At 40.8% G+C, this 72,089-nt stretch overlaps 1 protein-coding gene and 1 pseudogene across 1 annotated transcript; one reads left to right on the top strand and one right to left on the bottom strand.

Annotated features, from left to right (window-relative positions):
• Window positions 1-14,196: 14,196 nt before the first annotated feature.
• On the bottom strand, window positions 14,197-33,532 carry LOC135543979 (electron transfer flavoprotein subunit alpha, mitochondrial-like; annotated as a pseudogene).
• Window positions 33,533-33,552: 20 nt separating this feature from the next.
• On the top strand, window positions 33,553-38,290 carry LOC135504353 (insulin gene enhancer protein ISL-3). The gene is made up of 6 exons (XM_064922909.1): window positions 33,553-33,618; window positions 34,052-34,241; window positions 34,650-34,912; window positions 36,093-36,388; window positions 37,040-37,207; window positions 37,526-38,290. The coding sequence occupies exons 1-6, from the start codon at window positions 33,561-33,563 to the stop codon at window positions 37,640-37,642; spliced, it is 1,092 nt and encodes a 363-aa protein (XP_064778981.1). The 5' UTR covers window positions 33,553-33,560; the 3' UTR covers window positions 37,643-38,290.
• Window positions 38,291-72,089: the final 33,799 nt, after the last annotated feature.

Below are 72,089 nucleotides of genomic sequence, written 5' to 3' on the forward strand. Positions count from 1 at the left end.
GATATATAACACTATTATCCACCGTGATATATAACACTATTATCCACCGTGATATAACACTATTATCCACCGTGATATATAACACTATTATCCACCGTGATATATAACACTATTATCCACCGTGATATATAACACTATTATCCACCGTGATATATAACACTATTATCCTGAAACTGTAGTTTTCCATTATCCACCGTGATATATAACACTATTATCCTGATACTGTAGCTTTCCATTATCCACCATGATATATAACACTATTATCCACTGTGATATATAACACTATTATCCACCGTGATATAACACTATTATCCACCGTGATATATAACACCATTATCCACCGTGCTATATAACACCATTATCCTGATACTGTGGCTTTCCATTATCCACCATAATATATAACACTATTATCCACCGTGATATATAACACTATTATCCACCGTGATATATAACACTATTATCCACCGTGATATAACACTATTATCCACCGTGATATATAACACTATTATCCACCGTGATATATAACACTATTATCCACCGTGATATATAACACTATCATCCTGATACTGTAGTTTTCCATTATCCACCGTGATATATAACACTATTATCCTGATACTGTAGCTTTCCATTATCCACCATGATATATAACACTATTATCCACTGTGATATATAACACTATTATCCACCGTGATATAACACTATTATCCACCGTGATATATAACACCATTATCCACCGTGATATATAACACCATTATCCTGATACTGTGGCTTTCCATTATCCACCATGATATATAACACTATTATCCACCTTGATATATAACACTATTATCCACCGTGATATATAACACCATTATCCACCGTGATATATAACACCATTATCCTGATACTGTGGCTTTCCATTATCCACCATGATATATAACACTATTATCCACCGTGATATATAACACTATTATCCACCGTGATATATAACACCATTATCCACCGTGATATATAACACTATTATCCTGATACTGTAGTTTTCCATTATCCACCATGATATATAACACTATTATCCACCGTGATATATAACACTATTATCCACCGTGATATATAACACCATTACCGTGATATATAACACCATTATCCTGATACTGTGGCTTTCCATTATCCACCATGATATCTAACACCATTATCCACCGTGATATATAACACTATTATCCACCATGATATATAACACTATTATCCTGATACTGTAGTTTTCCATTATCCACCGTGATATATAACACTATTATCCTGATACTGTAGCTTTCCATTATCCACCATGATATATAACACTATTATCCACTGTGATATATAACACTATTATCCACCGTGATATAACACTATTATCCACCGTGATATATAACACCATTATCCACCGTGATATATAACACCATTATCCTGATACTGTGGCTTTCCATTATCCACCATGATATATAACACTATTATCCACCTTGATATATAACACTATTATCCACCGTGATATATAACACCATTATCCACCGTGATATATAACACCATTATCCTGATACTGTGGCTTTCCATTATTCACCATGATATCTAAAACCATTATCCACCGTGATATATAACACTATTATCCTGATACTGTAGCTTTCCATTATCCACCATGATATATAACACTATTATCCACCAAGATATATAACACTATTATCCACCGTGATATATAACACCATTATCCACCGTGATATATAACACCATTATCCTGATACTGTGGCTTTCCATTATCCACCATGATATCTAACACCATTATCCACCGTGATATATAACACTATTATCCTGATACTGTAGCTTTCCATTATCCAACATGATATATAACACTATTATCCACCGTGATATATAACACTATTATCCACCAAGATATATAACACTATTATCCACCGTGATATATAACACTATTATCCACCGTGATATAACACTATTATCCACCGTGATATATAACACTATTATCCACCGTGATATATAACACTATTATCCACCGTGATATATAACACTATTATCCACCGTGATATATAACACTATTATCCTGAAACTGTAGTTTTCCATTATCCACCGTGATATATAACACTATTATCCTGATACTGTAGCTTTCCATTATCCACCATGATATATAACACTATTTTCCACTGTGATATATAACACTATTATCCACCGTGATATAACACTATTATCCACCGTGATATATAACACCATTATCCACCGTGCTATATAACACCATTATCCTGATACTGTGGCTTTCCATTATCCACCATAATATATAACACTATTATCCACCGTGATATATAACACTATTATCCACCGTGATATATAACACTATTATCCACCGTGATATAACACTATTATCCACCGTGATATATAACACTATTATCCACCGTGATATATAACACTATTATCCACCGTGATATATAACACTATCATCCTGATACTGTAGTTTTCCATTATCCACCGTGATATATAACACTATTATCCTGATACTGTAGCTTTCCATTATCCACCATGATATATAACACTATTATCCACTGTGATATATAACACTATTATCCACCGTGATATAACACTATTATCCACCGTGATATATAACACCATTATCCACCGTGATATATAACACCATTATCCTGATACTGTGGCTTTCCATTATCCACCATGATATATAACACTATTATCCACCTTGATATATAACACTATTATCCACCGTGATATATAACACCATTATCCACCGTGATATATAACACCATTATCCTGATACTGTGGCTTTCCATTATCCACCATGATATATAACACTATTATCCACCGTGATATATAACACTATTATCCACCGTGATATATAACACCATTATCCACCGTGATATATAACACTATTATCCTGATACTGTAGTTTTCCATTATCCACCATGATATATAACACTATTATCCACCGTGATATATAACACTATTATCCACCGTGATATATAACACCATTATCCACCGTGATATATAACACCATTATCCTGATACTGTGGCTTTCCATTATCCACCATGATATCTAACACCATTATCCACCGTGATATATAACACTATTATCCACCGTGATATATAACACCATTATCCATCGTGATATATAACACCATTATCCTGATACTGTGGCTTTCCATTATCCACCATGATATCTAACACCATTATCCACCGTGATATATAACACTATTATCCACCATGATATATAACACTATTATCCTGATACTGTAGTTTTCCATTATCCACCGTGATATATAACACTATTATCCTGATACTGTAGCTTTCCATTATCCACCATGATATATAACACTATTATCCACTGTGATATATAACACTATTATCCACCGTGATATAACACTATTATCCACCGTGATATATAACACCATTATCCACCGTGATATATAACACCATTATCCTGATACTGTGGCTTTCCATTATCCACCATGATATATAACACTATTATCCACCTTGATATATAACACTATTATCCACCGTGATATATAACACCATTATCCACCGTGATATATAACACCATTATCCTGATACTGTGGCTTTCCATTATCCACCATGATATATAACACTATTATCCACCGTGATATATAACACTATTATCCACCGTGATATATAACACCATTATCCACCGTGATATATAACACCATTATCCTGATACTGTGGCTTTCCATTATTCACCATGATATCTAACACCATTATCCACCGTGATATATAACACTATTATCATGATACTGTAGCTTTCCATTATCCACCATGATATATAACACTATTATCCACCAAGATATATAACACTATTATCCACCGTGATATATAACACTATTATCCTGATACTGTAGCTTTCCATTATCCACCGTGATATATAACACTATTATCCTGATACTGTAGCTTTCCATTATCCACCGTGATATATAACACAATTATCCTGATACTGTAGCTTTCCATTATCCACCGTGATATATACCACTATTATCCACCAAGATATATAACACCATTATCCACCGTGATATATAACACTATTATCCTGATACTGTAGCTTTCCATTATCCAACCGTGATATATAACACTATTATCCACCGTGATATATAACACCATTATCCACCGTGATATATAACACTATTATCCTGATACTGTAGCTTTCCATTATCCACCATGATATATAACACTATAATAATCCACCAAGATATATAACACCATTATCCACCGTGATATATAACACTATTATCCTGATACTGTAGCTTTCCATTATCCACCGTGATATATAACACTATTATCCACCGTGATATATAACACCATCATCCACTGTGATATATAACACTATTATCCTGATACTGTAGCTTTCCATTATCCACCGTGATATATAACACTATTATCCTGATACTGTGGCTTTCCATTATCCACCGTGATATATAACACTATTATCCTGATACTGTAGCTTTCCATTATCCACCGAGATATATAACACTATTATCCCCCTAGATATATAACACCATTATCCACCGTGATATATAACACTATTATCCTCATACTGTAGCTTTCCATTATCCACCGTGATATATAACACAATTATCCACCAAGATATATAACACCATTATCCACCGTGATATATAACACTATTATCCACCAAGATATATAACACTATTATCCACCAAGATATATAACACTATTATCCACCAAGATATATAACACTATTATCCACCAAGATATATAACACTATTATCCACCGTGATATATAACACTATTATCCACCAAGATATATAACACCATTATCCACCGTGATATATAACACTATTATCCACCAAGATATATAACACTATTATCCACCAAGATATATAACACTATTATCCACCAAGATATATAACACTATTATCCACCGTGATATATAACACTATTATCCACCGTGATATAACACTATTATCCACCGTGATATATAACACTATTATCCACCGTGATATATAACACTATTATCCACCGTGATATATAACACTATTATCCACCGTGATATATAACACTATTATCCACCGTGATATATAACACTATTATCCTGAAACTGTAGTTTTCCATTATCCACCGTGATATATAACACTATTATCCTGATACTGTAGCTTTCCATTATCCACCATGATATATAACACTATTATCCACTGTGATATATAACACTATTATCCACCGTGATATAACACTATTATCCACCGTGATATATAACACCATTATCCTGATACTGTGGCTTTCCATTATCCACCATGATATATAACACTATTATCCACCGTGATATATAACACTATTATCCACCGTGATATATAACACTATTATCCACCGTGATATATAACACTATTATCCTGAAACTGTAGTTTTCCATTATCCACCGTGATATATAACACTATTATCCTGATACTGTAGCTTTCCATTATCCACCATGATATATAACACTATTATCCACTGTGATATATAACACTATTATCCACCGTGATATAACACTATTATCCACCGTGATATATAACACTATTATCCTGATACTGTAGCTTTCCATTATCCACCGTGATATATAACACTATTATCCTGATACTGTAGCTTTCCATTATCCACCGTGATATATAACACAATTATCCTGATACTGTAGCTTTCCATTATCCACCGTGATATATACCACTATTATCCACCAAGATATATAACACCATTATCCACCGTGATATATAACACTATTATCCTGATACTGTAGCTTTCCATTATCCAACCGTGATATATAACACTATTATCCACCGTGATATATAACACCATTATCCACTGTGATATATAACACTATTATCCTAATACTGTAGCTTTCCATTATCCACCATGATATATAACACTATAATAATCCACCAAGATATATAACACCATTATCCACCGTGATATATAACACTATTATCCTGATACTGTAGCTTTCCATTATCCACCGTGATATATAACACTATTATCCACCGTGATATATAACACCATCATCCACCGTGATATATAACACTATTATCCTGATACTGTAGCTTTCCATTATCCACCGTGATATATAACACTATTATCCTGATACTGTGGCTTTCCATTATCCACCGTGATATATAACACTATTATCCTGATACTGTAGCTTTCCATTATCCACCGAGATATATAACACTATTATCCCCCTAGATATATAACACCATTATCCACCGTGATATATAACACTATTATCCTCATACTGTAGCTTTCCATTATCCACCGTGATATATAACACAATTATCCACCAAGATATATAACACCATTATCCACCGTGATATATAACACTATTATCCACCAAGATATATAACACTATTATCCACCAAGATATATAACACTATTATCCACCAAGATATATAACACTATTATCCACCAAGATATATAACACTATTATCCACCGTGATATATAACACTATTATCCACCAAGATATATAACACCATTATCCACCGTGATATATAACACTATTATCCACCAAGATATATAACACTATTATCCACCAAGATATATAACACTATTATCCACCAAGATATATAACACTATTATCCACCGTGATATATAACACTATTATCCACCGTGATATAACACTATTATCCACCGTGATATATAACACTATTATCCACCGTGATATATAACACTATTATCCACCGTGATATATAACACTATTATCCACCGTGATATATAACACTATTATCCACCGTGATATATAACACTATTATCCTGAAACTGTAGTTTTCCATTATCCACCGTGATATATAACACTATTATCCTGATACTGTAGCTTTCCATTATCCACCATGATATATAACACTATTATCCACTGTGATATATAACACTATTATCCACCGTGATATAACACTATTATCCACCGTGATATATAACACCATTATCCTGATACTGTGGCTTTCCATTATCCACCATGATATATAACACTATTATCCACCGTGATATATAACACTATTATCCACCGTGATATATAACACCATTATCCACCGTGATATATAACACCATTATCCTGATACTGTTGCTTTCCATTATCCACCATGATATATAACACTATTATCCACCGTGATATATAACACTATTATCCACCGTGATATATAACACCATTATCCACCGTGATATATAACACCATTATCCTGATACTGTGGCTTTCCATTATCCACCATGATATCTAACACCATTATCCACCGTGATATATAACACTATTATCCTGATACTGTAGCTTTCCATTATCCACCATGATATATAACACTATTATCCACCGTGATATATAACACTATTATCCACCGTGATATATAACACTTTTATCCACCGTGATATATAACACTATTATCCTGATACTGTAGTTTTCCATTATCCACCGTGATATATAACACTATTATCCTGATACTGTAGCTTTCCATTATCCACCGTGATATATAACACCATTATCCACCGTGATATATAACACCATTATCCTGATACTGTGGCTTTCCATTATCCACCATGATATATAACACTATTATCCACCGTGATATATAACACTATTATCCACCGTGATATATAACACCATTATCCACCGTGATATATAACACCATTATCCTGATACTGTGGCTTTCCATTATCCACCATGATATATAACACTATTATCCACCGTGATATATAACACTATTATCCACCGTGATATATAACACCATTATCCACCGTGATATATAACACCATTATCCTGATACTGTGGCTTTCCATTATTCACCATGATATCTAACACCATTATCCACCGTGATATATAACACTATTATCCTGATACTGTAGCTTTCCATTATCCACCATGATATATAACACTATTATCCACCAAGATATATAACAACATTATCCACCGTGATATATAACACTATTATCCACCGTGATATATAACACTATTATCCACCGTGATATATAACACCATTATCCACCGAGATATATAACACTATTATCCACTGTGATATATAACACTATTATCCACCGTGATATATAACACTATTATCCACCGTGATATATAACACTATTATCCACCGTGATATATAACACCATTATCCACCGAGATATATAACACTATTATCCACTGTGATATATAACACTATTATCCACCGTGATATATAACACCATTATCCCCCGAGATATATAACACTATTATCCACTGTGATATATAACACTATTATCCACCGTGATATATAACACTATTATCCTGATACTGTGGCTTTCCATTATCCACCGTGATATATAACACCATTATCCACCGAGATATATAACACTATTATCAACTGTGATATATAACACTATTATCCACCGTGATATATAACACTATTATCCTGATACTGTAGCTTTCCATTATCCACCGTGATATATAACACTATTATCCTGATACTGTAGCTTTCCATTATCCACCGTGATATATAACACTATTATCCTGATACTGTAGCTTTACACTATCCACCGTGATATATAACACTATTATCCACCAAGATATATAACACTATTATCCACCGTGATATATAACACTATTATCCTGATACTGTAGCTTTCCATTATCCACCGTGATATATAACACAATTATCCACCAAGATATATAACACCATTATCCACCGTGATATATAACACTATTATCCACCAAGATATATAACACTATTATCCACCAAGATATATAACACTATTATCCACCAAGATATATAACACTATTATCCACCAAGATATATAACACTATTATCCACCGTGATATATAACACTATTATCCACCAAGATATATAACACCATTATCCACCGTGATATATAACACTATTATCCACCAAGATATATAACACTATTATCCACCAAGATATATAACACTATTATCCACCAAGATATATAACACTATTATCCACCGTGATATATAACACTATTATCCACCGTGATATAACACTATTATCCACCGTGATATATAACACTATTATCCACCGTGATATATAACACTATTATCCACCGTGATATATAACACTATTATCCACCGTGATATATAACACTATTATCCACCGTGATATATAACACTATTATCCTGAAACTGTAGTTTTCCATTATCCACCATGATATATAACACTATAATAATCCACCAAGATATATAACACCATTATCCACCGTGATATATAACACTATTATCCTGATACTGTAGCTTTCCATTATCCACCGTGATATATAACACTATTATCCAACGTGATATATAACACCATTATCCACCGTGATATATAACACTATTATCCTGATACTGTAGCTTTCCATTATCCACCGAGATATATAACAGTATTATCCCCCTAGATATATAACACCATTATCCACCGTGATATATAACACTATTATCCTCATACTGTAGCTTTCCATTATCCACCGTGATATATAACACAATTATCCACCAAGATATATAACACCATTATCCACCGTGATATATAACACTATTATCCACCAAGATATATAACACTATTATCCACCAAGATATATAACACTATTATCCACCAAGATATATAACACTATTATCCACCAAGATATATAACACTATTATCCACCGTGATATATAACACTATTATCCACCAAGATATATAACACCATTATCCACCGTGATATATAACACTATTATCCACCAAGATATATAACACTATTATCCACCAAGATATATAACACTATTATCCACCAAGATATATAACACTATTATCCACCAAGATATATAACACTATTATCCACCGTGATATATAACACTATTATCCACCGTGATATAACACTATTATCCACCGTGATATATAACACTATTATCCACCGTGATATATAACACTATTATCCACCGTGATATATAACACTATTATCCACCGTGATATATAACGCTATTATCCACCGTGATATATAACACTATTATCCTGAAACTGTAGTTTTCCATTATCCACCGTGATATATAACACTATTATCCTGATACTGTAGCTTTCCATTATCCACCATGATATATAACACTATTATCCACTGTGATATATAACACTATTATCCACCCTGATATAACACTATTATCCACCGTGATATATAACACCATTATCCACCGTGATATATAACACCATTATCCTGATACTGTGGCTTTCCATTATCCACCATGATATATAACACTATTATCCACCGTGATATATAACACTATTATCCACCGTGATATATAACACCATTATCCACCGTGATGTATAACACCATTATCCTGATACTGTGGCTTTCCATTATCCACCATGATATATAACACTATTATCCACCGTGATATATAACACTATTATCCACCGTGATATATAACACCATTATCCACCGTGATATATAACACCATTATCCTGATACTGTGGCTTTCCATTATCCACCATGATATCTAACACCATTATCCACCGTGATATATAACACTATTATCCTGATACTGTAGCTTTCCATTATCCACCATGATATATAACACTATTATCCACCGTGATATATAACACTATTATCCACCGTGATATATAACACTATTATCCACCGTGATATATAACACTATTATCCTGATACTGTAGTTTTCCATTATCCACCGTGATATATAACACTATTATCCTGATACTGTAGCTTTCCATTATCCACCATGATATATAACACTATTATCCACTGTGATATATAACACTATTATCCATGATATAACACTATTATCCACCGTGATATATAACACCATTATCCACCGTGATATATAACACCATTATCCTGATACTGTGGCTTTCCATTATCCACCATGATATATAACACTATTATCCACCGTGATATATAACACTATTATCCACCGTGATATATAACACCATTATCCACCGTGATATATAACACCATTATCCTGATACTGTGGCTTTCCATTATCCACCATGATATATAACACTATTATCCACCGTGATATATAACACTATTATCCACCGTGATATATAACACCATTATCCACCGTGATATATAACACCATTATCCTGATACTGTGGCTTTCCATTATTCACCATGATATCTAACACCATTATCCACCGTGATATATAACACTATTATCCTGATACTGTAGCTTTCCATTATCCACCATGATATATAACACTATTATCCACCAAGATATATAACACCATTATCCACCGTGATATATATTATCCACTATTATCCACCGTGATATATAACACTATTATCCACCGTGATATATAACACCATTATCCACGAGATATATAACACTATTATCCACTGTGATATATAACACTATTATCCACCGTGATATATAACACCATTATCCACCGTGATATATAACACTATTATCCACCGTGATATATAACAATATTATCCACCGAGATATATAACACTATTATCCACTGTGATATATAACACTATTATCCACCGTGATATATAACACCATTATCCCCCGAGATATATAACACTATTATCCACTGTGATATATAACACTATTATCCACTGTGATATATAACACTATTATCCTGATACTGTGGCTTTCCATTATCCACCGTGATATATAACACCATTATCCACCGTGATATATAACACCATTATCCTGATACTGTGGCTTTCCATTATTCACCATGATATCTAACACCATTATCCACCGTGATATATAACACTATTATCCTGATACTGTAGCTTTCCATTATCCACCATGATATATAACACTATTATCCACCAAGATATATAACACCATTATCCACCGTGATATATAACACTATTATCCACCGTGATATATAACACTATTATCCACCGTGATATATAACACCATTATCCACCGAGATATATAACACTATTATCCACTGTGATATATAACACTATTATCCACCGTGATATATAACACCATTATCCACCGTGATATATAACACTATTATCCACCGTGATATATAACACTATTATCCACCGTGATATATAACACCATTATCCACCGAGATATATAACACTATTATCCACTGTGATATATAACACTATTATCCACCGTGATATATAACACCATTATCCCCCGAGATATATAACACTATTATCCACTGTGATATATAACACTATTATCCACCGTGATATATAACACTATTATCCTGATACTGTGGCTTTCCATTATCCACCGTGATATATAACACCATTATCCACCGTGATATATAACACCATTATCCACCGAGATATATAACACTATTATCAACTGTGATATATAACACTATTATCCACCGTGATATATAACACTATTATCCTGATACTGTAGCTTTCCATTATCCACCGTGATATATAACACTATTATCCTGATACTGTGGCTTTCCATTATCCACCGCGATATATAACACTATTATCCTGATACTGTGGCTTTCCATTATCCACCGTGATATATAACACCATTATCCACCGTGATATATAACACCATTATCCACCGAGATATATAACACTATTATCAACTGTGATATATAACACTATTATCCACCGTGATATATAACACTATTATCCACCGTGATATATAACACTATTATCCACCGTGATATATAACACTATTATCCTGATACTGTAGCTTTCCATTATCCACCGTGATATATAACACTATTATCCTGATACTGTAGCTTTCCATTATCCACCGTGATATATAACACTATTATCCTGATACTGTAGCTTTCCATTATCCACCATGATATATAACACTATAATAATCCACCAAGATATATAACACCATTATCCACCGTGATATATAACACTATTATCCTGATACTGTAGCTTTCCATTATCCACCGTGATATATAACACTATTATCCACCGTGATATATAACACCATTATCCACCGTGATATATAACACTATTATCCTGATACTGTAGCTTTCCATTATCCACCGTGATATATAACACTATTATCCTGATACTGTGGCTTTCCATTATCCACCGTGATATATAACACTATTATCCTGATACTGTAGCTTTCCATTATCCACCGAGATATATAACACTATTATCCCCCTAGATATATAACACCATTATCCACCGTGATATATAACACTATTATCCTCATACTGTAGCTTTCCATTATCCACCGTGATATATAACACCATTATCCTGATACTGTGGCTTTCCATTATTCACCATGATATCTAACACCATTATCCACCGTGATATATAACACTATTATCCTGATACTGTAGCTTTCCATTATCCACCATGATATATAACACTATTATCCACCAAGATATATAACACCATTATCCACCGTGATATATAACACTATTATCCACCGTGATATATAACACTATTATCCACCGTGATATATAACACCATTATCCACCGAGATATATAACACTATTATCCACTGTGATATATAACACTATTATCCACCGTGATATATAACACCTTTATCCACCGTGATATATAACACTATTATCCACCGTGATATATAACACTATTATCCACCGTGATATATAACACCATTATCCACCGAGATATATAACACTATTATCCACTGTGATATATAACACTATTATCCACCGTGATATATAACACCATTATCCCCCGAGATATATAACACTATTATCCACTGTGATATAAAACACTATTATCCACCGTGATATATAACACTATTATCCTGATACTGTGGCTTTCCATTATCCACCGTGATATATAACACCATTATCCACCGTGATATATAACACCATTATCCACCGAGATATATAACACTATTATCAACTGTGATATATAACACTATTATCCACCGTGATATATAACACTATTATCCTGATACTGTGGCTTTCCATTATCCACCGCGATATATAACACTATTATCCACCGTGTATATAACACCATTATCCACCGAGATATATAACACTATTATCCACTGTGATATATAACACTAGTCCAGTAACCGGTATATAACACTAGTCCAGCAACAAAAACAAATTGAAATTAACAAGTTGTGAGACATTGTAGCATATCTACTAGCTTTATTATTCATGAAAAATATATCACAATAAAATATGTATTAGATCTAGACATTTTAAGCACCTATTTCAAAATGCACAAGAAGCATGAAATGCATTTTTAAGGCAGGATTTTCTTTTGGGTAGTTAAAACTGGCAGCTTATAATTGGTTAATGTTTCATCTTCAGATTTTGGAGTATTATAGGATCTTGGTTGGATCATGACGGTGATCACTTCTTCAATGCTGCAGTCATCTCAGCAACAGCCTACAAGTCCAAACAGTTCTCATACCTCTGACAGTTTCATTGGCAACAACGACAAATGACACATCCATTGTCTTTGACTGCTATCTGAAATCAGAGTGTATGTAAACACAGGTAAGATGAGAACTATTGTCACAGTTCTGGACCTGCCTGTTATTATTATCTCTACTTACCCATCACTTCAGCAGAATATTACTAACTTAAACACCTAGTCACCAACACCGGCCGATCACACGCAACGACACTGGTTAATAAATGATGAGCCAAACAAATGGAAAAAGCCACAAGGCTTTCAATTCTCACAAAGGGTCCCTCTTGAAGAGTGTGGCAAAGCTTGGGCACTGGATCTGGATCTGCCACCTCCGTATTTATACCTAAACTAGAGGGTAGAAGTGCTGCCTGGAACCCTGTGGCGTTGAGCCCTGCCAAAGTTACCTGAGCATGTCAATTAGGAGTGAATAGGTGAAGAGGAACACAGAATCAATATGAAAGCCAACACCAGGCAGTCCCCTTAGTTTAACTATCAGATGGTATTAGTTCCTGTTAAGGTTGAGGAGTGGAAGTTACTCTCTGAGCAGGAGGTCCTCTCATGAACTATCCACTGATACATTCACGAGTTCAATAATTCAGTACATCTGTTTTTTCATTAGGTGGAGTAATATACAGTTCCAAATGGTTCCTATTCTATCAATCACAATAACTGATTTACCAGGTTTGGATTCAGGCACTCAACAGAGAAATGTTTACAGTCGGAGAGAGTAAGAACTCAACTGCATATTCATTTAAACATGATTTCACTCAGTGTTATTTTAGGCTAATCCCAGAAACCTAGTTAACGGATTGTAACTGAACAAGGCACAACTCAGTAAGCCACAAGGTCTCTAGAAGTTTTGCTTTCTGAGATTAAACAACTGAATAACATGCAAATGTATGAGAGGGAAAACCAGACATTAACATTGCCTTTAAAACAGGTCAAATAGATGGCTACACCACCAAGCTAATGAATCCCCATTATTTAAGACTGAACGGCAAATGGAAGGTGTCTTTTAATGATTTATAATGATAAACCTAACTATTCAATTAATTTTATCAATCAAACTCATTTATAGAGCCCCTTGTACCTAAGCAGTTGTCACAAAATGCTTTTACAATGTCATTATCACAGGAATACTTTTAATGAGCAACTAACTGACAGCCTGGGCCTCTGATCAGACAGGAAATGGCTTGCGGGAGGTCTCTAGTGAACCAGGAAGTGTCTCAATGTCACAATCAGAGAAGAAGAAGAGTGAATTAACAGTGACCATTAGACATTTCCCTTAATAATTTAAATGTTTGAATAAAGGCTCAGAGGGAGTCAGTTTTAATGCATTAACATTAGTCGATCAGTCGTTGATGTGTCTTATTACAGCGTCATTAACTGAGGAGGATATCTGAGATATCACCTCTTTCTTGCGTTTTTTCAAATATGTTTTGCTATGGTATACTTAAGCAACAAGCCACGGGGGGTGTGGTATATGGCCAATATACCATGGCTAAGAGATGTTCTTATGCACGACACAATGTGGAGTGCCTGGATACAGCCCTTAGCGGTGGTGTATTGGCCATATACCACAAACCCCTGAGGTGCCTTACTGCTATTATAAAACTGGTTACCAACGTAATTAGAGTACTAAAAATACATGTTTTTTTTCATACCCGTAGTATACTGTCTGATATACCATGGCTGTCAGCTAATCAGCATTCAGGGCTTGAACCACCCAGTTTATAATAATTTATAGCTAATTAAGGACCTAATTCAACCAAAACCAATATTATGTTTGCTTTTATCAGGAAACCACTTTTGGTAGAATAAGGTCCATATTATTAATATAACAAATACACATCATATTAATAAACCTATTTTAAATCCTCCTGAGGGTACTAGAAGAATGACTCTTAAAGGAGAGATGGACAGGGTGTGACAGGCATCTGTAACGATGGCATGAGGGTGTGATGGATATTTCCCTCAAGACTCCTCACCACAATTTACCCATCAGGACTAAGCAGATCTCAAGTACATGAACACTGACTCTTTAAATGCTGTCATGAATTAGAAATACTGGGCACCATACAGGTTAAACCCAGTGTATCAGTGTTGTCTTGGATAACACTCATAGCACTTTACTAAACCTATACAGGGTGTGGTGTACAATACTTCATTTAGCCAATGCTGAAGATCTAGGTCCACCTCCTTAAGATGAACTAAATATCTACCTCCATATAGGGATTCATTTCACACCTTTAATATCACAATATCTAATCGTGTCATCATTGACAGTCTTACCTTGAAGAGATCCTCCGCCAAACCATAGTCAGCTACCTGGAAAATAGGTGCCTCTGGATCTAGAAATGAAACACAAAAACACGTGTCACAGTTCGTCTCAGTACATGTACTAACCTGTCCTCTGAATGAAAATGCAAAGCGGTATGCATACTGTACATGGATTGCCTCAGAATTTTAATGGAGGCTAAACCAAACACTTAAATCATAAAATACAAAGATACATTGCTATGTAAACTGATGATCCACATCCTAAAGCAGTGAGTTAGCATCCGGCATTAGGACAATATCAGTCACTATGATAAGAATCAAAATAAAGTAAAAATACAAAATACAAAAAACTAAATTAAATAAAGTTGTATTCCCATCCCTTACTGCTCTCTCACGTGTTATATACACACACTATGCTTTCATGACATATTGCATAGCTTGTTAAAGCAGCAAACATACAAACCCAAATTAGCTGCACTTAATTGATGTCACTTATGAATGTGTTGTTTTTTTTAAAAGTGATTTTGAAAACAGCTCCGTGACATCAAGTGGCTGGATATACGTAGAAGCAGAGTAAATCTCATACAAAACAAATAGATATGGGACTATGGCTGCATAATAGTATATAATACTGTGGTCTGACACATTCAGAACACATCCCACACACTCTACTCTCCTCTTAAGAAGCTCTGAAGCAAGAGAGAGAAAATACAAATAAATTATACATCATTCTTTAAAAAGCTTCTTCAGGTTCCCTTTTAAAACACACTTCTTAAGTGCACGGGATCCCGGAGCAGATAGCTTGCCTTGGTGGAAGAAATCCACTCAGGAGACTGTTGTCATGGCTACAAAAGAGTTTCTCCATTTTACATTTACATAAAACAGTTCTCTTCCAGGGACAGACGTATTCTGCCCTCCACTTGTTGTAAAAGTGGGTCAACTACAGCGAAAAGAGGAATACAAATAAGAAAAAGTACTTTGACCAAGTTCATTCAAATCCTCCTCATATATAGACAGTATGAAAGAGTGAATTGCTGTAATACTATTAATTAGGTAAATTGGTGCAGTTGTATCACACCCATTTTGGCTTTTTCAAATCAGCCTATACAGTAACAGTGTTAACTGGACTGATTATTGGAATGGGTGATCTTTATACTTTCACATAACTTGAAGATATCAAATTATTGTTTTTTTATCTTCAAAATGAGTCAGTCAGTTTCAAAGAGTTGTAAATGTTTTTTATTAATTAATACATGTTTTTACATTAATACAATTTATTTGAAATCAATATGACATTTAATCAGTATCCCCATTGTTTTACTGTATGTATGTCTTTACTTTTTAATCCATCACTAGTGCAAATTCCATAAAAGGCGGTAGAATAAGCTTAGCTACATGAAATTGTGATCAACATGAGGGTGACACGTATTTATCACTCTCCTGGTGACAAGGCGCTACATCACAAAGAGTTCAGAAGAATTTAATCAAATAATAGACACCACAGTTAATTTAGCAATCAGACGCACAAGCCCCATAACTATATGTACTTATGCATGACTTGCGACAGCAAGAATCAGCAAAAAACAATGTTTTAAAAAGCACGACATCTTTAGGGAAACATTGTTACATTTTCAAAAACATCTTGCCGTATAAAACACATCCTGTATTTTGTTTGGAGCACGAGAAAAACTCTGAACATCTTGCCGTATAAAACACATCCTGTATTTTGTTTGGCGCACGAGAAAAACTCGGAATATCTTGCATCCTCAAATAAAAAATTTGAAAATCAGTAGAACGAATCTATTTTACATTTGTTTAAATGTGAAGAATTATCCACAAGTAATAACACAGCCATACCACAATAATACCACTAGCTTATTTAGACTACTTAGTTTGATGTCTGTGATGTGGTGTACCTTGCTGTTCTTCATCCCAGCCAGGTGCTGAATAGCTCCAGAGATGCCCACTGTGATGTAGAGTTCCTGGAAACAAAACACAACATAAAATGACCAGTCAGTATATAATAATGTAATATCAAAAATGTAATTCATATAACAAAACATTTATATTTTTGCAATAATACTACACAGACATGATACATAAATAAATAAAATAAATCAGCTTTCAAGTTTTAATAAACAGTGTTTATTGTAGGGAGAACAAAAAAATCTATTCTGAAATAAAAAATCAGTCTCAACCAAATGAATGAAAAGGTTTGGACACAATATGATATGTAAAGACTATTGATTTAACCATTACTTTTCAACAACTTAAAATGAGAAGATGATGTGTGTTTGCACACAGAAATACACAGCGTGGCCATCAGAGAATCCCTATGACCACAGCCTTATGAGATAGGCTCTCCTAACCAGTAGTCTGGTGAACCAAGTTGCTGTGACCATAAGTGACCAACACCAGAACCACAAACTGAGCCCCAATCCCCCGGAACCCTTTCCACCATACTCTGACCCGATAGGCAGTCAATTCCTGAACATACATCTCAATGGTTTTGACCAGTGTGGTACTTTAGGGTGTCTGACAGCCAGAGTGTGGGGGCCTGGGCCCCTGGTTGCAACATTACCATCCATTCTCCAGGGAGCAGCACATCAATTGCTTTCAGCTAAATGCACTCACATATGAATATTTCAGTAGGATTTAATGTTTCAGCTGCAGCCCCAGAGGAACAGAGCATCAATTTGTGAACACAGTTCTCCCGGAGTTAAAAGCCAGGCTGGATAATACAGTATGAAAGGCACTGTCAATCCAGAGGCCTTTTTTCCCCCAGACTGGGAGAGAGAAAATAAAAAATAGAAAAGCTTCTCCCCGTTAGCCTCCAAGTAGGTCCCCAGCTGGGTATAAACAGCTTTTTGAAAGTTTTCCACTACAAACTGCTATACTTGGGGGGGTGGGGTCATTTAGCACTGGATGTTTTTAAAGTATATGTAGGGAGAGGAGGAGAATGGCCAGACGATTTGCCAAGCTTGGTCAGTTTTTCCCTCCTCTTCTGCCTGTCAGTCTGCTTGCCTGTCTGGTGTTTGGTCTCTCCACAGCTGCTGTGAGCCGTGGCAGCAGGGCAGGGACTTGGTGCACTCGCTGGCCTGTTAATAAAATCCCCCAAAGTGATGCTGAAACCCAGTGGTTCACACAGCACAGCTCCCCTCAGGTGTGAGAACACAAGCTCCTGTACACACAGCCAGATTGTGACACAACTGAGTTAATCAACCAGGTGATCACGGGATGCTGCTGTGTGCAAACAGACAGCAAAGGACAACAGGTTGGCTAACGATACTAAATACTGTTCGACTGGCTCGGAGGTATCTCAGGACTGAGTCCTATAACTGGTTTGACAGAAGAATCGATGATATTCAATGCCTTGTAAAGCAAATGAAAAAAGGGTAAAAGTGGTCCCATTAGAAGTCTTTCTTTTGTTATATTTCTACTGTTGGCCTATGTGTGACAAAGCTTTTGAAGATAATGAGAAAATTTTAAAAGTTATCACTTGAAATTTTTACTTAAGTCCTCTAAAATTATAAGTAAAAGACTATATCAACCTGCATCATTCTGAAACCACCAATGCCTATACACTGCTCTCACTTAACAGTAGCCTTATATTATAAATCTTTCCTTCTTTGTTCCTTATGACAAAACCTGAAACAATTGTATGTCATTATTTTAATCAATTGTTATCATATCCCATTTCAAGTAAAATACTTAGTCTTTGTAAGTAATTAACAAGAATACAGTAATTGAAAACATTAATTTTGCCAGCGTTGTTTTGACTGATACATTGAGTCAAGCGGAGGTGTTGCTCTCCTCATTTAAGTGACACGGCGTCTTGTAAAAGCCACTAATAAGTTTTATCCTGATGAGTGCAGTTCATAATAAAATACACGACAACGCATGTGTAAACTAAGACAGGCCACTGACAGTTACACTAATAAGGTCATAATGGCCCAGGTTCCTGAAGCCAACAATGCAGAAATGCCCGCAGGCAGCAATCAAAAATGTATCCTAATTATCATGTGAATACTGCATCACCTCTGAAGAATGATAAATTATAAATCCACAACATGGTTCCCCTCTCAGACAGGCATGAGGAAAGATGTGATTTATTTTGGGGGGGTTGGAGCGTTTCTGAAGGCTTGTCATGGAATTATGGAGATCGACATACCATCCACTGCTTACTGTGTAGGGAATATACCTAGAACTTTAAATATATACAGTACCAGGCAAAATTGCAAACATACCTACTTAATTAAGGGCTATTTTCTACATTGTAGAATAATACTGAAGACATCAAAACTATGAAATAACACATATGAAATCATGTAGTAACCAAAAAATGTTAAATACATCAAAATATATTTTAGATTCTTCAAAGTTGCCACCCTTTGCCTTGATGACAGCATTGCACATGCTTGGCATTCTCTCAACCAGCTTCACCTAGAAAGCTTTTCCAACAGTCTTGAAGGAGTTCCCACAAATGCTGAGAACTTGCTGACTGCCTTTCCATCACTCTGCAGTCCAACTCATCCCAAACCATCTCAGTTGGGCTGAGGTTAGGTGACTGTGGAGGATAGGTCATCTGATGCAGCACTCCATCCCTCTCCTTCTTGGTTAAATGTCCCTTACACAGCCTGGAGGTGTATTGGGTCATTGTCCTGTTGAAAAACAAATGACAGTGGGACTAAGTGCAAACCAGATGGGATGGCATATCGCTGCAGAATGGTGTGGTAGCCATGCTGTGTATAAGACAGTAGTTTAGGAATTGTTAGTTAGATTACTTGTTGGTTATTACTGCATTGTCGGAACTAGAAGCACAAGCATTTCGCTACACTCGCATTAACATCTGCTAACCATGTGTATGTGACAAATAAATTTGATTTGATTTGATTTGAAGTGTGCCTTGAATTCTAAATAAAATCACTGACAGTGTCACCAGCAAAGCACCCCCACACCACCTCCTCCATGCATCACGGTGAGAAACACACATGCAGAGATCATCCGTTCATCTATTCTGCGTCTCACAAAGACACGGCGGTTGGAACCAAAAATCTTAAATTTAGACTCATCAGACCAAAGGAAAGATTTCCACCGGTCTAATGTCCATTGTTCAGGTATTTTGGCCCAAGCAAGTCTCTTCTTATTTTTTTAACCTTTATTTTACTAGGCAAGTCAGTTAAAAACAAATTCTTATTTTCAATGACGGCCTAGGAACAGTGGGTTAACTGCCTGTTCAGGGGTAGAATGACAGTTTTGTACCTTGTCAGCTCGGAGAGTCAAACTTGCAACCTTTCGGTTACTAGTCCAACACTCTAACCACTAGGCTACCCTGCCGCCCCAATTGGTGTCCTTTAGTAATAGTTTCTTTGCAGCAATTCGACCATGAATGCCTGATTCACACAGTCTCCTCTGAACAGTTGATGTTGAGATGTGTCTGTTACTTGAACTCTGTGAAGTATTTATTTGGGCTGCAATCTGAGGTGCAGTGAACTTATCCTTATCCAGAGGTAACTCTGGGTCTTCCTTCCCTGTGGTGGTCCTCATGAGAGACAGTTTCATCATAGCGCTTGATGGTTTTTGTGACTGCACTGACTGACTTTCATGTCTTAAAGTAATGATGGAATGTGGTTTCCTCTTTGCTTATTTGAGCTGTTCTTGCCATAATATGGACTTGGTATTTTACCAAATAGGGCTATCTTCTGTATACCACCCCTACCTTGTCAAAAATCCTGGGACGGCAGGGTAGCCTAGTGGTTAGAGCGTTGGACTTGTTACCGGTAGGTTTCAAGTTCAAACCCCCGAGCTGACAAGGTACAAATCTGTCATTCTCCCCCTGAACAGGCAGTTAACACACTGTTTCCAGGCCATCATTGAAAATAAGAATTTGTTCTTAACTGACTTGCCTGGTTAAATAAAGGTAAAAAAATAAAATAAAAACAACAGATTGGCTCAAATGCATTAAGAAGGAAAGAAAATCCAAAAATTAACTTTTAACAAGGCAAACCTGTTAATTGAAATGCATTCCAGGTGTCTACCTCATGAAGCTGGTTGAGAGAAAGCCAGTGTGCAAAGCTGCCATCAAGACAAAGGGCAGCTACTTTGAAGAATCTCAAATATAAAATAGGTTTTGATTTATTTAACACTTTTTTGGTTATTACATATGTGTCATTTCATAGTTTTGTTGTCTTCTACCATGTAGAAAATAGCAAAAATAAAGAAAATGAGTAGGTTAGTCCAAACTTTTGACTGGTACTGTATATATAATAGTACTGTAAATAGTATATTACATTTGATTACATGAATTATATTTCAATTGACCTGATTTGATTTGAATATTAATTGCAATACACAAGCAATGAATGGTTACTGGTTTAGGATGTTGCATATCATAGCCTTCTGTGATTGTACACAATGTAAACAGGAAACAACAATATTGGCAGAGTTGTCAATTTTGAGGGGCAGGGTGGACTCACAGCACTTAAGTCTCCTTCCTACTGGGTCTGGTAAATCATTTAGGATCTTAAATCAGCCATTAACTACATCACAGCCGCTTCAGACGGCCCTAATGTGGGTCTGATGACAGCTGGGATATCCCTGTCGCGAGCCAAATGACCAATTTAGCCTTTTTAAGCTTATTCAATTTTAAATAATTAAATAATGTCACAATAGAGTATTGTCACACATTCTGTGATTTTGTTTGTATTGTTTCGGATAACAATTGTGTGCTTGCTTGTATTAATTCCCTTTAACCTGATGTAGCAGGCATAAGAGAAGCGCCTGAGCGGAGTTCCCACATTCGGTTTTCTGCGGGAAAGGAAGCTAGGTTGAAAATAGCTGTATTCCTGAAAACTGGAATATGCAACTCGACTAAGGCTAATTCCCTTTACTGTGAAGGGTCTGTCTTGTGGCTTGTTGGCTTTGCCAAAACATACACAGCCTCCACAGAGTCTTTCCACACACACCCCAATCCACACACGTGCTAACTAACACACTGTACACACAATTGAATGTAGGAGACAGATAGGCCATCTTTGGAACAACAAGATCGAGAAAATACAGTGCATTCGAAAAGTATTCCGACCCCTTGACTTTTTCCACATTTTGTTATGTTAAACTTATTCTAAAATTTAATAAATAAATAAAATGTCCTCAATCTACACACAATACCACATAATGACAAAGTGAAAACAGGTTTTTAGAAATGTTTGCAAATTTCTAAAAAATAAAATATCTTACTTAAGTATTCAGACCCTTTGCTATAAGACTTGAAATTGAGCTCAGGTGCATCATGTTTCCATCGATCATCCGTGAGATGTTTCTACAACTTGATTGGAGTCCACCTGTGGTACATTCAATTGATTGGACAATGTTTGGAAAGGCACACACCTATCTATATAAGGTCCCACAGTTGAAAGTGCATGTCAGAGAAAAAAACAAGCCATGAGGTTTAAGGAATTGTCCGTAGAGCTCCAAGACAGGATTGTGTCAAGGCACAGATCTGGGAAAGGATACCAAAACATTTCTGCAGCATTGAAGGTCCCCAAGAACACAATGCTTCCATCATTCTTAAATTGAAGAAGTTTGTAACCACCAAGACTCTTACCAGAACTGTCCGCTCGGCCAAACTGAGCAATCGGGAGAGAAGAGGAGGTGAAGGGTGAAGGGAGACAATAATCTGATGGTCACTCTCACAGAGCTGCAGAGTTGCTCTGTGGAGATGGGAGAACTTTCCAGAAGGACAACCATATCTGCAGCACTCTAACAATCACGCCTTTATGGTAGAGTGGCCAGACTGAAGCCACTCCTCAGTAAAAGGCACATGACAGCCTGCTTGGAGTTTTCCAAAAGACACCTAAAGACTCTAAGAACATGAAAAAGAAGATTCTCTGATCTGATGAAACCAAGATTGAACTATTTGGCCTGAATTCCAAGCGTCACGTCTGGAGGAAATCTGGCTGACCATCCCTACGGTGAAGCATGGTGGTGGCAGCATCATGCTGTGGGGATATTTTTCAGCAGCAGGGACTGGGAGACTAGTCAGGATCGAGGGAAACATGACCAGAGCAAAGTACAAAAGAGATCCTTGATGAAAACCTGCTCCAGAGAAGAATGGGAGAAACTCCGCAAATTGTGCCAAGCTTGTAGCGTCATACCTGAGAAGACCCGACGCTGCAATCGCTGCCAAAGGTGCTTCAACAAAGTACTGAGTAAATGTGATATTTCTAAAAAAAAATGTTTTATATACACTACCATTCAAAAGTTTGGGGTCACTTAGAAATTCTGTTTTTTGAAAGAAAAACAAATTTTTTGTCTATTAAAATTACATCCAATTGATCAGAAATACAGTGTAGAAATTGTTAATGTTGTAAATTACTATTGTAGCTCGAAACGTCAGATTTTTAATGGAATATGCGTACAGAGGCCCATTATCAGCAACCATCACGCCATTGCAGCTTCATTAAATAGTACCCACTAAACACCAGTCTCAACGTCAACAGCGAAGAAGTGACTCCGGGATTCTGGCCTTCGAGGCAGAGTTGCAAAGAAAAAGCCATATATCAGACTGGCCAATAAAAAGAAAAGATTAAGATGGGCAAAAGATCACAGACATTGGACAGAGGAACTCTGCCTAGAAGGCCAGCATCCAGGAGTCGCCTCTTCACTGTTGAAGTTGAGACTGGTGTTTTGCGGGTACTATTTAATGAAGCTGCCAGTTGATGACTTGTGAGGCGTCTGTTTCTCAAACTAGAGACTCTCATGTACGTGTCCTCTTGCTCAGTTGTGCACCGGGGCCTCCCACTCCTCTTTCTATTCTGGTTAGAGCCAGTTTGGGCTGTTCTGTGAAGGCAATAGTACACAGCGTTGTACCAGATCTTCAGTTTCTTGGCAATTTCTTGCATGGAATAGACATCATTTCTCAGATCAAGAATAGACTGGCGAGTTTCAGAAGAAAGTTCTTTGTTTCTGGGCATTTTGAGCCTGTAACTGAACCCACAAATGCTGATGCTCCAGATACTCAATTAGTCTTAAGAAGGCCAGTTTTATTGCTTCTTTAATAAGAACAACAGTTTTCAGCTGTGCTAACATAATTGCAAAAGGGTTTTCTAATGATCAATTAGCCTTTTAAAATGAAAAACTTGGATTAGCTAACACAACGAGCCATAAGCGCAAACCACTGCTTTTAATCAGGGCAAGGTGACCGGACACATGACCGAATACAAACAGTGTAGCTATTCCCTCCGCAAGGCAATCAAACAAGCTAAGCGTCAGTATAGAGACAAAGTAGAGTCACAACTCAATGGCTCAGACACAAGAGGTATGTGGCATGGTCTACAGTCAATCACGGATTACAAAAAGAAAACCAGCCCCGTCACGGACCAGGATGTCTTGCTCCCAGATGGACTAAACAACTTCTTTGCTCGCTTTGAAAACAATACAGTGCCACTGACATGGCCCGCTACCAAAACCTGCGGATTCTCCTTCACTGCAGCCAACGTGAGTAAAACATTTAAACATGTTAACCCTCGCAGGGCTGCAGGCCCAGACGGCATCCCCAGCCGCGTCCTCAGAGCATGCGCAGACCAGCTGCTGGTGTGTTTACAGACATATTCAATCAATCCATATCCCAGTCTGCTGTTCCCACATGCTTCAAGAGGGCCACCATTGTTCCTGTTCCCAAGAAAGCTAAGATAACTGAGCTAAATGACTATCGCCCCTTAGCACTCACTTCCGTCATCATGAAGTGCTTTGAGAGACTAGTCAAGGACCATATCACCTCCACCCTAACCGACACCCTAGACCCACTCCAATTTCCTTAACGTCCCAATAGGTCCACAGATGACGCAATCGCAACCACACTGCACACTGCCCTAACCCATCTGGACAAGAGGAATACCTATGTGAGAATGCTGTTCATCGATTACAGCTCAGCATTTAACACCATATTACCCTCCGAACTCGTCATCAAGCTCGAAACCCTGGGTCTCGACCCCGCCCTGTGCAACTGGGTATTGGACTTCCTGATGGGCCGCCCCCAGTTAGTGAGGGTTGGTAACAACATCTCAACCCCGCTGATCCTCAACACTGGGGCCCCACAAGAGTGCGTTCTGAGCCCTCTCCTGTACTCCTTGTTCACCCATGACTGCGTGGCCATGCACGCCTCCAACTCAAGCATCAAGTTTGCAGACGACACTACAGTGGTAGGCTTGATTATCAACAACGATGAGACGGCCTACAGGGAGGAATGTGGTGTCAGAAAAATAACCTCACAACCAAACATCAACAAAACAAAGGAGATGATCGTGGACTTCAGGAAACAGCAGAGGGAGCACCCCCCTATCCACATCGACGGGTCAGTAGTGGAGAGGGTAGTACGTTTTAAGTTCCTCGGCGTACACATCACGGACAAACTGAATTGGTCCACCCACACAGACAGCATGGTGAAGAAGGCGCAGCAGCGCCTCTTCAACCTCAGGAGGCTGAAGAAATTTGTCTTGTCACCAAAAGCACTCACAAACTTCTACAGATGCACAATCGAGAGCATCCTGTTGGGCTGTATCACCGCCTGGTACGGCAACTGCTCCGCCCACAACCGTAAGGCTCTCCGGAGGGTAGTGAGGTCTGCACAACGCATCACCGGGGGCAAACTACCTGCCATCCAGGACACCTACACCGCCCGATTTCACAGGAAGGCCATAAAGATCATCAAGGACAACAACCACCCGAGCCACTGCCTGTTCACCCCGCTATCATCCAGAAGGCGAGGTCAGTACAGGTATATCAAAGCAGGGACCGAGAGACTGAAAAACAGCTTCTATCTCAAGGCCATCAGACTGTTAAACAGCCACCACTAACATTGAGTGGCTGCTGTCAACACACTGACTCAACTCCAGCCACTTTAATAATGTAAAAATGTATGAAAAATTTATCACTAGCCACTTTAAACAATGCCACTTCATATAATGTTTACATACCCTACATTACTCTTGTCATATGTATATACTGTACCCGATACCATCTACTGCATTTTGCCTATGCCGTTCTGTACCATCACTCATGTATATATTTTTATGTACATATTCTTCAATCCTTTACACGTGTGTGTATAAGGTAGTTGTTGTGAAATTGTTAGGTTAGATTACTCGTTGGTTATTACTGCATTGTCGGAACTAGAAGCACAAGCATTTCGCTACACTCGCATTAACATCTGCTAACCATGTGTATGTGACAAATAAAATTTTATCTGGAGTGATGGTTGCTGACAATGGGCCTCTGTACACCTATGTAGATATTCCATTAAAGAATCTGCTGTTTCCAGCTACAATAGTAATTTACAAAATTAACAATGTCTTCACTGTATTTCTGATCAATTTGATGTTATTTTAATGGACAAAAGAAAAGTGCTTTTCTTTCAAAAACATGGACATTTCTAGGTGACCCCAAACTTTTGAACAGTAGTGTATATACAGTTGCAAAAACGTCTAAACACCTGTTTTGATTTGTCATTTTGGGATATTGTGTATAGATTGATGAGGGGGAAAAAAACAATTTAATCCATTTTAGAATAAGGCTGTAATGTAACAGAATGTGAAAAAAGTTAAGGGATCTGAATACTTTCCGAATGCACTGGAGACTAATGAAGGTCAGCAAAAGTGCACATACAGTTCAATTAAAGTCATTCAACAAGACCAAACATAATTACATTTGTAATCCAAAATACCTCAATTAAAATATAATTTTACAGAACAATTAATATGATAGTGTGATGCTGAAAAAGTGAAACAATCATATACAATTTATTAAAGTTACATTATTAAAGTTACGTGCTCACTAAGAAATATTGTATGTTGGTTTCTGCTGTGACACAGTGAAATAACAGAGACAATAAAAGGGTGTGTGTTGTATCACTTACAGGTGCTACAATCTTGCCAGTCTGGCTGACCTGCATGTCATTGTGGACGTAGCCAGCATCCACAGCAGCTCTGGAAGCCCCCACTGCATTCACAACATACAGCGGGTTATTAATACACATGATCATACCACGCAGTTACACACAGACAACTGACCTCTCACACTTTCCACTGTCCCTCACACATGCACCCACTCACTCTCAAAGATTCTCTCTCCTTCTCTCTGATGTACACACACATGGTTATTTATACCTGCAGCACCCATTTGGTCAGCGAGGTCGTACAGCAGTTTGATGTTCTCACCGCCCTTCAGCCCTCGTCCTAATGGGACAAAGAAATCAAGTGCTTGGTCACAATGACCTAACAGAATGAGAGGCCAGGGAATGTGAATGACACATTGGCTGAAGCAGTCAGACAGTGTAAAGCTAAGCCCTTACCTGCGGACACTACCACTTTGGCACTAGTGAGCTCTGGTCAATCGCTCTTGGTCAGGCTCTGCTTAAGTCATTCTGACATCCCCACAGCCAATTTAAATGTGCACTATATTCTTTACACTAGAATCTGAATATGCTGCTCGGGAGCCATAATCAGGTATTGAAAACATGACTGTTATGATGAGAGACAGAGAAAGGTTACTGAGTGGCGCTGCTGTCAACAGTGTAATGGAAGAGTACAGCACCCTGTTCAGTAGCAGCACTGCCTCCCTCCACAGCAGCAGGTTCAAAGGAAGTCCCCCTCACTGTGAACACCTTGACTTTCTCATTGCACTTCACTGTGGCCAGGGCATTACCTGTAGTACAGACACCACGTACAGTAACACCACATGCAATGGGTTTGCTTAGTTATATTGAGATATATTCTCAGAGCAAAAACCCTCAATATAAGATAATGTTGTTTTTTTTAATTTGGGGATCTAATAAAGCTTTTGTGTTTTACAGGCAATGCAATTCAGGCAATTCTATAAAATACAATGACAAATGTTCCCAGTAATAATTAAAAACAAGAAAGAACAGACTTGCGTTGTAATTATTTGCATTGTAAGAACTTGCATTGTATGAAGCTAGGCTGGGTCCTGGCATATGCATTGTGTATTACTAATTGGACTGTCTGACAACACCAAAACATCCAAGTGTAAGACCTTTGTCTGGCAAAAATGCAGCAGCAAAATGGTTAAAAACCCCCACCGAATTTCCAACCAGGAAGAGTCAGGCTCTTGCCAAAGTTTAAGTGGATAATTTTAAATCAGACCCATCTATATTTTATGATTATAATGTGCCCAATCAAAATATGATCTGAGCTTATTCTTCTTCAGGGAGGCTTTTAGGCTTTCAGACTGACAGCTGGGATGACCAGGGTGGATCTCTGTAGTCATTAAGAGGTCAGAAACAACAACATGAACTACTATAGCCTCATCACTTTACTAATGAATATAGAACAATCATCTCCATTTAACCCCTGACCCCAGCCCATTAGCAGAGCACTACACCAATACTGAAATCTATCTAATCATTTATTCTGCTGTTTACGTATGCATTATAGGTTGTGCTAAGAACAGGCCTGCAGCGATAAGAAACTATGTTGTAATGCATAATAATTAGTGTGCTTACAAAATATTTGGGGTCATTTTATACCTCAATGGAATAGTTGTTAATTATAAAAGATATTACAACAGGAATCTCACCAGCTTAAATGGTTCTAACAACGGTGTCTTGAGATTTGACCTCGATGATGTCAGAGAGTTACAACATCCAGCTTGGCTGACACTCTGGGAAGGAGATTCTGTTGAGCATAATACAGTATTGAGATGATATTCTTTAATTCAACCATATCACCCTGTGGATCTCTCAGGACACAGAGGTGATGGGGAGGTTGATTGTTTTAAAATGGGAATGTTTCTCAACATTTTAAGGACTTGCCAAAGTTTGGTACAATAAAGACCAAATTGAAGCTATTACAAATAATGTGTCCCTACAGAAACAGTTTATAGTAGATGAGGTCAATAATGCTATAGTACCATGACGGATACAAACTGCCCTCTGTGAGTTGGATAAAACTAGCTTGGCCTACGGAGACTCAAATACAAAAATGTGTGAAGTTTAGCCCAATGATGGACAATGGAATTCAAAGTCATCTTTGATGATGTTTTTAGTAAAATAAATTAAATCAGATACCAGACAGTATTAGGATGCATAATCTAAAACACATTCATCTACTCAGGGAAATCGAGACCAGACAACCGAGCCTCAGTCAATATGAGTTGGATTACAATACATAAGATATTGTTTAATGCACCCTAATTCAACAGAAATACCATTAGATCAGCAAGTTGACAGTTCTATTGCAGAATGACAGATTACTGGGGCAGTAATTGAGGGGTAGTACTACACTTACTGGGTAGTAATTGAGGGGTAGTACTACACTTACTGGGTAGTAATTGAGGGGTAATACTACACTTACTGGGTAGTAATTGAGGGGTAATACTACACTTACTGGGTAGTAATTGAGGGGTAGTACTACACTTCCTGGGTAGTAATTGAGGGGTAATACTACACTTACTGGGTAGTAATTGAGGGGTAATACTACACTTACTGGGTAGTAATTGAGGGGTAATACTACACTTACTGGGTAAAATTGGAAGGAAAAACAACTTTCAGAAGCATTAAAGCATAATGTTTAAAAATGATGACAGAGATGATAACAGATGATAGAGTTCATGCATGTCTGGATACATAATAAAATAAACTTCCCATGATAAGGAAGGATTTGATCATTATATAGCTATTAATAATATGGGGGAAATGCAGACATGTGAACACTGTTGTGTTATAGTCAGTAACTCACCTTCCCAAAAGCAGAAGCTCCTGCACAGATGTGTGTGAAGTTGAACTGTTTCTGGGTAGCAAGAATCAAAGGAGTCAATTCCTCTGTATGGAGAAAAGAGGACCAGGGTTAAAGTACATATTTAGACCAAAAGAAAGTATCATGCCATTCCATCATTCCAACAGTAAATATCAGGGCCTCCCGGGTGGCGCAGTGGTTAAGGGTGCTGTACTGCAGCGCCAGCTGTGGCATCAGAGACGCGCCCAGGCTCTCTCTGTAACTGGCTGCACCCGGGAGGTCTGTGGGGCGATGCACAATTGGCCTAGCATCGTCCGGGTTAGGGAGGGCTTGGCCGGTAGGGATATCCTTGTCTCATCGCCAGTGACTCCTGTGGCGGGCTGGGTGCAGTGCGCGCTAACCAAGGTTGCCAGGTGTACGGTGTTTCCTCTGACACATTGGTGCGGCTGGCCTCTGGGTTGGATGCGTGCTGTGTTAAGAAGCAGTGCGGCTTCTTAACACAGGTTGTGTATTGGAGGATGCATGAAATAAAGAGTTAACTATACCAGCCAGCTGTTTATCATGTACGAAATACCACATTAAAACATAACTTCCATTGATGTGTGACTGAACAGCTGGTAGGGCAGGAGTAGCCAACCATCCTCCAGCAGGTTTTTGCTCCAGCCTTCCTGAAACACACATTCGTTTGTCGAACACCAAAGGGAAGGCTTTAGCCATGTCAGGTCAACTGTGGGTTTGTCCTCCAAGATAACAAAATCACTTGCTAGTTTAGTTTAACTCGAGTCAGGTGACACACTGTACTGTATGTAGCTAGTTATGGTCCCACAATCGGGATTAGTTTCATGCTCTACTCTGACACGATAACCGTTAATAGCTACAATGTATGTAGCTAACAGTGCAGTTGCAAATTAGAGTGAAAGTATGTTGTCGACATGCCATGTCCTGAACTGACCTCAGACAGACTTCAGTCAGACTAGCCAACTAGACGTTGGTGGCAATCTGAAACGGTAGAAGAAATGGCTGCATTTGTCAACACTGGAGTTTTACATACCAATTGTCCCAAACTTCTTCTGTTTTTTGTTGTAAACATAACTGGCTAGCTTTCTAGCTAATCAGCTAAAATCTTGCTAGCTATTTGTCTTGATCTAAACAAAGTGACAGTTGAGAAGCATCAGTTAATTCTCCACTCTTGTATCTCGCGAGAACAATGTAGTCTGATCTCTCTTTCACTTTAAACAGTGAACTCAGAGAATAGCCCTATCTAATCATTTCATTATGAATTCAAATGCCCTTTTAAAGTGCAAAAGACCAGGGATTTGAGAATGCATGTACTGTAGGCTATAAAATACATGATGTAAGCATTCCATTCCATCCATAGACATAAACTTTTATATTTAATTGGAAAAATACAGGCTGATGTCAAATATGGCAACCAAAAGGTCATAAATAAACCTGTGAATTATCTGGAATTATATAATGAGAGCCCTATACTCCAAAATTCCGAGACAATGAAAGGAACCTACCTACATTGTATTAATTTGATTTATGAAATAGAACAAATTCAATACAGAGACTTTGTGGATACATTTTACTAAAACTAAAAATCAGGTACCAGTCTCGAGTGGCTCACTGCGCTGCTCTCTTGTCCTGTCATGAAGCAGTAAAATTGTACTTCTAATGTTCCTCCAGTAGGTGTCCTTGTTGTTCTCGAATAGATGGATGAACTGATTCACATGGTGTCAGGTGTCATGACGGGTTGTCTCTGTGCATTCTCCTCTGTCCCAGGAAAAACGTGCAATTTACTGCTTACTCCTGCTAATTCCAATTCCAATGTAGGCCTAATAAAAGTGTACAGATTTAAAATAATTAACAGTAATTGTCAGGAAATAATGCATCATCCAAAAAAGCTCACCATAAACGTAGGCAAATATCCAAGCCCCAAAATACCTTAGAATTACCTATTGCATTCCAACAAATAACCAACTGTTTCAAAATAAATAAACACTTTGAACTATCTAATTCTTTAAAATCTCTAGTGAGACTTGATATGACAGTGGGAATATGTTATGTGGGACGAATGGATGTCCAGTTGTACGCGTGACGTCAGAGAGCGTGTGGGACACTGCAGCGCCTCTTCCCGGGGCCGTCCCACAGTCCGAACTGAAGTTATCAGACAGCCAGGCACAGGCTACTTACCTCCCTCTTTTCTCCTCTTCTTCTCCTTCTTGCTTCTTTTCTGCATCTTATCGCAATCCCGTCATTATTCCTGTATGGTGGATATTATTTTCAACTCTTCTTTCTTGGGTGATATGGGGGATCATTCCAAAAGTAAGTGCCATTTTTTGCATGTATTTTTATCCGCATTTCCCAGTGTTGTAGATTACACTACAAATCGTAGCCTCTGAAATTAAAACATATTATATTATCACATTCAAATGCCATCGTATTTCATAAATGTATTTGCATAAAACAAATATAATATATTCGTATTGGTATTGTTTTATTATCCATAATGCGGACTTTTTCTTGTTTATAGTTAATTTTATTTTACATTTATTTTAAAACGATTGTGCGTAATTTCAGAACAGGTTTTAGTCATTGGAATGTAATACAGTGAGAAACTGGGAGTATTTTGCTCTGTATAAGACCATTTAAGACGAAGAAGTGACATGTAGGCCAGTGGCTCTCAAAAAGTGTGATTTAAGGTGTCATTAACTGTGGACATGGGAAAGAATTGTTCCAATGTCTGTGCTCTCTGCAGAGAAGTCCGGATTCGCGATGTGTGTAGGCTGTGGAAGTCAGATACATGACCAGTACATTCTGAGAGTTTCCCCAGACCTGGAGTGGCATGCAGCCTGCCTGAAGTGTGCAGAGTGCAGCCAGTACCTGGATGAGACATGCACTTGCTTCGTACGGGACGGAAAAACCTATTGCAAAAGAGATTATGTAAGGTAGGGATTGAAATTCTTTGGAAATAATCTGTTAGTGATTGAATGTATTTTAACGTTGGTGTGAATGAGGAGGTAGCCTACAAACTAATATATTGTATATCCATATACATGCAAGACTTGTACCTAAATCACAGAGGCTATAAAAGAAAGTGTGCTCAGTCTGTGTAATTCAATGCTAAATGTATCTGTAGTTCATCGCTTTTCTACAATTAAAATAGTTCGTTCAAGTTAGCTTTTATACTTTGATCCTGGCTAAACAATGCACAGTAATATTTATCTTAGCCTTGTTTCTGAGGTAGACCTAGTAATGTAGAACTTGGAATAAAAACTCTAGTAACAACAAATCAAATGGCTGTTAGAAGTTGTTGTTTAATTCAATACATTTTTTGTTTCATTTATTCCTTGCAGGTTATTTGGAATAAAATGTGCAAAATGTAACCTGGGATTCAGCAGCAGTGATTTGGTGATGCGAGCCCGGGACAACGTGTACCACATCGAGTGTTTCAGATGTTCCGTGTGTAGTAGGCAGCTCTTGCCGGGGGATGAGTTCTCTCTCCGGGACGAGGAGCTGCTGTGTCGGGCGGACCACAGTTTACTAATGGAGCGGAGCTCTGCCGGAAGCCCAATCAGCCCCGGACATATCCACTCCAACAGATCACTACACTTAGCAGGTCAGTTGCACATCCAAAACAACACCACCACTGACTTCTGTAATAATAAGAAGAAGAAGAACAACAACAATAATAATAATATGGAGGCAATCATCTTAATCAGAATTATGATATTCATTGTTAGATTAATGATCATAATAATAGCCTGATAATAATAGTTCTCAATATATTTCCTAGAATTATCGATAGGCCTAATTTTATGATCATAACGATCGGTAGACTCCAGAAAAAAAAATCAGATGCAAGCTTTGAGTCATTAAAATGTCAATAACTAGGCAATATTAGGCAATAGGCGACCAATATCAGACTGACCTTTAAACTTTTCCATGGAAAATCACTGAGATATGATTTCACTGTTATACCAAGCTTTTAAAATGGATAGATTTTGAACATAAGTGACGTTGGATTTTTTAAGGATTTTGATATTTGATATTTGATATTTACATTACTATTTAATAGTGTTGACCCATAATACAAATACAGTAGGCTATAATAACTTCAAATATTAGGCTAATCCCTACTCCTTGACGTTAGGCCTATCAGGATCATCTGGGTAACAATAAATACGATTTTACAGATAATCTCTTAATGTGAAAATTAAATAATTGTAGTAGATAGAAATTAACGAGTAGGCCTACACACAGTTGCTGTTGTAATAGTTAATTGACTATTCCTTTTAAATTTAAAAAAAATTAATGCTTGACATAAACAAGGAGTGTGTCATAGTGGCGGAAGGGAATCTGTAGCCTATTGAACTATAATGCAAAGCTTACATGCTTTTAGAATTACATTGTCATTGGGGGCCTAGACATAATTGTTGCTCAATATGGGCGATGTATTTTTAGGGGGGAATACCAAGATCAAATGGAGTACGTGTGAATGGAGAGACTGTTATCGTTATATATATATATATATTTACGATAACAATCTCTCCATCCACACGTACTCTCTCTCTCTATATATATATTATAACGCATGGCAGGAGTTGAATAAGTTAAATTTTAGATTAATAAGAGTATTTAACGGTCTATATAACATATAGCAAGAAACATACTCCAGGAAAAAAACGCATTTGCATAGACTATAATAATAATTAATAATAACAATAACAATAATAACAATATCATTCAAACTTTAGTTAATTTCCTTTTTTATTCAATATAATTCCGCCTCTCTTCAGCAGAGCCGGTGACAGTACGGGCACCACACCGAAACCACGTCCACAAGCAGTCAGAGAAGACAACACGAGTGCGAACCGTTTTGAACGAGAAGCAGCTCCACACGTTACGGACCTGCTACAACGCCAATCCGCGGCCAGATGCGCTAATGAAGGAACAACTGGTGGAAATGACCGGCCTCAGCCCAAGGGTTATTCGAGTTTGGTTCCAGAATAAAAGATGCAAAGACAAAAAGAGATCTATTCTCATGAAGCAACTTCAGCAGCAGCAACACAGTGATAAGACTGTAAGCATCTTCGTAAGTTAATCTCGGAAACATTTTTTATACTTCTATTAGCCTATTACTTTTTCTTTATGTTTGGTTCATCGTTGAATCCTTACATTTTTGCGATAGTTGAGGTATGTCAGCACAGGCTGGTCTCATAGACTAAACATAACATAGTAAACGAAAATCCGGGATATAAGATTTGCAATTAGTAACATATCATACGAATTGTAATTCGTAACATTTTATACGAAATGGATGATGGAAATCCACAAATTAATACCATACCAAACGTGCATATCATACTAATATAAGTCTCCAAGATTTTCGTTTACTATGTTACGTCTACCCTTGAGTCCAGGTTGGTCAGCAAAGAAGTACTTGTGGCCAAATGGTTACCTCTTAAATGCAAATAATTCGTTTCTCTGGAATGATTTGACCAGTGCCACACTTGAATAACCCTTGGTCCGAGGCCGGTCATTTCCACTAGCTGTTCTTTCATTATTGTTTTTCTGTATTCAACCTGCCAATAAATAATTAATCAAGAATTCAATTGTGCATGACCTGTATTGGAAAGCAAAGACTACAGAACAAAATCCTGACATTCTGATCTGGGAATTTGATGGTTTTCTTCCTCTACCAGTGTAGATTTAATTTGGATTTCCTATTCTAATCTCGTATCAGAGTCTACAGGGGCTCACAGGTACGCCTCTGGTTGCCAGAAGCCCTATCAGGCACGACAACACGGTGCAGGGTAACTCGGTGGAGGTGCAGACCTACCAGCCGCCCTGGAAGGCCCTCAGCGAGTTCGCCCTGCAGAGTGATTTGGACCAGCCGGCCTTTCAACAACTGGTAAGAGAGAGGAGACACACTGGGATATTCTATACTTATATGCACACGTAGGTGCACATGTGGGTACGCGTAATTACGCACGAAAACACATTCAAACTCTCTCACACACACACGAACACACGCACGCGCGCAAACACACACACACATTAATTTAGATGACGACATTTTCTTAGTTTTTTCTTCACTTTAATGTCATCAATTTAAAATTTATAATTAATAACGTTACATTGCAAATTTAACGTCAGAAGTGGCAAAATTTGTAGCCTAAACAGAGCCAGGACAGATTTATTTTGACATCACTGTCTTTGCACATTACAGGTGTCTTTCTCGGAATCGGGTTCATTGGGAAACTCCTCCGGCAGCGACGTGACTTCTCTGTCATCGCACTTACCCGACACCCCGAACAGCATGGTACCCAGTCCCGTGGAGACGTGAGACCGGGCCACCAGCCTCGGTTCCAGGCCTAGCATGTTCCCGCCCCGGTCCCCGGTCCCCGGTCCCCTGCATGTGACCAGCTCATCACAGCGTCCTAAAGACAGAGGAGTCGTTTCGGACATGGAGAGGAAAGTGACATATTCTCAATTTTGAACAATTACCTAACGGCACTATAAAGCAACGCGTACGAAAGCCCTTCTTCTTAAGACAGTTCAGAATTTTTGAGGATATCAGTGACAAAACAAAAACGAACTTCGTTGCATGAACCGAAAGAAGATAGAAGATTCTCGTGATGGATTTACAAAACAGCCTCCCTCCATATTACATTGGAGCCATTTGATGTCGAACCAGATGGACATTCTGCAATTCATTGTGAACATGTCGTGTCTTGGTTTCTTTATGTGATTTTTGATACATTTATTTCGTTATCAAGCCCATAGACTCGTGTGTTTGTCTTAAAAAGGAGCATGATTTCCGAAGATTATATAAAACAGATTCTTGTTGTTAAATATTTTATCTTAATAGGAAGAGGGCAGGTTGTTTGAGCCTCTCTAACAAAAGTAAGTTATTGTTATTTATTGTCAGGACAACGATTCATAAAGGAATTAATAACTGATCAAAAATAAAACTGTTAAATCTTTATAATGTCTAAGGTACACAGTCTTTGCATAAACTCTTGTAGAATTTCCCAAGATAGGCTTACACCCCCGTTCCCTCACTCAGCCTGTTGCATGCAGTTAATCAACTTGACCAGTGGTTATTTGATCTATAGACATCAAAACATTCAACCAAAGGTATTCCCAAAACGAGTATGCTTCACGCAAACCTTATAGGCCCCCAGATCCCCGAGCGTCTAAATCACATAGGTGTAGGCCTATATGCAACAAATCAAACACCAATATATTTCTGAATTTATCAAAATAATAATTGTGCTAACAAGGTGAATAAGTTTACAATCGGTTTTAGTTCCCTATTTATCCCTGCATTAGGCTTTTAAACCACTGCAAAAAGAGGCCTATTAAAATTGCGATACAAAATGATGGATGAAAACGTCACTGATCGAATACTGAGGGTCCATTGATGAAAGCATTTGCATATAAATGTGGAATGTTATGACTATTATCAGGCTAATCTGATAGGCCTATTGATTTGGGGGAAATATTTATAATCATGTTAATATGTTATTTTTTACGCAGGCTATTTCATCATTTTAACTTTAAACATTGGAGCTTAAAATTTGCATGTGGAATGAACAATAATATTATTATATAGTTTTAAAGTAAATAAGACACCCTCAAATTGAGGGTTTGCGCAGCCTACCTAATGCTTAACATAACCGTTTTTCTGAGGCTGGGAGATTGGAATTAAGGTGGATTGGCTTCTGGTCATTTACTTTCTAGGGGCGAATTTTTGTTGTGATCAATCCAGTTTCACTGGTTAAATCACAAGTCTAGACAGCCAACAAGGATCGGCGGCTTCTTATCTGCGCCTGGCATCACCTGCAAACGATACATTGAATGAAGCCACAACAAACCCACTGCTCTCTTTGGAAAGAGCTAGTTTAGGGGAGAGACCAGCTCGTAAACCCACCCTAATCTGGCCACAGTTTATTTTCATTCCACTCAGTCAATTGCGTTATTACGCACGGGTCAGACGTCTCAGTAATGACATCTCAGACCAAGTACCTTTGTGTGTTTTTAACCGGGCTACGTAAAGACTAGGCGACCTGGACACAATTAGTCAGCACTCATCAAATAATTTGAGATAATAGGAACAATTAACAACAACAAAAAATACAGTAGACTAAGACGAAATGTATAGACTATTATTAATTATCCCATTTGTAGTTGGCTATAAATTCCGTTTAAAAGTGGGTCTAACTTATTATTTTAATGTCTGACCATACTTTCACAGGATCAAAATAGACTCATGAATGGACCTATATCTTGTAGATTTAATTTAATATGTATTAAACATCACTATCCTAATTCAACTCAACTATTGGCTAGGCCTACGATTTATTGATTGATTGATTTCATTATAGTGTCATGCATTATCATGATTCCCAGCCCACATGGGCTTATACACTGTAATAATATTATCATACTTATATATGGACACACCTACCTACCTACCTACCTACCTACCTACCTACCTACCTACCTACCTACCTACCTACCTACCTACCTACCTACCTACCTACCTACCTACCTACCTACGTACGTACGTACATACATACATACCTACATACATACATACATACATACATACATAAATAAACATTTGCATTCCTAATGAAATTAAAACTATACCTACCTACCTACCTACCTACCTACCTACCTACCTACGTACGTACGTACATACATACCTACATACATACATACATACATACATACATAAACATTTGCATTCCTAATGAAATTAAAACTATACCTACCTACCTACCTACCTACCTACCTACCTACCTACCTACCTACCTACCTACCTACCTACCTACCTACCTACCTACCTACCTACCTACCTACCTACCTACCTACCTACCTACCTACCTACATACATACATACATACATACATACATACATACATACATACATACATACATACATACATACATACATACATACATACATACATAAACATTTGCATTCCTAATGAAATTAAAACTATACCTACCTACCTACCTACCTACCTACCTACCTACCTACCTACCTACCTACCTACCTACCTACCTACCTACCTACCTACCTACCTACCTACCTACCTACCTACCTACCTACCTACCTACCTACGTACATACATACATACATACATACATACATACATACATACATACATACATACATACATACATACATACATACATACATACATACATACATACATACATACATACATACATACATACATACATACATACATACATACAAATTTGCATTCCTAATGAAATTAAAACAACTGAAAACACAAAACAAAAACCTGTATCTAAATCGGAAGTTTGAATGACAATGGGTAGATAATAGATGTGTAATTGAGTTTTTTTAGAGACGTTGCAGGAAACAATGCTGCCTGTTAGAGATAACCGGAGATAACCAGAAGTTACTGACAGAGGAATAACAATATTGGTGCATCTAGCCTGGAGAGGAAAGTTTCAAGAGACAAATGTCCTCGATACACATTTATTATACTGTGGATTCATAACATTTACGAAGTTGTATTCTTCCCTTTAAGGTAAAACACATTTCAACCCTATACACTCGAAATGCCTGGAATGCTTGATTTGGATTGTGAATTAAGAGTCGGCGAAATAGTGTGGGAAAAAAAAGGATAGGCCTATGGTAATGTTGTTGGAATTGGTAGGCTATTTCAAACACAATCGATAAATCTAAGCGAGATCATAGGTCAAATAAACATGTGAATTTGATCAAACCGTAGTCAATCTGACCTATTACATTGCAGGAATTTCAGAGTAGGCCGTAGCAAAAATACTGCAAAAATACTGCATGATATCCTGTCGAATTGGTTGAATTTCAGATGGATTTTAACCTATACTTCTCATATCTATTGATATCTTACCACATTAAAAAAATAAACTTAAACATATGAAATCATGTTTTATTAGACTTGTTTTTTAAATACCACACGACAGCCATCACATAATCCTATAACATCAACATGAATTCGCTTTAATTGATGCTTTGCACAGGGCAGCTTGGAGAAGACCATTGCATATTTACATTCATTTTATTACGTTTCCATTTGAGCTTGTTGATAACCGCGCCAGTTAAGGCCTGTATGATTTAATCACTAATTGCAAAAGAAAGTATAAAATCATGATTTACAAAATTCCATGAAAACGACTGGCCAGTGTAAACAGAACATTCAAGAAAAGTCATGCACGCAAAGTTTGGAACGTTCGAAAAACTTAAGATGGTGCAACATCTTTGTAGTATCTGTTGTTGATCTTTTATCAGCTTTTCAATGGGCGTGTCTATCCATTGCGTTAAACCAGAACCACAACAAACACTATTAACACCCGCTCCCGGGAGTGTTCTGAGCAGGCGCGCGCGCGCGCACACACACACACACACACACACACACACACACACACACACACACACACACACACACACACACACACACACACAACACACACACACACACACACACACTGAGAAAGGGAAAATTACATGTATTAATTGCGAACTGGAGAGACACTCCAGAATTTCAACATTACAACAATATATGGTCTAACCGAATGACAACCCGTTTTCTGAGCTAGTCCTGTCAACCAATAAATTGATCCCATTCAGAAAAATGAATAGTTGTGTTTTAGAGGAGTAAAGAATTACTCGAATGATTTCAATCCATTTATTCAGTCATATAGCTTACCTTTGCATTTGCATCTGTGATTGCGTCTTTAGTTCAGCGGACACTTGCATAATATATATAATTCACATTTTATTGACTCCTCTCATTAATGTGTTTGAGAAAATAAGGACTGCTTGCCTGCCAACTGTCTCGGTCTAAAAATAACAGAGGGCATTTAGTTGCTACCTGGTCACTCAGTGCAACTGGACTTTTCTGAAGGACATTGTACCACATCATGAATGATTGAATACACCAAACAATTTACATAAGTCAAAGTGTGATGCAACACTCTAATTGGTTGGACTTGTGAAATCGAATAGCAGGTCCTGTTTGGATAAATTCCAGCGTGTTGTCCCAGTCCCATCAGCGGCCGTGTGAAGTGAATGGAGCAGTACTGTATAGCGCGGCCGGTTACAGTGGCCCAGACCTGACTCACCAATGTTCTACACCGAGAAGGGGTATGTGGCTGGCGTCATTCTTCCGCCAATTAGTGTAATACCAAAAGAGCCAAATACAAACTAATAATGCATATTTTGGGCTGTAATAAAACCATAATACCTTTTGTATAAAAAATAATGACAGATACATTTAACGTTTAAGGTTTAATTGAATAGTAGCCTGCACATATTTGCAGTTAAAAGATGAATGCCAAGGCATGAGCGTGGAAGAGAGGCCGCCATACTGACCTGGAAGGAAAAGCTGCAAGTCCAACATCTCAAGGGAATCACTCTGACAGCTTGATTTAATATAGAGACTATGGGGCGTTTTAAAAGAGACAAATAAGAGGGCTGGGAGGAGAGAGTAGCATGCAACATCGTATCCCGAGGAATAACAATGAAAACTAAGGGTTAAAGTCTGGTTAAATGATGAGCAATGGCAGTTACCACTGATGTGATCCATGCAGAGAATGAGAACGACTTATTGACCCTGAATCGACTACGAAAAGGCTGGGAGGAGTTTACGCAAGTAATGTGTCCCCTTTACAGAGGAATTTTCACTATCACTAGCTACATCACATACAGTAGATACTATTATTGTTCCTGCTTACAATGGGTTTGTCAAAATACTGTACATATTTTTTGAAGGATCCTCCTTTTTGTCCACAGCTAAATGTTATTTTGACTCCATCTGTCAACAAATAAATTATGAACACCACTGAGTATTTGCACTTTTTCCTCCCCCCATGCATTTCCTGTCAGGTCTCTTAAATAGGACATTTAAGGACCAGTTCATCTTAGATGGGTAATGGCCAATTTAACTTCTAGTGACAAGAATTTAATCATCTTAGGTTACACAGATAATGAAAGAGCACTGTGTGTGTGTCAACATCCCAATGTAATACTGGGTACTTGTGTTCTATCGATCTGGAGGAATGGATGCTGTTTTTATGGGAAAGTGACACCATGAAGTACTTATTCAGATATTGTCAACCTTAAAAGCATGGAGGAGAAGGAGGAGGAGGAGGAGGAGGAGGAGGAGGAGAAGGCCTGTGCCATACAGGGATAATTGTCAATGGCATAATAACACAGTAAGTATTCCGTAGCTCTTGTTTTAATATTTAGTTGGTGTGGTATGAGAAAAACATAAAACGCTCTAGTCAACACATTCTCTTCTCACCCAGCAGTTATATAGGCTATATCATTAGACATATTTATATATTCTAAACTCTATATTCAATTGACAGTATGTATTGCTCCAGGAATGGTCAGATATCCTACTGTAGATGACCTTGTGTGTGTGTGTGTGTTATATACTACTGTAGATGACCTTGTGTGTGTGTGTGTTATATCCTACTATAGATGTCCTGGTTTGTGTGGGGGGCTGTTACAGAAAGCACAGATAAGAGAACTGAACAGGGTTGAACTCCTATATCAGCCAAGAATCAGGTCACCAGAGCACAGGGGAGGCAACAGAGATATTGTCTGTCTGTCTGTCTGTCTGTCTGTCTGTCTGTCTGTCTGTCTGTCTGTCTGTCTGTCTGTCTGTCTGTCTGTCTGTCTGTCTGTCTGTCTGTCTGTCTGTCTGTCTGTCTGTCTGTATGCGTGTATGCGTGTATTCATTTATGTGTGTGTTTATGTGCATGTATGTGCATCCGTGCATATGTGTGTACAGCTCACCGGGCTGGTGGCCAGACTCCATGGGATCACCTGGAACACACACAGAGTACAGTCAGTCACTCTGGTCCCACTGCCGACAGTGTCAGAGCGTCGTAAATCACCCAGCCCCACCCACCATAAATCTAGCGCAAAAACAAAACACACAAACGCCCATTAAGAGGAGAAATAAAGGTCAAAGCCACCCACTCAACAATTATTCCCTATTAAACACAGTGAAGGGTTAGCTATACTACATCCCTTTCCACTGAACCAAACTGTTATTAGGCAGTTAGTTGTGAAATACATGATATATTTATTTACCTGTCATTGATGTGAGACAATGAGGCATTGAGGAAGAGTCACTTAGTGAAGGGAAAAAACAACTGCATCAAAGATAAGCATCAAAGAAAATGATAGGTTAGACGCTCTGGTACGCCCATTCATGTCAGGGTTGGGGTCAATGTCATGTCTGTTCAGGAGAGGTTTTTAAATGGTATCAAATGAATCCAACTCTGACTCATATCTCAAAACCACTGACTGAAATAGTATTGCTGAATTAATCACCTTGTATTCGTGGGATGGCCTGCCTCCATTGTTACAGTAATAGCCCAGTCCAGGACATGACAGCTGGGCAGAGCAGAATCTGCAGGGTCTGGCTCTACCAACCACAGTGACCCAGCTCGCACGGTGTTACCACCACTTTAAGAAATTAAGCAATACCATTAATGGAACCAACCCTGGGTGGGGTTGAGCAGCTGACATGTTGCTCCAATCCACCAGGGCCCTGCCGACCATCCCCTCCATCCGTCCATCACACCATTATGACTGGGCCCAGTAATATTAAAATCCAATCACTCCCCAGATTGTTTGATTAAGGAGAGGAGGAGAGGATGAGAGGAGGAGAGGAGGAGGGGAGGAGAAGAGGAGAGGAGGAAAGGATCAACACACAAGGCAGAAGAAGCCAAGGGGTCTGGTGACTCTTCTGGGTTGCGTCCCAATGGCATCCTACACCCTAGATAGTGCACTACTTCTGAATAGAGCCCCATAGACCCTGGCCAAACCTAGTGCACTAAACAGGCAATAGGGCGCAATTTGAGACGCAGTTAGTCTGCTGGTCTGAACCGTTATTGTCTCTCCCTAGAGGCTGGGGCCGGGGTCAGGGCAGGCTGTGGTCAGTATGGAAGGAAGGTAGATAGAGAAACTCTGTGGAGGTCAGATCAGTAAATTGTGTCTGGAAAAAAGGCACTACACTATTACCCAGCTACAATTTACTGACATGAGCTCCGGCGTATTTCTCTAGCTTCCAAAGTGTAGTGACTGCAGCATCCTAGTCCCAGGTACAGACTAACCCAGACTCAGACAGCAAGGCCTAAATTGGAACCAGAAGGCCAGGGTGAAGGTTCTTGACCATGACGACATAAATTACAGGGATTTACAAGATTTAAAAAATACTTTTAACAATACCTCCTTTAATGTGTTCTCTGTTTAATAATGCACTTTAGGGTTTAAGAGCGTGATAAACAAACCAATAATTCACTGTTTTATCATCTGAAAGGTGAAGCCCTTCTGGACTAGGTTCTACAGCAGCGTTCAAAGGCTCCCTCCAAACAGTGAAGTATCAAATGAAGAGCTATCTTAAGATGCTTTGGAAGAGGTTTAAAACAACACCACTGATCTCTATCTCTCTCACGCAATGGTGGAATTGAGACAAATGTTGAAGGCAAAGCTAGAACAAATAGATGGGAAGTTCACGTCATGTCACTTGAAGTTGAAGTTCACATCATCAAGTCAGAGAGCTATGAAGGTATTTGTACCACAGGTTTCACATAATGTATGTATTTTCACATGGTATGTATCTCATTTTGAATTTAATTATGAAATTATTTTGATTCTTATTTTAATCAAGTTATTATTTTTTCTGTCATACGAAAATTCCAAGTTCCGATAGCACTAACTAAACAGAAGATAAAGATCTGCTTCTAAAAATTATGAATGGAACTCTGGAAATGTCAACTCCACATTCTCTCTCTCTCTCTCTCTCTCTCTCTCTCTTGCTCGCTCTCTCTCTGCATGTGTGATCTGGTTATCCTCACAGTAGCGTTTGGTTGTTTTTGAGAGAGCACCGCAAAGATTCACAGTGAATCAATGATTATCTTCTCTGCCAAGATGCTTAAAGAGAACCTGGCAACAGAGGCGTTTCATAAATCCAAAATGAAATCCCAGGGAAATGATTCTTTCAGCAGGACATATACCTGTAACGTAATAATCCATAAAGCAATACCGAACAACCATCTTCCCTGAGGGACCATGGGACCGCATGCAGGCAGACAGTCTCATAATGTAAGCATTCAGAAGTCAGCGGGACTTTAGGACAACTGATGTCTGTGTTAAAGCAAGAGCCTGGAACCAAATGCACACTACTGTAGCCGTACCACCACAACCACTAATCACTGAGCCATCACATATAATCCTCTACCAGCCTGTATCGAGAGGAGCATCAAACAGCCAAACAAATTATCCTTCTTCAAGTGTGTGTGTTTGTGTATGTAAGTTGTGTGCATGTGTGTGCCCTGCAGAGAAGACATAAAACAAGACTCGCCAGCCAGTGCCAGGGCCAGTGGGTTGTGTCAAAAACTGTGGCCCTTTCAAAGCTGCTTCCCCCCGGTCCAGTAACTACACAGCCGGGGGAGAAAAATGACTTTGCTCTCATTGTTCCTCCTCACCCACAGGCCTTTGGCACTGAACTGGATCCTACCTCATTCACAGAGGTATCTAACTACCCAGACCCAGACCCTCAACGTAATAAAAGTAATGACAAGCGTTTGAACCGATGAATCAGCCCTCAATTACAGGGAGACACCGTAAAAAGCGACCTAGCCCTGACAGATCTGCCCTTTCTGAAGTACAACTGGTGGGTGTTTCTCTCAGACAGGGCTGCTGCGCTTTTACGGCATCCCATTACAGAAGTCTTAAAGAAGTTATTCTGGGAAAACAAAGGGTACGTAAACTTAACTTTGTGAAACACAAACACAGCCCAAGACTAGGTAGTTCAAGACGGTCAACAGTGGGCCTTTAGTCGGGCAGTTGGTTTTTAAATCTCTAATGTTACAATGACTGTGAACCGTGAGGTTAAGGACGTCACACTGAAGATGTACATTTGGATTAGCTTTACAAGTGAATGGAAAAGCAAAGAAAGTGAAAAAGAATGGACGGTACGGAGGAGCAGGACAAACAATTCCGGTTGGAGCGAGCGGTCGCATCTACACTTCGGTCCGCAGGTAGTATAACTTTTCATTACATTTCGTTATAGTACAACGGTTTGATTTGTCTAATCTTAGCAATTTCTTCTTAGCCAGCTACATAGCCGTCTTTGTATCAACGACAATTGCATAATTATCGTATTTCGTCGTCCTAACGTATCTGCCCAGCAGCTAGCTAAGCAGCTAGCTAACATCCACTGTCCACTAGCACTGTAGAAACTATTACACTCAACTGAACGACTCGATTAGCGTAGTGTCAGCTAGCTACATAGTTGTCTTCGCTGTCTTCGTATCCAAGATAATTGTGCAGTTTAGAGTGTGTAGACTTAGAGTGATTATCTTAATTTACCGAGGTTAGCTAGCCAGCTATTTGTCGCCCTTAACGTAGGAAATGCTGCTAGCTAGCTAGCCAACAGCTAGCCAACCTCTACCGAATTGAACTCCAACTACCCGGTCAACATTCCGCGTCGCTCCACAGGTAGTATAACATTTTCATTTCACTTCATTACAGTACAACGGTTTGATTTGTTTGATCGTAGCTAGCCAGCTACATAGCCGTCTTTGTATCTAAGACAATTGTGTAGTCTAGAGCGATTTTCTAGGTTAGCTGGCCAGCTATTGTCGTTCTTCTAACGTAGCTAGCCAGCTAGCCCCCGAATAGCAGCACTGTAGTAACTATTACAGTACAACGGTTTGTTTTGTTTGATCGTAGCTAGCTAGCTACATAGCCGTCTTTGTATCTAAGACAATTGTGTAGCCTAGAGCGATTTTCTAGGTTAGCTGGCCAGCTATTGTCGTTCTTTTAACGTAGCTAGCCAGCTAGCCCCGAATAGCAGCACTGTAGTAACTATTACAGTACAACGGTTTGTTTTGTTTGATCGTAGCTAGCTAGCTACATAGCCGTCTTTGTATCTAAGACAATTGTGTAGCCTAGAGCGATTTTCTAGGTTAGCTAGCCAGCTATTGTCGTTCTTTTAAACTAACGTAACGCAATCAACCTGCTAGCTAGCCAGCTAGCCCCGAATAGCAGCACTGTAGAAACTATTACACTCGACGGAACGACTTGATTAGTGTAGTGTCAACATCGCAGCCACTACCAGCTAGCCTACTCCAGCAGTACTGTATCATTTCAATCATTTTAGTCAATAAGATTCTTGCTACGTAAGCTTAACTTTCTGAACATTCGAGACGTGTAGTCCACTTGTCATTCCAATCTCCTTTGCATTAGCGTAGCCTCTTCTGTACCCTGTTAACTATGTGTCTATCTATCCCTGTTCTCTCCTCTCTGCACAGACCATACAAACGCTCCACACCGCGTGGCCGCGGCCACCCTAATCTGGTGGTCCCAGCGCGCACGACCCACGTGGAGTTCCTGGTCTCCGGTAGCCTCTGGAACTGCCGATCTGCGGCCAACAAGGCAGAGTTCATCTCAGCCTATGCCTCCCTCCAGTCCTCGACTTCCTGGCACTGACGGAAACATGGATCACCACAGATAACACTGCTACTCCTACTGCTCTCTCTTCGTCCGCCCACGTGTTCTCGCACACCCCGAGAGCTTCTGGTCAGCGGGGTGGTGGCACCGGGATCCTCATCTCTCCCAAGTGGTCATTTCTCTCTCTCCCCTTACCCATCTATCTATCGCCTCCTTTGAATTCCATGCTGTCACAGTTACCAGCCCTTTCAAGCTTAACATTCTTATCATTTATCGCCCTCCAGGTTCCCTCGGAGAGTTCATCAATGAGCTTGATGCCTTGATAAGCTCCTTTCCTGAGGACGGCTCACCTCTCACAGTCCTGGGCGACTTTAACCTCCCCACGTCTACCTTTGACTCATTCCTCTCTGCCTCCTTCTTTCCACTCCTCTCCTCTTTTGACCTCACCCTCTCACCTTCCCCCCCTACTCACAAGGCAGGCAATACGCTCGACCTCATCTTTACTAGATGCTGTTCTTCCACTAACCTCACTGCAACTCCCCTCCAAGTCTCCGACCACTACCTTGTATCCTTTTCCCTCTCGCTCTCATCCAACACTTCCCACACTGCCCCTACTCGGATGGTAATTTGTAAGTCGCTCTGGATAAGAGCGTCTGCTAAATGACTTAAATGTAATGTAATGTATCGCGCCATCCCAACCTTCGCTCTCTCTCCCCCGCTACTCTTTCCTCTTCCATCCTATCATCTCTTCCCTCTGCTCATACCTTCTCCAACCTTTCTCCTGATTCTGCCTCCTCAACCCTCCTCTCTTCCCTTTCTGCATCCTTTGACTCTCTATGTCCCCTATCCTCCAGGCCGGCTCGGTCCTCCCCTCCCGCTCCGTGGCTCGATGACTCATTGCGAGCTCACAGAACAGAGCTCCGGGCAGCCGAGCGGAAATGGAGGAAAACTCGCCTCCCTGCGGACCTGGCATCCTTTCACTCCCTCCTCTCTACATTTTCCTCCTCTGTCTCTGCTGCTAAAGCCACTTTCTACCACTCTAAATTCCAAGCATCTGCCTCTAACCCTAGGAAGCTCTTTGCCACCTTCTCCTCCCTCCTGAATCCTCCTCCCCCTCCCCCCTCCTCCCTCTCTGCAGATGACTTCGTCAACCATTTTGAAAAGAAGGTCGACGACATCCGATCCTCGTTTGCTAAGTCAAACGACACCGCTGGTTCTGCTCACACTGCCCTACCCTGTGCTCTGACCTCTTTCTCCCCTCTCTCTCCAGATGAAATCTCGCTTCTTGTGACGGCCGGCCGCCCAACAACCTGCCCGCTCGACCCTATCCCCTCCTCTCTTCTCCAGACCATTTCCGGGGACCTTCTCCCTTACCTCACCTCGCTCATCAACTCATCCCTGACCGCTGGCTACGTCCCTTCCGTCTTCAAGAGAGCGAGAGTTGCACCCCTTCTGAAAAAACCTACACTCGATCCCTCCGATGTCAACAACTACAGACCAGTATCCCTTCTTTCTTTTCTCTCCAAAACTCTTGAACGTGCCGTCCTTGGCCAGCTCTCCCGCTATCTCTCTCAGAATGACCTTCTTGATCCAAATCAGTCAGGTTTCAAGACTAGTCATTCAACTGAGACTGCTCTTCTCTGCATCACGGAGGCGCTCCGCACTGCTAAAGCTAACTCTCTCTCCTCTGCTCTCATCCTTCTAGACCTATCGGCTGCCTTCGATACTGTGAACCATCAGATCCTCCTCTCCACCCTCTCCGAGTTGGGCATCTCCGGCGCGGCCCACGCTTGGATTGCGTCCTACCTGACAGGTCGCTCCTACCAGGTGGCGTGGCGAGAATCTGTCTCCTCGCCACGCGCTCTCACCACTGGTGTCCCCAGGGCTCTGTTCTAGGCCCTCTCCTATTCTCGCTATACACCAAGTCACTTGGCTCTGTCATAACCTCACATGGTCTCTCCTATCATTGCTATGCAGACGACACACAATTAATCTTCTCCTTTCCCCCTTCTGATGACCAGGTGGCGAATCGCATCTCTGCATGTCTGGCAGACATATCAGTGTGGATGACGGATCACCACCTCAAGCTGAACCTCGGCAAGACGGAGCTGCTCTTCCTCCCGGGGAAGGACTGCCCGTTCCATGATCTCGCCATCATGGTTGACAACTCCATTGTGTCCTCCTCCCAAAGCGCTAAGAACCTTGGCGTGATCCTGGACAACACCCTGTCGTTCTCAACCAACATCATGGCGGTGGCCCGTTCCTGTAGGTTCATGCTCTACAACATCCGCAGAGTATGACCCTGCCTCACACAGGAAGCGGCGCAGGTCCTAATCCAGGCACTTGTCATCTCCCGTCTGGATTACTGCAACTCGCTGTTGGCTGGGCTCCCTGCCTGTGCCATTAAACCCCTACAACTCATCCAGAACGCCGCAGCCCGTCTGGTGTTCAACCTTCCCAAGTTCTCTCACGTCACCCCGCTCCTCCGCTCTCTCCACTGGCTTCCAGTTGAAGCTCGCATCCGCTACAAGACCATGGTGCTTGCCTACGGAGCTGTGAGGGGAACGGCACCGCAGTACCTCCAGGCTCTGATCAGGCCCTACACCCAAGCAAGGGCACTGCGTTCATCCACCTCTGGCCTGCTCGCCTCCCTACCATTGAGGAAGCACAGTTCCCGCTCAGCCCAGTCAAAACTGTTCGCTGCTCTGGCCCCCCAATGGTGGAACAAACTCCCTCACGACGCCAGGACAGCGGAGTCAATCACCACCTTCCGGAGACACCTGAAACCCCACCTCTTCAAGGAATACCTAGGATAGGATAAGTAATCCTTCTCACCACCACCCCCCTTAATGATTTAGATGCACTATTGTAAAGTGGCTGTTCCACTGGATGTCAGAAGGTGAATTCACCAATTTGTAAGTCGCTCTGGATAAGAGCGTCTGCTAAATGACTTAAATGTAAATGTAAATGAAATAATAACGGATGACAAGTTAAATGTGAAATAGGCCTACCTAAACATGAACTCAGGTAACACAGAACTACCTTAATATGACCCGATTCAGGAAACTAGGCGTATGTCGCAAGTCACGACTTCCCAGGAGAGCTGTTTTGAACATAAAAAATATTTGTTAATCAAAATGTGTTTTTTGGCAGAAATGCCTTCTTGAACATGTGAACTTTCATGCACCTTAATAACAAACTTGTATGCCATCTGTAAATACAAATAAAATTGTTAAATTAGGAGCCTTTTTGGTTAAGCCACAGAAAAAGTAGCAACCTTCGCCCTAGCCATGATTGGCTGAGATAATGAGTGGGCTGGAAATGCAGAGAGAGGAGTTTGGATTGGTCTGCCATGTTGAAAGCGTCTGTCTATTTGAGGTCGAACACGGCTTTAAAAAAATGTATTGTGTGGTGGAGCTGCATAAGTGTTGCTCTCCATTTTCTGGAAGATCAAGTTTTGAAATCAATAGAATTAGTATATGAAAGCTAAAGAGATGGAGAAAACACCTGTCTCTGGATTACATCTTCAAATTAAGGGCAACCGTGGTATGGCATTCATGACAGGGAGATGTGTCCATGATTCATGTTGATGTATACAGGTAAAATGGTCTAGCGTAAGCTGGCTACATTTTCAGATATTACACATTTCTAATTTTGACAGAAAGTGGTTTCATTTCAAGCTAAAGTGTACTGTTAGCTAGTTAGCTAACGTTAGCTGGCTGGAACCCTAGGTGATGTTATTATTTGTTTCCCAGCCGTTTGCTTTTCTAGTTAGAGCCTAATGTTAGCTAGCTGGTTGGTTAGCTCTCAGCACTGTGGCATTTTTGGCACTTTGTTCATTGTTGTTTAACTAGCTAATGTTAGCTGTCTGGCTTTTTATCTAACGTTACGTGACATGTGTGATCTTAAATGTTGTTTACCTAGCTAGGTTCATTGTTTACCTAGCTAGCTAGTTATATGTCTTAAGCTAAAGTGTACTGTTAGCTAGCTAGCTAACGTTAGCTGGCTGGCTCCCTAGCGGACGTTATTATTCATTTCCTAGAGCTATTTGCTTTTCTAGTTAATGTCTAATGTTGTTCATTGTTGTTTAACTAGCTAACGTTAGCTGACTGGCTCGTTAGCTAATGTTACGTGATGTGTGCACAACACCCGTTGAATCCGGCCGGTGTCAGTAAACGTCTGCAAATAAATCATAATGAAATTGTTGCCAGCAGAGCTGGTTAGGATGTTTTCATGTTATACAGAGGTAAACAAATCATCGGCCAGAGCGTCAAGTGTGCACTCCGAGAGCGAAACAAGATGGGTGGGGCTAAAGCTTAAGAGGGTGTGAACGATGCTGAATGGGTGTAGACAAAGAGCCCTTCACTAGATACCAAAACATTCAAAGGCGATTTGTGAGTTTACAAGTTGATCAACTTTCAAAACAGAATTACTTTCCCATTGTTCCTCAAATGCAGTGTATGATACACAGTTTTGTAGCTCTGAGTCTCTACTCTTATCCAATGTAAAAAAACAACACAATTTCACATTTTGCTACATAAGGCTGAATCCAGGTGGTGAGTCACACATGTTCTTGCTACAGAGGTCAGGGTACCTAATGGAGAACACAACACTAATTACCCAGGGGGCTTAGCTGGTATACACTGTACTCTCTCCTTACATAAGCACTCAGTGAATGAGAGAGGGAAAGATATATCAGTACACACACATTGCTACAGTTCCTGTTACCTGTTACCTTCAACCCCTATACACCTTGGCCATCCTTAACTTTGAGACTTGAGTGTGTGTGTGTGTGTGTGTGCGTGCATGCATGTGTGTGAGTGTGTGTTACCGCTCCACAAATCTCAGAGTCTCATCTCAACCCCCCCTAAACACACAACAACAGAACAGATCTCCATCTTCTCTGCAAACATTTGGGTTAGCTGGAAGTCTGGAAGTGGGTACGGTCAAGTTACTGATAAGAGCTGAGGCCGTATCAGAGAGATCAGAGAGATGAAGAAAGAAGAGAGAAAGACCAAGAGAGAGAAACCAAGAGAAAGAGACCAAGAGAGAGAGAGAGCGAGAAAGAGACCATGAGCAAGAGAGAGAGAGACCAAGAGAGAGAGGGGGGGAGCGAGAGAGAGACCAAGAGAGAGAGGGGGGGGGGGAGCGAGAGAGAGACCAAGAGAGAGAGACCAAGAGAGAGAGGGGGGGGGAGCGAGAGAGAGACCAAGAGAGAGAGAGCCCTTGTGAGGAAGTGACTGATGTAAGGACATCACTTAACAGCTCCTACCACCTACTGACAGATAGTGAGATGAGAGCAAACTAAGGCTGTGTAAATTCCGCTGCCTCCTAAAACTGTCTCTTTTCAGACAATGAGACGACAGTCTCTCCATTGATGTATACTGGGGTAGGAAGAGAACAGATTTCACAAGGCAATGAATAGGGAATCCAAGAACAACAAGATCTTATAAACAGATTTAAATATCCATAACTGTGCTTGTCAGCAGTGAAACTTGAAAGAAACAGCACAAACTCACATAAAATCTTTTGGATTTTTTTTTAACTAAAGATAAATATATTTAATCACCACCTTATACATCTGTAAGTGTTTATTTTAAACATCTAAGCTATAGCAAATGTCTGATTTTTGAATTCTCCACCACTTTCATAATGCTGGAGAGATTATTGCATTACGTTACAACCATCTTAAAAAATAATAACTATCAGTTTGTCCAACAGAAACATAAAGACATAAAAGCTATGCCTGCTGGTGTAACTCTGCTTACCTATAATGATGATAAAATAACCAACTGAATTACAGTAGCGTAATGGAGTTAATAAAAATGGTAGCAAATTAAGCATTTTATTTTAAATATCGCAAAAAAAGCATAAACAAAAACAGTATATCTTCACTACAAACGGTCGTCTTCAGAAGTTAGAAGTGTGGAACGCCAGGAGGATGATTCAACCCCTAGTCTGATATGTTCCCAGTAGAGAGAGCGGAAACATGCCCCAATGTTATTGTACAAATGACGATGTATAAGTCACTCCTGAAATGACTTTTGTACTATTAGATGGATTATTTATACCCTTAGAGCAGGCAACATTTATCATCCAGGGTAGTGGGTCCCCTTCAAAGTTCTCCCGTTTTATGCTCTGCATTATTTCTTGTGCACACACATAAACAAAGCTCCGGGCTGGGGGCGGTGAATCAGGGGGCTGTGTCACGGCGTGCCCCCCGGGTCAGGGCAGCTTTCTTCTGCCGCCAGTGCTTACATTACCATGTGAAAGGCTAAAGCTGCTCCAAATATCCCCTCTAAACATTTATCCTGCCTGTATGGACGCCTTGGAACCTGGATCCAGCGTGGAAACATTCCAAGGAGCCTTGTTCTACATTGTCCAGGAGGACATGTCTTTAGGATTAATAACATGAGGGACGCTTACAAACGTTGTGTAAAAATAAAATATTTTCTCAACATGGCTCTTAACAATTAAAATGCTAAATTGCAGAATTTGAACATTTGTATAATTGGAATGTGGAAATGTAATTGTCATGAAAACAGACACTTAAAACCATGTTTTACTTAAAAAAAATATATAACATATTTGATAAAAAAAACATTTGTATTTGTGTTTTCTAGACCAGGCAGACATCAATAAAGCCATGGCAGCAGCAACAGTTGTCGATGTAACAGACTCCAGCTAGGAGTAGTCTGTGTTTACACTAGAAGTGCTCAGAAATGAATGTCCCAACACTGCTCCAATCTGTCTTATCATTCATCCTGTAAACGTGTTGCCTCAGTGATGAAGCTACACTTTCAAAACATGTTTCAATTCACCAAGTGATTTCTTTCATCTGACATAGCCTTCACAGCTCTCTCTGTGTGTCCAAAATCGGACCCTGATTCCTTTATTGTGCACTACTTTTGACCAGAGCCCTATAGGTCCTGGTCAAAAGTACTGCACTATATTGGAAATAGGGTGCCATTATAGACAGATGTATATCTGTGACAGGGTCTGAAGAGCATGCCAAGCAGGAAGCAGGAAGGAACACAGAAGCTTGTGATCTGCAGTGGCGTGTAAAGAGCAGACTCACAACTTCACAGTAGTGCAGAGCCTATTTCAAATTAGCAAGAGTGCAACCAGCCGGGGAACAAAATTAATATGCATGAAAATTAACTAGCTCTAATTCCCAGCTTGGTCATTCTGTTAATTTTTCCTTACGGACCAGGAGCTGAATCATCTGTCATTCCCTCTAATTTAATCACCTGTCTCCTCATTCAATTATCAAATATAATATGCAAATGAGCTGAACAATGGCCAGCTCATGCTAATGAGGTATATCAGTATAATTAGATTGGAGAGGTAGCAACAGAAGGGGGGGGGGGGGCTGTCATAAAATCAGGAGCAGATCTTTTAATTAAGACTACAACATTTTTATTAGAATCTGTAATCTCCCCGTAAATTGTTGAATGGTCGCGGGCGGCGCGACGGACGCGAGGGAAGACATTACTCTTATTGGAAACCTCCCTGAAGACCTGATGGTGGTGTGATGGTATCAAGGGACATGGCTGACTTAAGTAGCCTGGGGAACAGAGATAGTGAACAGGCCAACTGTGGCACACTGTGTCCCCTGTGCCAAGGTGTTGGAGCATGCATGGCAGCCAGTTAGACACAGGACAGGGAACCAACCAGGGCTTTAATCCTCCAGGCTGTGTCACAAATTATATCCTATTCCCTACATAGTGCACTATTTCTTGGGACGCAAACCTAGCCAGTACGCATGCAAGCACTGCTGCCTCCTTAAAGGGCACACACACACACACACACACACACACACACACACACACACACACACACACACACACACACACACACACACACACACACACACACACACACACACACACACACACACACACACACACACACACGCACACGCACACAGAGTTATCAGGGCAGCACACGGCACAAAGCAGGCCTCTCCTCACCACCCTCACTGAACACAATGGGTCTCTCTGAGAGGCAACAGACTGCCTGCTGTGGAACACGACCAAGGTGTCAAACCAGCTGAAATATTTACAGAGGCACCTTTTGTTGCTTTCGTTGGTGAATGAGAAGAAAGACTTCATCCACCCCCCCCTCTGAACATCCTGCAGTAGCCAGGCTTGATGTCTGCCTGTATGGGGATCCATTGGGAAGAATTAAGATGTAAAGATGATAGTCTCATTTACATGTACAATTAATTCTCATATCTATAAATTTCTTATCACATAATCATTGAATTGAACATAGATGTGAAATGGCTAGAACATTAAAGTAATTTGAAGTCAGTATGTGAATTCTGAAGACACTAACCTAATATGATTTAGGTTGTCACTTCCTGAACATGATTTACTAAATCATAGCTTCTTGAGCTAGGCAACATCTTGATGCCCCCACCTTGACACTTCCTGAACATAATTTACTATATCATAGCTTCTTGAGATAGGCAACATCTTGATGCCCCACCTTGACACTTCCTGAACATAATTTACTATATCATAGCTTCTTGAGATAGACAACATCTTGATGCCCCACCTTGACACTTCCTGAACATAATTTACTATATCATAGCTTCTTGAGATAGACAACATCTTGATGCCCCCACCTTGACACATCCTGAACATAATTTACTATATCATAGCTTCTTGAGATAGACAACATCTTGATGCCCCCACATTGACACTTCCTGAACATAATTTACTATATCATAATGACACATTACATAATTTACTATATCATAGCTTCTTGAGATAGACAACATCTTGATGCCCCCCACCCTGACATAATAGTATGTCCTGCCCCCAGCCCAGACACTATTTGTTAAACATGTCAGTGTGACAGAGCAGCAGAGGGTCGGGAGCAACACAGATCAAATCAAGTGTGTGTGTGTGTGTGTGTTTGTGTGTGTGTGTGCGCGCGAAAGTGCGACTGTGAGTGTGTTGGGGCATCTACAAACTGACACATTACTAAACACAGCAACAACACTAAAACAATCCTGACCTATCCACTACCCCCCAACTTGACAAAGAAGATCTTTCAAAACATGTTTTCATTGGCATAAATAAACCTGAATTGTGATTTTGTTTCATGGCTTTTGATCCAACTCTGCCCATATCAGAAGCTTGTTACAGACCAAACCGCGCACACAGTCATTAAAAACAACAATAAAACATTGAAAAGATTTTTAAAAAGCACAGTCTGAACCAGAGCAGTATGTGACTGATAATATCTCCCTTCAGTGCATGTTAAGAACCCCACTTAGGTGGGGACTTACTGGGCTGGAACGCACAGGCTGAGCCCACCTGAGGAACAGTCCTAAAACACCTGAAGGTTCCCCTGCTTAAACTCACTCTAATCCTTTCCTTGTTTTCTAGAGTACATGATCTGGGGCATGTCAGAGCCATAGGAGATTTTCATCAGATTGTCAGAGAAAAGGAGAGTGGGTTCACCCTCTGCAGCCTGTGGCGCTTATTTGCTACTTGCTGTAGTATTGGATGTTAGATAATATGAACCACAAGGTGATTATACCACTGACATGAAGGAAGTCCATTATTTAAAATGTAAATAAAACAGTATTCTACCCCCAGCTGGTTCGAATAGGGTTAGGGTTAGCATGGTGTGTGTGTGGTGTGTAACCACAGGTCAGTTGAGCTGTAATTACAGTACACATTAAGGTATGAATAACGGCATGGCTCAGCTTTAGCTTCCTTCCTTCTCGCTGTTTGTTTGTTCTTGATTTAGTGCCGCCATGTTGTCCCCCCATCCTTCAATGTCCCAGATGAGAAGAGACAACCTGTGTTCAAATAGTAGTTGAAATAATTTCAAATACTTTATCTGTGTTTGATTGAGCTTACCTGGCAAAATAGAACCAATGGAATATTCGCAAAAGTGCATACCCCACCCATCTGGCGCTCCATCCAGGCTACAGCCAATGCTAAAAGTATTTGAACCCAGGTTTGCAGCAGAGATGATTTGTGAGAGACTATGGCTCCAGTGGCCATTGTGGGTGTATGTCCAGTCCAGCAGCTATGTGACTGTTCAGGTTTGCACTGAGCCTTGAGCGTTCCCTGACCTGTCTGTCCATGACAGATTAGCCCAGGTCAGAGGTCATGCTCGGTGAGGAAACGTCTTTTCCTAATGGTAACCCTGCAGGAGCAACAATGAGAACACCGAAACAACAAGTTTGGGCTGCAAGGCAATGGTGCTGTGTGTCTACTGCTTGAGTATTGGGATGCATGATAGGACATTGTATAGTTATTTCTAGTGCTTGTAGGATACATCCTAGATGCTTTAAGAGTGTAGCTTTGAGATTGACATTTATTTATCGGTTTTATTACAATCAGAACAAACACAGATTACATCAATATTTCTGATTGAATATACCGGGAGGGAAGGAAAAGCGTCTAAACTGAGGGGAATTAGCTGACAACCTCTATGACAACCTGAAGATTTTATAAATTGGGGAAATATTATCTGAGCCAGACTGGTGGAGTTAGAAACCAGAGCCATGTTGTTGTCAAGTGGTTTACCAGGAAGTCTGCTGTCTGTGGGTGCCAGCTATACCCACTAACCAGGCCTGTCTCTTCCCATACCAATACAGCTGTGGGTTGGTATGGCTTTTTAAAATGTAACATTTATTTAACTAGGCAAGTCAGTTAGGAACAAATATGTATTTACAATGACGGCCTACTCCAGCCAAACCCTTACGACGCTGGGTGAATTGTGCACCGCCCTATGTGACTCCAGATCACAGCTGGTTGTGATACAGCCTGGACTCAAACCAAGGTCTGTAGTGATACCTTTAGCACTGAAATGCAGTGCCTTAGACCGTTGCGCCACTTGGGAGCCCTTCTTTAACATGCCTATCAGGTTCAGGAACTCACTGGGTAACTGAAAGCAAAGATAGGATTTACAGTGGCTCTGAGGCACGTGGGCTTGTCTGTATTCGGCTGTATGATGATGTCAGGTTAGGGAAGACCACGGCTTGTTATAATCAATTAGTTAATTCATTCATGCATTCATTTAAAATGAATGAAATCCTAGATCGTAGTGTGTAGCACAAAACAATGTGTTCACCTGATTGAATACTCAGACTGTAAGGGATTTAAGTCCTATCTGGTGCAGACAGAGACAGGAACAATCACCCACCAACACACAGTGAAACCCAGGCTACCTAAGTATGATTCTCAATCAGAGACAACTAATGACACCTGCCTCTGATTGAGAACCATACTAGGCCGAAACATAGAAATACCCAAATCATAGAAACACAAACATAGACTGCCCACCCCAGCTCACGCCCTGAACATACTAAATAAAGACAAAACAAAGGAAATAAAGGTCAGAACGTGACAGTACCCCCCCACCCCCAAAGGTGTGGACTCTGGCAGCAAAACCTTGACCTATAGGGGATTGTCTGGGTAGGCGTCTGTCCGCGGTGGCGGCTCTGGCGTGGGACGCGGACCCCACTTCACCATCGTCTTAGTCCGCCTTAGAGTCCGCCTCCGTGGCTTTCTAACCATGGCCACCCTTCTCAATGACCCCACTGGGCAGAGGGGCAGCTCGGGAAAGAGGGGCAGTTCGGGACAGAGGGGCAGCTCGGGACAGAGGGGCGGACGCTCTGGCAGCTCGGGACAGAGGGGCGGACGCTCTGGCAGCTCCGGACAGAGGGGCGGACGCTCTGGCAGTTCCGGACAGAGGGGCAGCTCCGACTCCAGCAGCCCCGGACAGACTCCGGCAGCAGCACCGGGCAGGCGGGAGGCTCCGACAGCAGCGCCGGACAGACGGGACCACCTGTAGGGAGGAGACAGAGAAACAGCCTGCTGCGTGGGGCTGCCACAGGAACCACCAGGCTGGAGAGACCTTCAGGAGGCTTGGTGTTAGGAGGAGGCACCTGAAGGACCGGGCTGTGGGGGAGCACTGGAGCTCTGGTGCGCAGCCTTGGCACCAATTCCCCAGGCTGGACGACTACTCTAGCCCGGACCCTCCAGAGTGCAGGCACAGGTTGAACCGGGCTGTGGGTAAGCACGGGAGATCTCGTGCTTACTACGCGCACCTCTCCCTTAGGCTCCATTCCCACATTTGTCCGGCAAGAGCGGAGCGCAGGCATAGGACGCACTGCACCCTCCCAGCGCCCCGGAGACACAGCGCCCCGGAGACACAGCACGCAGAGCCGGCACCATACACCCTGTCTGGATGCCCACACTCACAGGACACTCTCAGGGGGGCTGCCCTATAGCACACCGGGCTATGGGCACATACTGGCGACACCGTGCGCTTAACCGCATAACACGGTGCCTGACCAGTGACACGCTGCTTATAATAAGCACGAGGAGTGAGCTCAGGTCTGCTACCTGGCTTAGCCCCACACCTCGTCTGCCCCCCCAGCATTTTTTTGGGGCTGCCTCTCGTACCTGTCGCACTGCCGTGCTGCCTCCTCATATCGCCGCCGCTCAGCTTTCGCTGCCTCCAGCTCTGCTTTGGGGCGGCGATATTCCCCAGCCTGTGCCCAGGGTCCCTCTCCGTTCAGTATCTCCTCCCATGTCCAGGAGTCCTGTGATGCTGGCCGCTGTTGTTGCTGTTGCTGCTGCTGCTGTCGTTGCTGTCTTTTACCACGCCGCTTGGTCCTTGGTTGGTGGGTGATTCTGTAAGGGATTTCCTCCTCTTCTTCCGAAGAGGAGAGGCGAAAAGGATCAGAGGACCAATATGCGGCGTGGTAAGTGTCCATGGTTCTTTTTAATACGTAATGTACACATGAACAACTGACTACAAAAACAAGAAATGTGAAAACCCTAAACAGTCCTATCTGGTGCAGACACAGAGACAAGAACAATCACCCACCAACACACAGTGAAACCCAGGCTACCTAAGTATGATTCTCAATCAGAGACAACTAATGACACCTGCCTCTGATTGAGAACCATACTAGGCCGAAACATAGAAATACCCAAATCATAGAAAAACAAACATAGACTGCCCACCCCAACTCACGCCCTGACCATACTAAATAAAGACAAAACAAAGGAAATAAAGGTCAGAACGTGACACAGACCTCTTACTCCTTTGGCCGTTTTGAAAGATGTGTGCCTTCTGTTACACAGAGGATGCACTTAATTCACCCCCAGCAAACTCTCTGTTTTCTAGTGGTGCTAAAACAGAAGCTGGTAGGGATACTCTAAATCCCATAGTAATGTGACTTTGACAGCTAAATTATGCATCCCAAATGACACCCTATTCCCTATATAGTGCACTACTAATGACAAGGCTCCATAAAGCTCTGGTCAAAAGTAGTGACTATACGGTGCACTTTGGGAAGCAGTTCTAATGGTATGGGTACTACGGTAGGACTAAGCTTGGGTCTGGACCAGGCTCTGCACATTCCTGCACATGTCATTATACGGTTGAACCATTTAAACCTGCATTGTGATGGAGGTTTAAATGGTTCACACACACAGACAACATGGTGGAGGTTTCACAAAGCTGATGAGCTTTGGATGAGGGTTTAAGCTTGTTTTTATCTGACTGTCGAACTAACTAATGTCACCGTTGTTACAGCAGAGTACGGAGTCTAAGGAACGGGAGTCTATGGACAAGAGTTAGAGCCAGGAGTCAGCAGACAACCTTCCCAGCCTTAATGGAATCCTACTATTACTGCATATATCAATGTGTGGAAGAGCTGGTCTTCCTGATAACTCCCAATGTGATAAAAAGACATGCACTTTGGCTCCAGAGCTAAAAGAGTTTTAAAATGGAGCGATTCCACACTCCAGACATCTGGTGAGCTGGAGAGCAGAGCCATATCCTGAAAAGACCTCCTTGTTCCTTACTGGATGAAAGGGGACGCAACGTAATACTGAATATTTCATTCAACATAATTACCTCTAATAAACTCATTATGTAATTAGTCTTGGTCGGTCCACAGTCAGTTAAACCCAATAAATGTCAGTGTTGTCTGGCTGAGGCAGACAGGCAGGACAGGCAGGTACACAAACAAACAAACATCAATCTGTCTGATCTTGAAGAGCTGAAGCAAATTGGTGTGTGTGTACTGTATATGTGTGTACCAAGTTAAATCCCAAACAATTTTGTAATGTTATAATGAGTCAGCAAACATTTTCATTTCTAAATTGGACTAGATTCCCCTCGGGTGGTGAGTCTAAACTTCCTGTCATAAATGCGACGAGCGGGTATCCCTAACTCTGGGGCACGCTAAGCACAGGATGGGAAGGTGTATGCCAATACCTCCACAATGTAAGGGCCTGATTGTGTGAGAGGTTGCCTGGTCAAGGCTTAATGCTGTACTGAGATATCTGGGCATGGCTACTACCATTGTAACTGCAGCCAATTCCCCTCCATCCTCCATCCCTCTGCCGTCATCTGAATCTGAGCCAGACGGAAACTAAGTTTCCACAGCTTCCTACTGAAATCAATGCGTCTCCCGGACACTGCCGGGTCAGGGCTGTCAGATGGCACTAAATGGACACCATTAGGGCTCTGAAAGGTCAGAGGTCAGCACTTGATGTCCTCATCAGAGACAGCGCTGAAGACAAATGTGTCTTTGTTGAGTTAGGGGGGAAATCCAAGTAAGTTTATACCTGTCAAAAGTGCCTGGCCTGTATAATAAAGGTAAAGAATAGGGGGATGCTGTGTGAAATATTGATGCATTAAAGGCTGCTGCCATGTAAGTTATAATTTCAATTTGAAAAGAAACCAAGGGGGCCTCCCGAGTGGTGCAGCGGTGTAAGGCACTGCATCGCAGTGCTTGAGGAGTCACAACAGACCCAGTTTCAATCCCAGGCTCTGTTACAGCAGGCCGTGAGTGGGAGACCCATGAGGCGGTGCACTATTGGCCCAGCGTCGTCCGGGTTAGGGGAGGGTTTTTCCTTGTCCCATCGTGCTATAGTGACTCGTTGTGGTGGGATGGGCACCTGCAAGCTGACTTCGGTCGCCAGCTGGACAGTGTTTCCTCCGACACATTGGTGCGGCTGGCTTCCGGGTTAGGCGAGCAGTGTATCAAGAAGCAGTGTGGCTTGGCAGGGTCGTGTTTCGGGGGACGCATGGTTCTCGACTTTCGCCTCTCCCAAGTCCGTAGGGGAGTTGCAGCGATGGGAGAAGACTGTAACTACCAATTGGGGAGAAAAAGGGGTAAAACAATATATATGTTTTTAGCACAAAGACATTTAGACATTTCACAAGAACTCAAACCGAATCATGTTGAGAAGCCTTTTTGTCCTAGACTTGGCACTCCGGTACCGCTTGCCATGCGGTAAAAACCCTACCAGTCAGCAGTATGCCAACAGAATCCCAACCAACATCCCTCACTTTGAGAGCTGCTAAATAACTTGCATAGATAAACTGAGTATCATGTGTTCCTCACCATAAACAGTTACCATTCTCTGGCTACTGTGTGGTGGAGTGGAGTGGAGTGGAGGGGTTGTGGTGGGCCTGTGGAATGACTCAGTGAGTGCATCTCAAATGGCATGAGCCCATGTCAAAGTAGTGCACTATAAAGGGAAGAGGGACCCATTTGGAACGCATTGTAATGTCATTACAACACACGTCAGCTGGAGTGGGTGCTGAGGTAAGCAGTATGCACAGAGCATTCAGAAGACACAGGCAAGAATGTCTGAAAAAACACTTCAACAAGGTTTTTGGCACCATGCATAGATGTTGTTATTACAGAACTTGTGAAATGAGATTATGTGTTTGATTCTACTGCCACTGTTAATAATTGGTTTGATGTATCTGAGTAGCTGTGGTCTGGCTCAAATCAAATCAACCAAATCAAAGTTGATTTGTCACGTGCGCCGAATACAACAGGTGTAAACCTTACAGTGAAATGCTTACTTACAGGCTCTAACCAATGATGCGAAAAAAAAGGTATGTCTGTGTGTGTGTGTGTGTGTAGGTAAGTAAAGAAATAAAACAACAGTAAAAATACATTTGAAAAAAGAGTAGCAAGGCTCTATACCGACACTTGTTAGTCAGTGTTATTGAGGTAGTATGTACATGTAGGTATCGTTAAAGTGACTATGCATATATGATGATAAGAGAGTAGCAGAAGCGTAAAAAGAGGGGTTGGCGGGTGGTGGGACACAATGCAGATAACCCGGTTAGCCAATGTGCGGGAGCACTGGTTGGTCAGGCCAATTAAGGTAGTATGTACATGAGTGTATAGTTACAGTGACTATGCATATATGATAAACAGAGAGTAGCAGCAGCGTAAAAGAGGGTTGGGGGGAGCACAGAATGCAAATAGTCCGGGTAACCATTTGGTTACCTGTTCAGGAGTCTTATGGCTTGGGGGTAAAAACTGTTGAGAAGCCTTTTTGTCCTAGACTTGGCACTCCGATACCACTTGCCATGCGGTAGTAGAGAGAACAGTCTATGACTGGGGTGGCTGGGGTCTTTGACAATTTTTAGGGCCTTCCTCTGACACAGCCTGGTGTAGAGGTCCTGGATGGCAGGCAGCTTTGTCCCAGTGATGTACTGGTCCGTACGCACTACCCTCTGAAGTGCCTTGAGGTCGGAGGCCGAGCAATTGCCGTACCAGGCAGTGATGCAACCGGTCAGGATGCTCTCGATGTTGCATCTATAGAACCTTTTGAGGATCTCAGGACCCATGCCAAATCTTTTAAGTTTCCTGAGGGGGAATAGGCTTTGTCGTGCCCTCTACACAACCGTCTTGGTGTGTTTGGACCAATCTAGATTGTTGTTGATGTGTGTTAAATGAGGCCTCACCTCCTGGCTACACTAGTGACCATATCCCCCGTGCATCCCGCAAAGGCGGAGGTGTTGCTAACATTTACGATAGCAAATTTAAATTTACAAAAAAAATGACGTTTTCGTCTTTTCAGCTTCTAGTCATGAAATCTATGCAGCCTACTCAATCACTTTTTATAGCTACTGTTTACAGGCCTCCTGGGCCATATACAGCGTTCCTCACTGAGTTCCCTGAATTCCTATCGGACCTTGTAGTCATAGCAGATAATATTCTAATCTTTGGTGACTTTAATATTCACATGGAAAAGTCCACAGACCCACTCCAAAAGGCTTTCGGAGCCATCATCGACTCAGTGGGTTTTGTCCAACATGTCTCTGGACCCACTCACTGTCACAGTCATACGCTGGACCTAGTTTTGTCCCATTGAATAAATGTTGTGGATCTTAATGTTTTTCCTCATAATCCTGGACTATCGGACCACCATTTTATTACGTTTGCAATTGCAACAAATAATCTGCTCAGACCCCAACCAAGGAACATCAAAAGTCGTGCTATAAATTCACAGACAACACAAAGATTCCTTGATGTCCTTCCAGATTCCCTCTGTCCCAATGACGCCAGAGGACAAAAACAGTTAACCACCTAACTGAGGAACTCAATTTAACCTTGCGCAATACCCTAGATGCAGTTGCACCCCTAAAAACTAAAAACATTGCTCATAAGAAACAAGCTCCCTGGTACACAGAAAATACCCGAGCTCTGAAGCAAGCTTCCAGAAAATTGGAACGGAAATGGCGCAACACCAAACTGGAAGTCGTCCGACCAGCTTGGAAAGACAGTACCGTGCAGTACCGAAGAGCCCTTACTGCTGCTCGATCATCCTATTTTTCTAACTTAATTGAGGAAAATAAGAACAATCCAAAATTAATTTTTGATACTGTCGCAAAACTAAAAAGCAGCATTCCCCAAGAGAGGATGACTTTCACTTTAGCAGTGATAAATTCATGAACTTCTTTGAGGAAAAAATTATGATTATTAGAAAGCAAATTACAGACTCCTCTTTAAATCTGCGTATTCCTTCAAAGCTCAGTTGTCCTGAGTCTGCACAACTCTGCCAGGACCTAGGATCAAGAGAGACGCTCAAGTGTTTTAGTACTATATCTCTTGACAAAATGATGAAAATAATCATGGCCTCTAAACCTTCAAGCTGCATACTGGACCCTATTCCAACTAAACTACTGAAAGAGCTGCTTCCTGTGCTTGGCCCTCCTATGTTGAACATAATAAACGGCTCTCTATCCACCGGATGTGTACCAAACTCACTAAAAGTGGCAGTAATAAAGCCTCTCTTGAAAAAGCCAAACCTTGACCCAGAAAATATAAAAAACTATCCGCCTATATCGAATCTTCCATTCCTCTCAAAACATTTAGAAAAGGCTGTTGCGCAGCAACCCACTGCCTTCATTTCGTATACAATGTATACGAAATGCTTCAGTCTGGTTTTAGACCCCATCATAGCACTGAGACGGCACTTGTGAAGGTGGTAAATTACATTTTAATGGCATCGGACCGAGGCTCTGCATCTGTCCTCGTGCTCCTAGAACTTAGTGCTGCTTTTGATACCATCGATCACCACATTCTTTTGGAGAGATTGGAAACCCAAATTGGTCTACACGGACAAGTTCTGGCCTGGTTTAGATCATATCTGTCGGAAAGATATCAGTTTGTCTCTGTGAATGGTTTGTCCTCTGAGAAATCAACTGTAAATTTCGGTGTTCCTCAAGGTTCCGTTTTAGGACCACTATTGTTTTCACTATATATTTTACCTCTTGGGGATGGTATTCGAAAACATAATGTTAACTTTCACTGCTATGCGGATGACACACAGCTGTACATTTCAATGAAACATGGTGAAGCCCCAAAATTGCCCTTGCTAGAAGCATGTGTTTCAGACATAAGGAAGTGGATGGCTGCAAGCTTTCTACTTTTAAACTCGGACAAAACAGAGAGGCTTGTTCTAGGTCCCAAGAAACAAAGAGATCTTCTGTTGAATCTGACAATTAATCTTAATGGTTGTACAGTCGTCTCAAATAAAACTGTGAAGGACCTCGGCGTTACTCTGGACCCTGATCTCTCTTTTGAAGAACATATCAAGACCATTTCAAGGACAGCTTTTTTCCATCTACGTAACATTGCAAAAATCAGAAACGTTATGTCCAAAAATGATGCCGAAAAATTAATCCATGCTTTTGTCACTTCTAGGTTAGACTACTGCAATGCTCTACTTTCCGGCTACCCGGATAAAGCACTAAATAAACTTCAGTTAGTGCTAAATACGGCTGCTAGAATCCTGACAAGAACCAAAAAATTTGATCATATTACTCCAGTGCTAGCCTCCCTACACTGACTTCCTGTCAAAGCAAGGGCTGATTTCAAGGTTTTACTGCTAACCTTCAAAGCATTACATGGGCTTGCTCCTACCTATCTCTCTGATTTGGTCCTGCCGTACATACCTACACGTACGCTACGGTCACAAGATGCAGGCCTCCTAATTGTCCCTAGAATTTCTAAGCAAACAGCTGGAGGCAGGGCTTTCTCCTATAGAGCTCCATTTTTATGGAACGGTCTGCCTACCCATGTCAGAGACGCAAACTCGGTCTCAACCTTTAAGTCTTTACTGAAGACTCATCTCTTCAGTGGGTCAAATGATTGAGTGTAGTCTGGCCCAGGAGTGGGAAGGTGAACGGAAAGGCTCTGGAGCAACGAACCGCCCTTGCTGTCTCTGCCTGGCCGGTTCCCATCTTTCCACTGGGATTCTCTGCCTCTAACCCTATTACAGGGGCTGAGTCACTGGCTTACTGGGGCTCTCTCATGCCGTCCCTGGAAGGGGTGCGTCACCTGAGTGGGTTGATTCACTGATGTGGTCATCCTGTCTGAGTTGGCGCCCCCCCTTCGGTTGTGCCATGGCGGAGATCTTTGTGGGCTATACTCAGCTTTGTCTCAGGATGGTAAGTTGGTGGTTGAAGATATCCCTCTAGTGGTGTGGGGGCTGTGCTTTGGCAAAGTGGGTGGGGTTATATCCTTCCTATATCCTTCCTGTTTGGCCCTGTCCGGGGGTCTCCTGACCCCTCCTGTCTCAGCCTCCAGTATTTATGCTGCAGTAGTTTATGTGTCGGGGGGCTGGGGTCAGTTTGTTATATCAGGAGTACTTCTCCTGTCCAATTCGGTGTCCTGTGTGAATCTAAGTGTGCGTTCTCTAATTCTCTCCTTCTCTCTCTCTTTCTCTCTCTCGGAGGACCTGAGCCCTAGGACCATGCCCCAGGACTACCTGACATGATGACTACTTGCTATCCCCAGTCCACCTGGCCGTGCTGCTGCTCCAGTTTCAACTGTTCTGCCTTATTATTATTCGACCATGCTGGTCATTTATGAACATTTGAACATCTTGGCCATGTTCTGTTATAATCTCTACCCGGCACAGCCAGAAGTGGACTGGCCACCCCACATAGCCTGGTTCCTCTCTAGGTTTCTTCCTAGGTTTTGGCCTTTCTAGGGAGTTTTTCCTAACCACCGTGCTTCTACACCTGCATTGCTTGCTGTTTGGGGTTTTAGGCTGGGTTTCTGTACAGCACTTTGAGATATCAGCTGATGTACGAAGGGCTATATAAATAAATTTGATTTGATTTGATGTGGACACCAAGGAATTTGAAGCTTTCAACCTGCTCCACTACAGCCCCATCGATGAGAATGGGGATGTGCTCGGTGCTCCTTTTCCTGTAGTCCACAATCATCTCCTTTGTCTTGGTTACATTGATGGATAGGTTGTTATTCTGGCACCACCCGGCCAGGTCTCTGACCTCCCCCCTATAGGCTGTCTCGTTGTTGTCGTGTATCAGGCCTACCACTGTTATGTTGTCAGCAAACTTAATGATGGTGTTGGAGTCGTGCCTGGCCATGCAGTCATGGCTGAACAGGGAGTACAGGAGGGGACTCAGCAAGCACCAACTGGGGAGCTCCAGTGTTGAGGATCAGCGTGGCAGATGTGTTGCTACCTACCTTCACCACCTGGGGGAGGCCTGTCAGGAAGTCCAGGATCCAGTTGCAGAGGGAGGTGTTGAGTCCCAGGATCCTTAGCTTGGTGATGAGCTTTGAGGGCACTATGGTGTTGAACGCTGAGCCGTAGTCAATGAACAGCATTCTCACATAGGTGTTCCTTTTGTCCAGGTGGGAAAGGGCAGTGTGGAGTGCAATAGAGATTGCATCATCTGTGGATCTGTTTGGGTTGTATGCAAATTGGAGTGGGTCTAGGGTTTCTGGGATAATGATGTGAGCCATTACCAGCCTTTCAAAGCACTTCATGGCTACGAATGTGAGTGCTATGGGTCTGTAGTTATTTAGGCAGGTTGCCTTTGTGTTCTTGGGCACAGGGACTATGGTGGTCTGCTTGAAGCATGTTGGTACTACAGACTCAATCAGGGACATGTTGAAAATGTCAGTGAAGACACCTGCCAGTTGGTCAGCACATGCCCGGAGCACAAGTCCTGGTAATCCATCTGGCCCCGCAGCCTTGTGTATATTGACCTGTTTAAAGGTCTTACTCACGTCGGCAATGGAGAGCGTGATCACACAGTCGCCCGGAACAGCTGATGCTCTCATGCATGCCTCAGTGTTGCTTGCCTCAAAGCGAGCATAGAAGTGATTTAGCTTGTCTGGTAGGCTCGTGTCACTGGGCAGCTCGTGGCTGTGCTTCCCTTTGTAGTCTGTAATGGTTTGCAAGCCCTGCCACATAAGACAAGTGTCGGAGCCGGTGTAGTATGATTCAATCTTAGCCCTGTATTGACGCTTTGCCTGTTTGATGGTTCATCGCAGGGCATAGCGGCATTTCTTGTAAGATTCCGGGTTAGAGTCCCGCACCTTGAAAGCGGCAGCTCTACCCTTTAGCTCAGTGCGAATGTTGCCTGTAATCCATGGCTCCTTAAGATACTGCGGATACTGTGCAAAGACAGAGCCTCCATCAGATTTACTACATTCACATCCACAGATACTACAACTATTACTTCAAAGCATCCATATAACATGGAGTCCAATTCTATCTGTCTTTCTCAAAGACACTGAAACACAGATGCCCAGTCGGTAATTGAAGTGAGACTTTATGGTAAGTAGTTGAGAATACAAGTTAAACCTCTTCCTGTTGTCTGTGTACCCTATAGATCACCATCACAGGACGTTTCCCCAACTTGCACCCTATTCCCTATATGGTGCACTACTTTTGACCAGAGGCTTATGGACCCTGGTCATAATAGGGAATAGGGTGCAATTTGGGATGCATCCACATTCACCACCCCAGAAAGGACTGATGGCTTGGACAGCAGCAAACATCCAGCAACCAGCTGTTGTCTACAGACCAGAGGAAATGACTGCATTACTGAAATGGAAGCCTTCCATCCTTTCCGTCCACCACCGCGTCTGTCCAGGATTGGAAAACCAGCAGCCCGCACATTTCATTGGCCCAATAAAAAAACATTCGCTAGATGACAGACAGACAGACAGACCCACTCTGAGAGGAGAGAGCCTGGGAAGAATGATGAAGCAGAACATGATATAGCCTAGCTGCGGGGAAGTGGTGGGCATTCAACCCCTCGCTCCAGACAGTTAGTGTACTGAGGCACAGTGCCAGAGCATGTTAAGCAGCACTACTTAGCATTTGGAAGGAGAGCTGCCAACTGTGTTACAATATGTTGCGTTAGGGCTTCAACCACCTAAATATAAATATATTTATTTACCATTTTAATTAAACTAACTTTCATAAAACAAACTAATGCTGTTTTAATGTATACTGAACCAAAATATAAACACAATATGTAAAGTATTGGTGCCATGTTTCATGAGCTGAAATAAAAGATCCCAGAAATATTTTGGGTGCAGAAATGTGCAGAAATGTACATCCCTGTTCGTGAGCATTTCTTCTTTGCCAAGATAATTCATCCACCTGAGGTGTGGCATATCAATAAGCTAATTAAACAGCATGCTCATTACACAGGTGAAACTTGTGCTGGGGATAATAAAAGGCCACTCTAAAATATGCAGTTTTGTCACACAACATAATGCCACAGATGTCTCAAGTTTTGAGGGAAGGAGCAATTGGCATACTGACTGCAGAAATATCCACCAGAGCTGTTACCAGAGCCACCCGGACAGCTGATGAAACTGAGGAGTATTTCTGTCTGAAATAAAGCCCTTTTGTGGTGAAAAACTTATTCTGATTGGCTGGGCCTGGCTCCCAGGCCCACCCATGGCTGCACCCCTGCCCAGTCATGTGAAATCCATAGATTAGGGCCTAATGAATTTATGTCAATTGACTGATTTCCTTATATGGACTGTAATTCAGTAAAATCGTTGAAATTGTTGCAATGTTGCGTTTATATTTTTGTTCAGTATATTTTAAACCTTGAACTAAACACAATACATTTGAAAGTGGGTGAAGGGATGAGAAAGCAAAGCGCTGACTGGAGTGAAAAACTAAAATGAATCCCTGCTCCT

This window comes from Oncorhynchus masou, chromosome 1 (genome assembly GCF_036934945.1).
Source record: "Oncorhynchus masou masou isolate Uvic2021 chromosome 1, UVic_Omas_1.1, whole genome shotgun sequence".
Taxonomy (NCBI): domain Eukaryota; kingdom Metazoa; phylum Chordata; class Actinopteri; order Salmoniformes; family Salmonidae; genus Oncorhynchus; species Oncorhynchus masou.

What these genes read in the sequence shown, in the direction of transcription:
- LOC135504353 (XM_064922909.1), top strand. Translation starts at nt 33,561, where the DNA reads ATGGTGGATATTATTTTCAACTCTTCTTTCTTGGGTGATATGGGGGAT. An exon ending in TATGGGGGATCATTCCAAAA is followed by an intron (nt 33,619 to 34,051) that starts GTAAGTGCCATT and finishes TGCTCTCTGCAG; the next exon opens with AGAAGTCCGGATTCGCGATG. An exon ending in TGCAAAAGAGATTATGTAAG is followed by an intron (nt 34,242 to 34,649) that starts GTAGGGATTGAA and finishes TATTCCTTGCAG; the next exon opens with GTTATTTGGAATAAAATGTG.